General features: G+C 46.8%; 3 protein-coding genes across 4 annotated transcripts in view; all 3 read left to right on the top strand.

The window, feature by feature from the left end:
• Positions 1 to 5214: 5214 nt before the first annotated feature.
• SEC23B (SEC23 homolog B, COPII coat complex component) lies at positions 5215 to 41708 on the top strand (the record flags this gene model as incomplete). Of its 2 annotated transcripts, none has more annotated exons than XM_080716389.1 (19): positions 5215 to 5435; positions 8107 to 8164; positions 12020 to 12106; positions 15380 to 15616; positions 16198 to 16283; positions 17058 to 17202; positions 18503 to 18661; positions 18965 to 19080; positions 20634 to 20757; positions 27329 to 27409; positions 27966 to 28055; positions 29147 to 29253; positions 31465 to 31618; positions 32402 to 32479; positions 34586 to 34747; positions 35582 to 35668; positions 38380 to 38535; positions 39586 to 39651; positions 41619 to 41708. In XM_080716389.1, the coding sequence occupies 19 exons, from the start codon at positions 5215 to 5217 to the stop codon at positions 41706 to 41708; spliced, it is 2304 nt and encodes a 767-aa protein (XP_080572515.1). The 2 variants fall into 2 exon arrangements, with proteins under 2 accessions (XP_080572515.1, XP_080572516.1); XM_080716390.1 differs by having other exon boundaries at positions 15434 to 15616.
• A 4048-nt stretch (positions 41709 to 45756) lies between these two features.
• SMIM26 (small integral membrane protein 26) lies at positions 45757 to 46812 on the top strand (the record flags this gene model as incomplete). Its single annotated transcript, XM_080716441.1, has 2 exons — positions 45757 to 45871; positions 46703 to 46812. The coding sequence occupies 2 exons, from the start codon at positions 45757 to 45759 to the stop codon at positions 46810 to 46812; spliced, it is 225 nt and encodes a 74-aa protein (XP_080572567.1).
• Positions 46813 to 49540: 2728 nt separating this feature from the next.
• DTD1 (D-aminoacyl-tRNA deacylase 1) overlaps positions 49541 to 70665 on the top strand; it is a gene marked incomplete at both ends in the record, with an annotated part of 107918 nt that continues 86793 nt past the window's right edge. The window contains 4 exons of the mRNA XM_080716572.1: positions 49541 to 49583; positions 52672 to 52762; positions 53822 to 54057; positions 70203 to 70309. Of these exons, the coding sequence (XP_080572698.1) occupies positions 49541 to 49583; positions 52672 to 52762; positions 53822 to 54057; positions 70203 to 70309 (477 nt within the window). The remainder of the gene's footprint in view (positions 49584 to 52671; positions 52763 to 53821; positions 54058 to 70202; positions 70310 to 70665) is intronic.

The following is a 70665-nucleotide window of genomic DNA, read 5'->3' on the forward strand; positions in this document are numbered from 1 at the left end:
CAGGAGAGCCGCGGGTTCAAGGACAGCCTCAGCAGGTAGTGAGACTATCATCAACGTAGTGAAACTCTATTTCAAAAAATAAAATAGGTCCATTAAGATGTATGACTACAATGCACCAATTAAAAAATTTAAAAAATAGTGTTGGGGTGTAGCTCGGAAGTAGAATACCCCTGGGTTCAATATCCAGTACCACATTACAACAATAAATAAATAAATAAGGAGGAGGACAGTGGTATAGCTTGGAGGTAGAATGCCCCTGGGTTCAATTCCCAGTACAACAAAAAATAAAAATGAAAAATAAATAAAAACATCTGGGGTTGTGGCTCAGAAGTATGATGACACTGGATTCAACCCCAGTACGAAAACAATCTGTAGAAAACACAAAAGTCATGAGGAAACATTTTTGGGGTGATATATGTCATTATCTCACTGTGGTGATGAGTGTCAAAACCCAACCACTAGCCGGGCGTGGTGGCGCACACTTGTAATCCCAGTGCTTGGGAGGCTGAGACAGGAGGATCATGCAGGTTTGAAGCCAGCCTCAGCTACTTAGTGAGGTTCTCAGCAACTTAGTGAGACCCTGTTTCCAATAAAGTATAGAATAGGTCTGGGAGTATAGCCCGGAGGTAGAAAGCCCCTGGGTTCCACCCCCAGTGCCACACACACACACACACACACAAAAAAAAAAAAAAAAAAAAACAAAAAACAGCCGACCACTGTCCATGAAGGAGCTCCAGATCTTCCTTTGCCTGAATTTTTCTTTTCAGGTGCAGGATCTCTTCTGTAGGAAGTTTATATCCAACTCTTCAAACATCGTCCAAATGTGTTCTTCTCTCTTCTGTGGTTTCTATTTCTGCCACTGTTTTTGTTTGCTTGTTTGTTTGGGGGTTCTATGTTTTTCTATTTTTTTTTGTTCTTATCATTTGGAGAAGAAATGGGGTGGTCAAAAGAAGGCTTCTTCAGAGTCTTGAAGGAGACAGTCAGGAAAGAAGAAGAGGTTCTTGGTGGGGGGGGGGCATGCAAAAGGACACAGAGCCCAGAAATGCCACACGTAGGCAAGGAAGGACAACAGATATGTATATATTCTTCATCCCCTCTGGGAACTGAACCCACAGGCATTCTACCTTCTTATGAACCCCGGAATATTCTTTATTTCTTGTGGTACTAGGGATTGAACCCATGGGCATTCTATCTCTAAACTATACCACCAACAATATTTTTTATTTTTATTTTGAAACGGGCTCGTTAAGTTGATGAAAGTCTCACTACTTGCTGAGTCTGTTCTTAAACCTGTGATCTCTTTTCTCAGCCTCCTAAATACTGAAATTACAGGTGTGTTTCACCATGCCCAGAAAACTGTAGGGTTTTAAGAAGGAGAATGGGTTCCAGGTGTAGCTCAGAAGTAGGATGGCCCTGGGTTCCAGTACCCGCCCACCAAATAAATACATACATGTATATATACATATATATGTGTTTCATGTAAATATGAGTTTTAATAGTCTCGTAAGATGCTTGAATATGTCAGTTCATGATTATTCATCTCATTGAAGGATGACAGAAAGCATCAGAAAGGAACTTTTCTCACCCCGCGAAAAACCAAAACAATTTGTACTTAAACTTTAAGTGGCCAGCTCCTAAGAACGCCTGCCAGGCATGCAAGTGCGCATGCGCTCCCACGGCGGCCGCTCCCGCCCCTCGCCCCGCCCCCCGCGCACACCGACGCCCTCTTCGGGCAGCTTTCGCTTCCTGCGCGCGCCGCTCTTTCTTCCGCAACCTGACGTCATCTTCCTGGCTTCCCGGTAACGAGGACAATGAGGAGGACTTCCCCCTGAAGCAAGTTATGTCCTATGTCGGGGCGAGGCCCCGAAGAGTGCTGGCTGCGAATTGGGAACGTCCCGACGGGCGCCCGGGCCTCGGGGTGTGTGTGTGCGTGAAATGAGGAGTCCACGTGGACGGTGCTGTTGAAGTGCGAGGCCGTACCGTCCTGCCCTCTTCCAAGATGGCGGCGCAGCCTCTGTCTCGCTTCTGCTAGGCAGCGGGGTAGGCGCTCTCTTATTGGCTAGCTCCTGGCGCTGTGATATGACGTCACGGAGCGCTGGCCAATCGCTGAAGAGCTGAGCTGGACTTGGCGGTGGGAGCGGAGACCAACTTTTCCAGCTGTTGGGACTCGGCTGGCCACAGGTGAGCGGTCGCGGGCGGGCGTGCGGGTGTGAGCGTGAGGGCGAGGTGGGTGCTTCTAGGGTGAGGGAGGGCATCGAGGAGCCCGGAGGCTGCTGAAATGGACACGTCCGCTCCATGCCGGGCTGGCGGAGGAACGGCTTTTGACTCCCCTTCCGCAGCCGAAAGGACCCAAGCCATTTTATAATGGAGAAGCCCGGGGGTTCTGCTCTGTGGCAGAGGTGGTACTAGAACTTAGGTCTTCAGACTACCTTGAGTGATTAATCTTGTCACTTTGTCCTGAAAAATCATTCCTCGGAGAGATAAGGGTTGCTCGGGTGTTTTGGTTGGGTCTTTTAGAGTATCTTTGCAGTTCGTCCATCCATTCATTCAGGTATTTACCTGTCCACATATCCTTATCCTTTGAGCCTTTGGTAGAGGATGTGTACCTAATCTTCCCCAGAAGAATGCATAGTCTCCCGTGCTCAGTTTTGCATACAGTTTGAGAAGATTCGTGGATTCTCTCTGTCCTCTGTGAATTGTGTGATTTGTTTGCCCAGGGTTAAGAATCCGGGATGTAGAGGGGTTGCGGGGAGGAGGCAGTGGAAGACAGAGGGAGGTTTTAACATGTAGATACCGGGGAACCAGGATCTTATTTAAAGAACCGTTTCGAGAGCGGAGTGGTTATTTAATAAAGATTACTGAGGCTCTTGCTGAGAATTGTGATATTAGAACTTGCTTTCACTCCCGTGGGATCTAGTTCCCTATCCTCCCTCCTCCAGGAAGCTGCTCAAGTGCCTTCCGGGTAAACAGTGCTTCAGCTTTGATTTTTTGCCAGAAATAACAAGTAGCTGTCTTCGTGTTTCAGTTTGAACACACGTTTGAGATTTTTACTGGCTGGGTACAGCGAGTTACTTCGTTTGCTTTTCTAGCCTTAGTCCAAATTATCTGTGGTATGGCACTGTGTGTGTGTGTGTGTGTGTGTGTGTGTGTGTGTGTGTGTGTGTGTGTGTGTGTGTGTTACTAGGGATTGAACCCGGTGGTGTTCTACCTCTAAACTACATCCCCAGCTTAGTTTTTCCTTTGGAAACAGGGTCTCACTAAGTTGCCGAGAGCCTCACTAAATTGCCAAGGTTGGCTTTGAACCTGTGATCCTCCAGTCTCAGCCTCCCAAGTACTGGAATTACAGGCATGTGCCACCACGCATGGCTCCTTTAATAAATGTTTCCTTTTCTTTTTTTCCTATGGTATGGGGTGTTGAACCCAGGGGTATTCTACCTCCAAGCTAAGCTCCCAGACCTATTTTATTTTTTAATTTTGAAACAGGATCTCACTGATGAGAGTCTTACTGCTGCTGAGGCTGTCCTCGAACCTGTGATTCTCCTGTCTCAGACTCACAAGTACTGGAATTACAACCACCAGGCCTGGTTTCTTTAACAGATTTTAAAAATTTGCCTTTTTTAATGCTTTTCTTGGGAGGCTCATTCCCTTAAACTTTAACAGCTTAGAAATGTGTTACCCTAGATTTTAGGACAAGAACAGGATGCATAAAACACACAATGAAATTGGGGTTATCTGGGGCAGTATGAAGGACAGTTATTTTAATTAGTCCTGCAAGTTGTGAGCATTCCTCCCCCGAAAAAGAAAGGAGGCGTGTAAATAAGCAGCCAGGGTGAGGAAGGTACTCCTCAGCTCAGCCTAGTAGCAAACTTCCCATTTTAACTTTGGTAATACCAAGTAGAAATACTTTGGCCCAGAACTGGTTTTCGTTATGAATTGGACTCCAGTGTTCAGTTCTTCCCTCCACAGGAGGCAAAGTACAGAAGGGAAAAGACACAAACAAGATTACTTGGAATATCAAATTTAATACAGTATGCACCTTAACTGAGCACATAAGAGAATCAGAGAGGAACATAGTTGAAGCTGAAATAGGATTCAAGACTTGACTCACCCTTTTTCAAGGTGCTGAGGTTGGCTTGCTTGAGATGTGTTTGAGAAAGTTTATTATTTAGAGCCCGGCGTGGTGGCACACACCTGTAATCCCAGTTCTTGGGAGGCTGAGACAGGGGTTCTCAAGGTTCAAGGCCAGCCTTGGCAACTTAAAGAGGATCTTTACACCTTTTTGAGGCGCTAATAAAAAATTAAACGGGGCTGGTCGGGGTATAGTTTAGAGGTAAAATGTCCTTGGGTCAATCCACAGTAACACACACACACACACACACACACACACACACATGCCGTATTTGGGTCTGGGAGTGTAGCTTAGTGGAAAATACTTGCCTAGCACATGTGAAGCTCTAGATTCTAGGTTCCATCCTTAGCACCTCAAAAAAAACAACCTGAAATTAAAACAGAGTAGTAGTGTTTACCTACACACAGAGATGTTCACACGATTAAATCTCTCATCCCTTTGATTATTTTTAAATGCTAGAGAAGAATGTTAAAAAAAGGAACAGTAGTTAAAGATAACTGAGTTAGCCAGGCATGGTGGTGCACGCTTGTAATCCCCGCGCTTGGGAGGCTGAGACAGGAGGATTGCGCAGGTTCGAAGCCAGCTTCAGCAACCTCGTGAGGCTCTCAGCAACTTAGTGAGACCCTGTTTCCAAATAAAGTATAATATAGATCTGGGAGTATAGCCCAGAGATAGAAAGCCTCTGGGTTCCACCCCTAGTACCACCAAAAAAAAAAAAAAAAAAAAAAAAAAAAAAGACAACTGAGTTAAGTTGGGTGTGGTGACAGACATTTATAATCCCAGTACTTGGGAGGCTGAGACTGGGGGAAATCACAGGTCTGCGGCTAGCCTCCAACTTAGTGAGGCCCTCTGCAATTTATTGAGACCTTGCTTCAAAATGAAAGAATAAAATAGGGCAGGGGGGTGTAGCTTAGAAGTGGAATGCACCTCAGTTCCATCCCTAGTACCAAAGAAAAGATTAATGAGTTGATGAACTTTGAAGTCAGAGGAAGGTAGGTAGACAGAACATGACTATCTCGTGTTTTGAGGTTTAGTTGAGAATTTCACATACACCTAAAGCTTTACTTTTAGTTCCCTTTTAGGCGATGGCGACGTACCTGGAGTTCATTCAGCAGAATGAGGAGCGAGATGGCGTGCGCTTCAGCTGGAACGTGTGGCCTTCCAGCCGCCTGGAGGCCACGCGGATGGTCGTCCCCCTGGCCTGCCTCCTGACTCCTCTGAAAGAGCGCCCAGACCTGCCTCCCGTGCAGTACGAGCCTGTGCTTTGCAGCAGGCCAACCTGCAAAGCTGTTCTCAATCCACTTTGGTATGAATTATTTTAAAAAATGGTGGCAGCAATAAATTTCTGTTTCTATGAGATTTTCATAAAAGTCGTTCAGTTTGGGCAGGTTGGCAATTTCGAGATGAGTCACGGTGATGAGATTCTTTGGTGCCGATTGCTCATAGCAAACTCCCTGGCCTGGTACTCCAGATGAAACTGGAGTAATACGGGAATGGGGTGGGGAGGCAGAAGGAAAGGATTTGGAATTCCTTCTTTTTTTTTTTTTTCCTTTCTAGTTGTACCAGGGATTGAACCCAGGGGGATTCTACTTCCTTGCTACACCCTGAGCCATATTTTATTTTTAGTTTGAAATGGGGTCTCACAAAGTTGCTGAAGCTGTCCTTGAGCCTGCAATCCCCTCTGAGCCTCCCATGCACTGGGATTATAGACATGTGCTACCATGCCCAGCTGGAGTTCATATTTTCTTTCTTTCTTTCTTCTTCTTTTTTTTTTTTTTTTTTTTTTTTTTTAATTTTGTGGTACTAGGGATAGAACCCAGGGGCGTTCTACTGCCAAGCTACACCCTCAGTCCTATTTTTTATTCTTTATTTTGAAACAGGGTCTCACTAAGTTGTAGAGGGCCTCACTAAGTAGCTGAGGCTGGCCGCGAACCGCGATCCTCCTGTCTCAGCCTCCCGAATGCTGGGATTACCAGCGTGGGCCAGCACTCTTGGCTTGGAGTTCACATTTTCTGTCCAGTATCAGTTTACTTTTTGCCTATGTACTTGTATGGGTTACCTTTTAAAGAATTTTGCAAAAAAATTTTAAAAACTTTAGACCATTTTCTCTTTCTGTGTGTGTATGGTACTGGGGATTGAACCCAGAGACATTCTATCTCCAAGTTACTCCTGCAGCCCTATTTTATTTTAATTTTGAAACAGAGTCTCCCTAGGTTGAGGAGAGCCTCGCTCCTTGCCGAGGCTGTGGTCACATCAGCAAGCCTCCTGTCTCAGCCTCCCAGTGCTGAGATACTTGGATGTCTGTCCATGTACCCCCACACCCATCTTAGACCATTTCCCCTTGCTTACCTGGTGTGGTGGTGCTGTCTGGCTAGAAGAAGTAGTACCCAGAGGAAATTTTAGCTCTTAATGATTTTACTGTTACATGTAGTTTTTTTGTACCTGAGAGAGTGACCTATAATTTTTTTCATATATCTGGGCACTATTTGAGTGAATTTCTGTTGTACTTGTTTATATGGGGGTCTATTTTGCTCAGCCTGGACTCGAACTCTTAGGCTCAGGTGATCCTCCTCTTTCTTTCTCCAGGGTAGATGGGACTACAGGAGTGTGCCACCATGCCTAGCTGAAAGGATTTTGAAACAGGTGGCAATTGTCAAAAACTTTTTATATGAAGAAACTATTTTAGTTCATGTGACCATGTTAAGAATGCTGCTGCTTTCTTTCAAAGTGATTCTCACGCCGGGCGTGGTTGCGCACGCTTTGTAATCCCAGCATTCGGGAGGCTGAGAACAGAGGATTGCGGTTCAAGGCCAGCCTCAGCCACTTAGTGAGGCCCTCTGCAAATCAGTGAGACCCGGTTTCAAAATAAAGAATAAAAACTAGGGCAGGGGGTGTAGCTTGGAGGTCAAATGCCCCTGGGTTCCACCCCCAGACCCGCAAAAAAAAAAAAAAAAAAAAACAATAACAAAAAAAACCAAAGTGATACTCACTATTTATTAATTCTATAAATGTAGAAAGAGGAGGGAGAAATAGCAGAAGCATTATCTTGAACGAATTCTCAGAAGCATATCAACCTAGAATCATACCTTTGAGTGCCAACTTTTCTTTAAGTAGCTAAGTGAGGTTAAAATCTAAGAAGCTTGTCCTGTCTGTGAAATATGCTTTTATTATTGAAATTTTATTATTTTCATGTAGATGAACAGTAAAGATGTTAGAAAAAAATGCTGAAGACTGGGTTAAGGTAACAGGCATGCTGGGTGTGGTGGCACACTCTTGTAATCCCAGCATTTGGGAGGCTGAGAGAGGAGAACTGTGATTCACGGCCAGCCTCAGCTACTTAGGCCCTTTGCAACTCAGTGAGACCCTGTTTCAAAACACAGAACAAAAAAAATAGGGCTGGGGGTGTAGTTCAAAGGTAGAAAGCCCCTGGATTTTATTCCCAGTATCACACACACAAAAAAAAACTAGGCAAAAAGAAATAATATGTAATTTATATGTGAATAAATTTAAAAATGATGTAGGAAACTGAAAAAGAGGACACAAATTTTACTAATTCTTCATTGCAGCTCCTTAAAGAAACTTTTGTTGTGTTTACTAGCCAGAATTCTACTGCAGTGAAATTTTGCAGAATTTTATTTATTCACACACTCAGAAATACGAGTCTGCTGGATGTGATGCTACACACTTGTAATCCCAGTACTTGGGAGATCGAGACAGAAGGATCACAGGTGCACAGCCAGTCTCAGCTACTTAATGAGGCCCTCCACAACTTAGTGAGACCCTTTTTCAAAATACAGAATGAAAACTAGGACTGGGGGAGTACTTGTGGGTAAAATGCCCCCGGGTTTAATCCCCAGTACAGGGGAAAAAAAAAAAAGGGAAAAAAGGCACAGTTTGTGTGATTTATTGAACTTAAAATGTACATCTGGATACTTTTTCTTAAAAGCACCTCATTGTGATATTTGTCTTTCCTACAGTCAGGTTGATTATCGAGCAAAACTTTGGGCTTGTAATTTCTGTTTCCAGAGAAATCAGGTATGTGAATTATTATTATTTTTTTTCCCAGCAGCATAGAAAATGGTTTATGTAACATAGACAAATGGGATTATTCCAGGAATGCAAGGTTGGTTCATTATACAAAATCCATCCATATAATACAACATATCAATAGAATAAAGGACAAAAACTACGTGACAACCTTAATACAGAAGCATTTGACAAAATCCAATACTTTTTTTTTTTTTGATAAAAACACTTGACAAACTAGGAATAGATGAGAATATCCTCAACTTGAAGCATCTATGAAAAACCCACAGCTAACATCATACTTAATGGTGAAAGACTGAAAGCTTTCCCCCTAAAATCAGGAACAAGAAAAAGATGTCCACTCTTGCCATGTGAATTATTTTTAAAAATATTTTTATATGCTTTATTTCAGTTGTACTACTTTGAAAAAAATTTACATGAGTTTGGCTTTCCATGTACACTGGCAGTCAGCATTTACTGCTGAACTCAAGGCAGTTTCTTAAAGCACAGTGTTCTTTTGTGATTTTTCTGTTGAATGGTTTTATTGTTTGAGTATTCATCATTTGTTCTGGGGAAAACACAGAATTCTTTTTTTTCTCCTAGGTTTTCTGTAGGAAGCACATATGTTTCTCTAATGAAATATAACCATAGCCGGGCCTAGTGACACACACTTGTGATCTCAGTGCTTGGGAGGCTGAGACAGGATCGCAGATTCACATTCAGCCTCAGTTACTTAGTGAGGCCCTGTTTCAAAATAAAGACTAAAGAATGGGGATAGGGGTGTAGCTTGGAGGGAAAGTGTCCCTGGATTCAGTCCCCAGAACCGCAAATAAGACAAAACGAGTTATATTTGTGGGTTTTTTTTCCTTAGGAGTGAAGGTGTTCGCTGGGGATTGAACGCAGGTCCTCAGGCATGCTAGGCAAGCACTCTCACTGAACTGCATCCCCAGCCCTTTTTATTACATTTTGAAGTAGGGTCTCACCAAGTTGCCCGAGCTGGCCTCTTGTTGCCTTCCTACCTCAGCTTCCCGAGGAGCTGGACTATTTATGTTTCACCTGAATATTTATGTTTCACCTGACTTCACTATATCCAGTCCGATGGTAAACGATACTGAATTTTCTTTGTTTGATCTTTCTGACTTTAGGATCCAAGTATCATACATAATGAAGTTCTTTTAATTAAAAAATCAAAGCTACCAAATACAAAGAAGCTCAAGATAACAAGAGCCAGACCCCTCCCCTTCTTTCTTTCTCCTGTGCCTAGGGTCAGACCCAGGGCCTTGCGCATGCTCAGCATGTGTCTGCCAGTAGGTGACCCCCGAGCCACGACTGCTGTTTAGCGGTGCATGGTGAAAATGTTCTCAGCTTGATGTGCTCATTGCATAGTCCATTTACTACAAGTCATGGAACTGCAGACTTAAAATGGGTGAATTGTATGCTAGGTAAAGTACAGTTTGTCTGCTTGTTCGCTTGTCTGTTTTGTACTGAGGATTAAACCCAGGGGCATTCTACCTCTTCGTTACACCTCCGGTCATATTTTATTTTTTATTTTGATACAGGGTCTCATTAAGGAGCTGAGAGTCTCACTAAGTTGCTGAGGCTGTCCTGGAACCTAAAACCTTTCTGTCACAGCCTCCTAACTACTGAGATTATATGTGTGTGCCACCATGCCTGGTGTGAACTACACTTCAGTAAAGCTGTTACGAGAAAATTGATTGTATCTAACACAATACATATTATTTTAATAGCTCTTTTAAGCTATTAATCACATCTGTATTCATATATTTGACCATAATTATAATTAATTACATTCTCAGATACAGCACATATTAAGTCCAGTGATGGAAAGAAAAACAGTATATAGTTGATGACTGACTATAGGTTCAGAGCACAGATTCTTTTGGGGATATATCTCCATGAGAGACTGGGGGTATAGTGTAGATTCCTAGTACTGCCAAAAAAAATAATAATAATCTCCATGAGAGATTGAGAAGTGTATGTGAATCTTAAAACATTCAGGATTGATGTCTGTGGTTAATACTCATCGGAACGTCCTAAGGTGGGGTTGCACGCCAGTCAGGAGACGCCTCTTGCGTCCAGTCGGCCTGGGTTTGGCTCTCGGCTCCCGTTGCCACTTGGGCTTCTGAGCCTCAGTTCCCTAGTCTCTAAAGGTAGGATAATAGTACTACACGTACTTCAAGGGAAATGTCGTGAGAGTGGAACCAGGTTAATGAACGTAAAGGATTTAGAACGGATCTTGACGCACAAGTGCTCCTGCACATTTGGCAGTATGACGTTGTTTTGAGATCTCTACCTGCCAGTTTACAGGAGTGGCCTAGAAATCTGCATGTTGTAGGTATTAGTCCTCTTTTATGACTCTCCCAGCTTGAGTGGAGGAAATGAACCCCTCAGTGCGTGTGGAGCTAATAGATGAGAGCTTGGCCCTGGAGCGTCAGGGTGATCTTGTCCCCTTTTTCTGCCTTCTGTGTGTGAACAGGGCATCTCCAGATTGCTAGGAGACGGCCAGTGTGTCTGGGTTTGTGTGTGTGTGTGTGTGTGTGTGTGTGTGTGTGTGTACACATGAGTGTGGGTGTATTTTTTTTTTTTTTTGGTGCTGTGGATTGAACCCAGGGGCATTCTACCTCCAAGCTACATCCTCAGCCCTATTTATTTATTTATTTATTTATTTATTTATTTATTTATTTATTTTTGGTGGTACTGGGGATGGAACCCTTCTACCTCCAGGCTGCACTCCCAGACCTATTTTTTAGGTTTTTATTGGGAAGCAGGGTCTCTTAAGCTAGCGTGCCTGGCTTCGAACCTGCGCGATCCTCCTGTCTCTGCCTCCCAAGCGCGGGGATTACAAGCATGCGCCACCACGCCCAGCTTATTTTTATTTTGAAACAGGGTCTCACTAAGTTGCAGAGGTCCTCACTGAGTTGCCGAGACAGGCCTTGAACCTGTGGTCCTCCTGTCCCAGCCTTCCAAGTACTGGAATTGCAGGTGTTTGTCACTACACCCCTACCTGTGTTCTTTCACCTGTTGTAGACACATAAAGTTCTACTTTGTCGGGGGCTGCAGCCAGTGGGCAGTCATGGCCGGTGGGACTGGAGGTTTTTTGATGGCCAGTAGTTCCGCTTCCTCTTGGCCCTTTAGAGCTGCCTGTTCTCTCTGCAGGACTTGAATCAGCTTCCTCTGAGGTTGCGGGCCTATGTGATCATCTGTTAAACTTGGGGAAATGGACCTAAACATCTTAATATAAAGCTAAAACTTGTTCAGATGAAAAATCAGCCTAAATACTGACTAAAATGTTTGCGGAGAGTTTTAAACCAAACTTAAGTACCTGTGTTATTATATTAAGTGCAGAGAACAAGTGCCATTAGGAAATGGGGGAGAAACCCCAGTGGAGTGATGGAGAAAAGGTGGGGGCACAAGGGAGTGTGTGGGGTGAGCAGAAAAAAGTGAAATTGAACAATTAAAAAAAAAAAAGGAAGTGCTAGGGCCTCACTAAGTAGCTGAGGCTGGCCGTGAACCTGCAATCGCCCTATCTCTGCCTCCCAAGTACTGGTTTTTACAAGTGTGCACCACCATGCCTGGCTAATGCTTTGTTTTTAATCAGTTAGAAGTTTTAATATAACCTGAAGCAACTCTAAAAAATAAGGTAGATTTTTAAAACTTGTAGAATGCTATAAATGTAAAGCAGAATTAGAAATTTTAATTGTGACTTTATGTTTTACTAACATGTTTTATATTTTGTATTTTCAGGATTAATATATGCTTATTAACCCTTTTTATAAGTGGAAAACAAAAAGTTATCAAGAATATCTTTCAGACCTCATCAAACATTGTTTTTCTTCTTTTTAGTTTCCTCCAGCTTACACAGGCATCTCTGAGGTGAATCAGCCTGCTGAATTGATGCCCCAGTTTTCTACGATTGAGTACATGGTTCAGGTAACTTCTTTATTGTGCATTTAGTAAAACATGTTAAGCACTGAGTTTCTCTTGAAATCTTTTGTCTTCAGTGTTGCCTACCTGTTCGAGAAACTTAGCTGTGAGGGTGTTTTTTGGGGTGGGGAGAGTGTTGAACCCAGGGCCATTTTACCTCTGAGCTATCCTTCCAGCCCAATTTTTAATTTTTTTATTTTGAAAGAAGTCTCAGTAGGTTGGTGAGAGTTTCATGACTTGCTGAGGATGGCCTTGAACCTGCCATCTTCTTGTCTCAGCCTCCCAAGGACTGGGAGTACAGGCATGCACAAGCACACTCAGCTGGGCATCAGGATCTTAAACATTCAGTTAGAATGTGTGTGCAGTTACAGGCATTGTTTTTAGGTTTTGATAGAAGGCTGCGAAAAAAGCTGGAGCTGACTAAATTCACAGCTTGACCTCCATGGTCTCTCCGTCAGTTTAAAAACCTTAGTCTCATCCTTGATCTCTCAACACACATCCCGTATCACATCTGTTTAGGACATCCCACTTGCTCGGTATTTAAAACTTACCCAGAAGTCTCCCATGTCTGTCTTCATTCCTGGGCCAGAGGCTGTCTCTCACCCTGAATTATCTTGGCAGTCTTCTGTCTGTCCTCCCTGGTTATACCATCTCCTGTTTTGCCTGTTTATACTTTATTTTTAACCCAGTAGAGTAATTCTTTAAAAACATTTATCATGAGCTGGGCATGTTGGCGCATCCTTGTAATCCTAGTATTTGGGAGGCTGAGACTGGAGGATCACAGGTTCAAGGACAGCCTCTGCAGTTCATTGAGGCTTTCACCAACCTTGAGACTGTTTCAAAATAAGAAGTAAAATTGGTCTGAGGATGTAGCTAGAATGCACAATGGCTCAGTTCCCAGTAATACACACACACACACACACACGCACACACGCACGCACGCACACACACACGCACATGCACACACACTTATCATGTTACTTATTTGTTTATAAATCTCCAGTGGTGAGCGGGGTGTGGGGCACATGCCTGTAATCCCAGTACTTGAGAGGCGAAGACAGGACCAGAGGTTCAAGGACAGCTTGAATAACTTAGCAAAGACGCTCAGCAGCTCAGCAAGACTCTACTTCAAAACAAACAATTTTAAAAAGAGCTGGAAGGCTGAGTGTGGTGGTGCACACTTGTGATCCCCGTGCACCACCACACTCTGACACAGAGATCCACAGATCCACTGAGCCAGGAGGAGCGTGGTTCACAAACAGCCTCAGCTACTTAGTGAGGCCCTCCACAACTTACTGAGACCCTGTTTTTTTCTTTCTTTCTTTTTTTCTTTACGGGTCTGGGAATGGAGCCCAGGGGCATTTGACCTCTGACCTATACCCCCAGCCCTATTTTTTATTCTTTATTTTGAAACAGGGCCTAAGTTGCAGAGGGCCTCACTAAGTAGCTGAGGCTGTCCACAAAAAGAGATCCTCCTGGCTCGGCCTTTTGAAAGCTGGGATTATAAGCGTGCACCACCACGCCCCGGTGAGACCCTGTTTAAAAAAAAAAAAGAAAAAATAGGGGGAGGGATTTATCTCAGAGGTAGAATGCCCCTGGGTTCAATTCCCAGGAATGCAAAAAAATGTATAGCTTGGAAGTAGAATGCCTCTGGGTTAATCCCTATTACCCCCCCCCCCAAAAAAAAAAGTCTCCTCTGGTGAAAATGGCTCCCCTCTGACGTAGAGCAAAAGATGGTTTCAGAGCCCTTGGTGTTACCACTCGACCTGAATTTCTACTGCCTCTGTGCGATCCAGCGGGCCTGCCTGACTGCACAGCTGGAAGCTTGCCCGCCCAAGGACCTTTGCTCTGGCTGTTTGCTTAGGTGGAGGCTGTCTTTCCTCTGTGTCTGAATTGTCCCACTTCTCCACCCCCCCATGCACACCTTTCAGGCATCTGCGCAAGTGTCACTTTCTTACCAAGCCGCCTGCCTCTTTCTCTGCTGCTGGAACTGGCCCTACCCCCACGCCCCCACTCAGGGTGTTCACGGTCCTACAGCCCTCCCTGTCCCAGAAAGCACACTCCGGAGGCAGGCAGGGCTCTTGGTCATGGCTGTTACTGATGGATCCCAGGGCCTGGAACAATGTCTGGCACCCTGTAGTGTTCAGAAATGCTGAATACTTGTTGGAGATGGGCGGCTTTTATATTTCTTGTGTTTTAATAGAATCAGAATCATTTACCCAGATAAGTAGAGGTTTGTGCTCTTATTCCCTGAGAGTAAATGTGGATGAAGACTTGCTATTTTCATACCTGATTTGCTTTTATGTGGCGCTGGGGATTAAACCCAGAGGCATTCTACCTCTGTGTATAACCCCAGCCCTATTTTTTATTTTTATTTTTATTTTATATTATTTATTATTATTATTTATTATTTATTATTATTATTATTATTATTATTATTATTATTATTATTATTATTTTGTGGCACTAAGTGTGGAACCCAGAGGCTTTCTACCGCCAGGCTATACTCCCAGACCTATTTTACATTTTATTTGGAAACAGGGTCTCACTAAGTTGCTGAGAGCCTCACTAAGTAGCTGAGGCGGGCTTCGAACCTGTGCAGTCCTCTTGTCTCAGACTCCCAGGCGCAGGAATTATAAGCGTGCGCCACCATGCCTGATTTATTTTTATTTTGAAACAGGGTCTCACTAGGTTGATGAGAGTCTCACTACTTGCTGAGGCTGGCCTAGAATCTGCGATCTTCCTGTCTCAGCCTCCCAACTACTGGGATTACAAGCATGCTCCACCAAGCTGGCTCTGATTTGCTTTTAAAAGAGCTGATTACATCTGTTTTTTTGCAGTACTGGGGATGGAACCCAGAGGCAATCTACCCCCGAGCTAAACCCCCAGTCCTATTTTTTTACTCTTTATTTTGAAACGATCTCACTGACTTGCAGAGAGGGCAGTAATGCGTAGCTGAGGCTGTTTGCAAACCGCATTCCTCCTGTCTCAGCCTCCCAAATGCTGGGATGACAAGCTTGTGCCACCGTGCCTGGATACATTCTTGTTTTTTCTTTTGGTGGTACTGGGGTTCCTGGAAACCCTTCTACCTCCGGGCTGCACACCCAGACCTACTTTATATTTTTATTTGGAAATAGGGTCTCTTAAGCCAGCGAGGCTGGTTTTGAACCAGCGCGATCCTCCTGTCTCTGCCTCCCAAGAGCGGGGATTGCAAGCGTGCCCACCACGCCCGCCCAGCTACGATTTTACGCCGCTCATTATGCTTTCTTTTTTCTGCAGCGAGGCGCTCAGTCCCCTCTGATCTTCCTCTATGTGGTCGACACATGCCTGGAGGAAGACGACCTTCAGGCCCTCAAGGAGTCCCTGCAGATGTCCCTGAGTCTCCTCCCTCCGGATGCTCTGCTGGGCCTCATCACCTTTGGGAGGATGGTGCAGGTTCATGAACTAAGCTGTGAAGGAATCTCTAAAAGCTATGTCTTCCGAGGGACCAAGGATTTAACTGCAAAGCAAATTCAGGTTTGTGTCTTGCTTATACAGAAACCAGAGCAAGGACTATTTTTTTCTTACGTTACTGAGTATTAAATCCAGGAGTGTTCTACTTCTACCCCCAGCCCTTTTTAAATTTTTTTAGTTTTTTATTTTGTAAGAGGGTCTCCCTAGGTTGCTGAGGCTGTCCTCAAACTAGTGATTCTCCTGTCTCAGCCTCCCGTGTACTGGGATCACAGGCATAAGCCAGTATGCCCAGCTCAAGATATTTTTATTTTTGGTACTGGGGATCAAACCCAGGGGCATTCTGCCTCTGAGCTACACCCCCAGTCCACTTTTTTCAGAGACAAAGACAGGTTTATTTAGGAAAGTGGGGCGGGGTGGAAGGGATACATGTTTAAGGGAGGCCATCTCAAGAGTGAGAGAGGCCGCCTTTTAATTTTTTATTCTGAATTAGTCTTGATAAGTTGTTGAGGCTGGCCTTGAACCTGCAGTGCTTGTCTCAGTCTACCAAGTCCTGGGATGACAGGCATGTGCCAGAATAGGACGTTTCTTAAAAATTAACTATTCACCTCAGCTTGTTGGAAAATGAGTCTCTGTGTTTTTTTTAGGATATGCTGGGTCTGACCAAGCCGGCCATGCCCATGCAGCAGCCCAGACCTGCCCAGCCTCAGGAGCAGCCGTCCATTTCAAGCAGGTGAGACTCCGACTGCAGCATTACGTGCGTCCCTGCGGGCACCCAGGACTGACGTGCAATGTTACAACTTTGGTTTTCTTATCAGAGAACAAAATAAATGATTAAACCCAATCAGTATTTAATGTTTTATCACAAAGGTTTTAAAACCATTGCACACAATCATTTGTTTCCTATTGGATGTATGGCTGTTATCCTTTTTGATCCGTAAGTAAAACGGGTAAAACTGAAAAAAACAAAAACAAAACAAAAACCTCTCTTGAATGTCCTCAGAAAAGCCTGCAGCAGGCACTCGCTTCAATCAGCTATTGCTGCACTAGGGCTGGAGCTGGCCGCGTTCACATCTAGTAAACTCGACAGAGTGCGTTGTTGCCGTACCAGGGACAGCCTCTCCCTGTGACGAGAAACAAGTGCTCATGGGATACATACTGAACTGTTAGAATGAATTTGGCCGCGTAAGTGGACTGGACTGAATTTACACGGCACGGGTCTTTAGGAATTTCTGGCTGCTTAAAATTTGATTAAGCTGATTTCTTCCTTTGATTTTTTTCACTATGCTGCATATATAAATTATTAAATATTAAGCTTTAAGTTATATTTCCCAACAGAATTTCTGTGCATTGCTTAGCACTTACAATTAGAGATAACTTTGAAGAAAAACTATCAAGATTTTTCTACTCTGAATAATGATTTTGAGTAATAATTATATATCACTAGGGGTGAAAGACCAGCGTTCTTAATTAAGTCACCGTTGATGTGTTCATTCACCTCGTACAGATTTCTGCAGCCCGTTCACAAGATCGACATGACCCTCACCGATCTGCTTGGGGAGCTGCAGCGGGACCCGTGGCCGGTCCCCCAGGGGAAGCGGCCGCTGCGATCAACTGGCGTGGCTCTGTCTATCGCTGTGGGTTTGTTAGAGGTAATTCAGAATGTGCGGAGGCCTCTCGAATCACAGAAACTTACTCTTAGGAATTGTATTTGGTGGCTTTGTTTGAAAATACATTGTCACCTAAGTCTCCTGTCATTATTCCGCATTGAAGGAGCTTTTCAATGCTTTGAAAGTACAAAATGGTTTTAAGAAAAAAATAAAGGAATTAGAACAGTGGTGGGGAAGTGTTCACAGTAAACTAATAAAAGTATACAACATATTAAGGGTGAGAAAAATGTTAAACTTCTGCATTTAATTGCTTTCTTTCAGTATCAGCAGTCAGATGAACAGCTGGAGAGGGGCTGTGGAGCGCAGCTCTGCACGTAGAGCATGTGCTTAGCCTCCTGAGGCTCAATCCCCAGTGCCCCCGAGATACACCAAAACCCTCAAAACAACCAGCCGAAGAGAGCGCATCTTAAGGAAACTGAATCCGCCCTTGGAGATGAGGCTATATACTTTTAAGTTTTTTTTTTTTTTTTTTTTTGCGTGTCTGGGGATGGAACCCAGACGCATTTGACCTCTGAGCTACACACCCTGCCCTATTTTTTATTCTTAATTTTGAAACAGGGTCTCACTGAGTTGCAGAGAGCCTCACTTTTAAGTAGCAGAGACTGTCCGCGAACTGCGATCCTCCGGTCTCAGCCTCCCGAATGCTGGGATTACAAGCGTGCGCCACCATGCCTGGCTGTTTGTTTTTGGTACTGGGGATAGAACCCAGGGGCTTTCTACCCCCAGGGTACACTCCCAGACCTATTTTATATTTTATTTGGATGTTTCTTTTTTGTGGTACTGGGGGTGTAACCCAGGGGCTTTTCTACCTCCGGCCGTATTCCCAGACCTATTTTATACTTTATTTGGAAACAGGGTCTCACTATGATGATTTATTTTATTTGGAAACAGGGTGTCACTAAGTTACTGAAAACCTCACTAAGTAGCTGAGGCTGGCTTTGAACCTGTGCAACCCTCTTGCCTCAGCCTCCCAAGTGCTGGGATTACAAGTACGCACTACCATATCTGACCTTTTTCAGATTTTTTATTCTGGGGTTTAAACCCAGGGTCATTCTCTCTCTGAGCTATCTATCTCTGAGCTATACTCTGGCCCTATTTTATTTTATTTTTTATTTTGAAACTGAGTCTCACTGATTGCTTCACTAAGTTACTAAATTACTGAGGCTGGCCTCGAACTTGCACTCATCCTATTGCAGCCTCCAAAATACTGGGATTACAGATGTGTGCCATCGTGCCTGGCTGAGGCTATGCACTACTAATACTCTGCTGTTTACTACTTTAGGGCACTCTCCCCAACACGGGAGCCAGGATCATGCTGTTCACTGGGGGTCCCCCCACCCAGGGGCCTGGCATGGTGGTTGGGGATGAGTTAAAGACTCCTATTCGTTCCTGGCATGATATTGAGAAAGATAATGCACGGTTCATGAAGAAGGCAACCAAGGTGGGTACTGCTGGAGGTGGGCTGTGCTGGTGCCTGTGCTGGTGAGGACGGCACTGGAGCGACGGCCTCATTGCCGGGCTGTGGGCCACGGTTTGGCAGGATTGCTTTCTCACAGACTTCCAGATTGTGCTGATGTCAAATGATTGTCCCTGCCCCCCGACCTTAGACTGGGTGGCCATGAGTGTTTAGAGTGTGTTGAAACTGAAAACTTGTTTTCTTTTTTCTTTCTTTTTAATTTAATTTAATTAATTTATTTTATTTTGAAAACTTGTTTTCTTAAAGATATTGTTTTCTTCTTTACAGCACTATGAGATGCTTGCTAGTCGAGCTGCCACAAATGGTCACTGCGTTGATATCTATGCGTGTGCCCTTGATCAAACTGGACTTTTGGAGATGAAATGTTGTACAAATCTTACTGGGTATGTTGACAGAAAACACCTGGGAAAAAGTCTTTCTGTTGTTGTTGCTGCCGCTGCTGTTGCTTTGTGGTGCTAGGAATCCAGGCTCGGGCCTGCACATCTTGGCAGGTGCACTACCAGAGCCGGACCCCAGCCCGTGGTAGTTTTATTTATTTATTTATTTATTTATTTATTTACTTACTTACTTACTTACTTACTTATTTTTAGTGGTACTGGGGTTCCTGGAAACCTTTCTACCTCCGGGTTACACTCCCAGACCTATTTTATATTTTTATTTGGAAACAGGGTCTCTTAAGCCAGTGGGGCTGGCTTCAAACCTGCACGATCCTCCTGTCTCCATCTCCCAAGCGCGGAGATTACAAGCGTGCACCACCACGCCTGGCTATTTTTATTTTTCTTGTAGTACTGGGGACTGAATCCAGGGGCATTCTACCCTCAAGATACACCCCCAACCTTTTTTTTTTTTTTTTTTTTTTTTGGTACTAGGGACTGAACTCAGGGGCATTCTAATCCTGAGCTACACCTGCAGCCCTATTTTTTAATCTTTATGTTTTTTGTTTTTTAAAACAGTGCTGGGGATGGAACCCAGGGGCATTCTAAATCTGAGCTGCACCCCCAGCCCTATTTTTTATCCTTTATTTTGAAACAGGGTCTCACTGAGTTGCAGAGGGCCTCACTAAGTAGCTGCGGCTGTCTGCGAACCGCGATCCTCCTGTCTCAGGCTCCCAAATGCTACGATTACAAGCGTGCACCACCATGCCCAGCCCTATTTTTTATTCTTTATTTTGGAACAGGGTCTTAGTTCCGGAGGGCCTCTCTAAGTGGCTCAGGCTGGTTGTGAACCTGTGATCCTTCATCTCAGTCTAGCAAGTACTGATATTACAAGCCTGCGCCGCCGTGTCTGGCCTTATTTTTTATTCTTTAGTTTTTTTTTTTTGTTGTTGTTGTTGTCATTTTGTTTTGCTTTTGAGGCAATGGGAATTGAACCCAGGGACGTTCTTCCTGTGAACTACACCCTCAGTTCTATGTTTTATTCTTTTGTTTTGAAAGAGGGTCTCACTAAGTTTCGGAGGGCCTCATTAAGTAGCTGAGGCTGGCTGTGAACCTGCGATCCTCCTGTCTCAGCCTCCCAAGTAGTGGGATTACAAGTGTGCGCCCCCACGTCCAGCTCTGTCCTGTAGTTTTGAAATAGGGTCTCACTGAGTTGGAGAGGACCTCACTAAATAGCTGGAGCTGGCCATGAACCTGCCAGCCTCCTGCCTCAGCCGCTCAAGTAGTGGGATTACAAGCATGCACCTCCTTGCCCTGAATGATAATATTATTTTAAGGAGAGAGATATGAATAATAACATAGTAATCAAAATGTAGAACTGTTCTTAAAGATGTTTTGTAATGTTTAGAAATCGCTTGTTTCCCAAGTACAAGTTGAGCTTGCTGTTTGGTTCATGGGTTGGTGCGCTCTGGGCACGGTGTCCTCTCTTCCCACTGTGTGAACCCCGGGAGCATTTGGACGCGCTCGCTCACCCAGTGCTGCTGTCTTTTCTTCCCACCCAGAGGCCACATGGTGATGGGGGACTCCTTCAACACTTCTCTCTTCAAGCAGACATTCCAGAGGATTTTTAGTAAAGATTATAATGGACATTTCCGAATGGCATTTGGTGCTACTTTGGAAGTAAAGGTATGGTACACTTTTAAAAATGTTAGCAGAATTAGAATGTTGTTCCTTTTGTTCCCTTTTCATAGAACTGGGATGGAACCCAGGGGTGCTCTACCATACTATACCCCAGCACCTTTCACCCCTTTTTTTGGTACTGGGGATTGAACCCAGGCACATTCTAGTTCCAAGATACATACTCAGACCTATTTTATTCTTTTATTTTGAAACAGAGTCTCACTAAGTTCCAGAAGGCCTCACTCTGAAACTAAGTTGCCAAGACTGGCTGAAAACCTGCAGTTCTTCCTGTCTCCGCCTCCCAAGTACTGGGATTACAAGCCTGTGCCACCATGCCCAGCTACCTTTTTTGTGTGGGTGGTACTGGGGATGGAACCCAGGGGCTTTTCTACCTCTGGGCTATACTCCCAGACCTATTTTATACTTAATTTTTTTTTCATATTTAATTATTTATTTATTTTTCTTTCTTTTTATTGGTGCACTGTATTCATACATCATAGTGGGATACAAACTTTTGTAGACATACATGCACACATCGCCCAGTCATCCCCCACCCGATCCCCACCCCTTCCTCTCCCCATCCCTCCCTCCCATGCTTGGCCTAGTGGTTGACATCTAGTATTATAGCAATTTATCAAAAATTAAAAATGATAATCTCACATAACAGTTTCATTTGTCTGATACCAAGCTTTTGATGACTTAAAGATAACATTTCAATATTTCCTTTTAGTTTCTTTCTTACCAGAGAATATTTTTTTTTCTATTTTTTTTAGGTGAAACTATCATACATTTATATATTTATTTTTCAGAAAAAAAATCTATCCTAATATGGAATATGGACTCTAGATACCCAAAACAATCTTGAAAAAGAACAGAGCTAGAAGATACATATTTTCTGATTTCAAACCATATAAAGCTACAATAATTGAAACAGTGTAGTACTATTCTAAAGGCAGATATATAAACCATTGGAGTTAAATAAAAGCCTAGAGCTAAATTCTTCCCTATATTGTCAAGTTATTTTTGACAAGGTTTCCACGAACATTTGGTGGTGGAAATAATAATCTTTTAACTAAATATTGTTGAAACATAATAATTACATGGAAAAGAATAAAATTGGACCCTTACCTAATCCCATATACAAGTATTAACTCAAAATAGATAAAAGACCTAAATATAAATCTTAAGACTATAAACTTTTAGGAGAAAATCTGGGTCATAAAACCTCACAACATTGAAACTGGCAGTGATTTCTTGGATATGATTTCAATGGCACAGGCATCAGAAGAGTATACAAACTCCCTAAAAAATAAAAAATTGTATATCCAAAGACAATGTAAACAGAGTTAACAGTTACTAATAGAATGGGATAAAATATTTCCAAATGCTATATCTGAAGGTATATTAATATTCCAACTAGAAATCCTAAAAATAACAACAATAAAGGCAAACAATACCATTTAGAGATAGGTAAAAGACTAACATAAGTAATGAATCTCCGCAGATAACCAATCTTAGTTGTCTGTTGGATGGAAAATGTTGTTTCTCTGGTTCTGGTGTGTGTTACCTCTTTCTTCTTTGTAGTTAATCTCTTTGAGTATTTTCTCTAGTGCTGGTTTTGAAGACATAAATTCCTTCAGTTTCTGTTTGTCATGGAAGCTTCTTATTTCTCCATCTAATTTGATAGAAAGTTTTGCTGGGTAGGAAATTTTTGGCTGGAAGTTGTTTTCTTTCAGAGTTTGGAATATGTTACTCCAAGCCCTTCTGGCTCTCATGACTTGGTTTGGGAAGTCTGGAGTGATTCTAATTGGTTTGCCTCTGAATGTCACTTGGCCCTTTGTTTTTGTTGCCTTTAAGATTCTCTGCTTGGCTTCCATATTGGTCATTTTGACAATTATGTGGCATGGGGATCCTCTTCTCCGATCCTGTCTAAAGGGAGTTCTATAAGTTTCCTGGACCTGTGTATCGACCTCTTGCTCTATGTTTGGAACATTTTCTGCTATTACTTCCTTGAAGAGATTGTTGATCCCTTTGGTTTCACTTTCTTTTCCTTCCTCTATTCCAATTATTCTTAGGTTAGCTCTCTTAAAATGGGCCCATATTTCTTCAATGTCAGATTCCTGCTGTTGGATATTTTTTTCTAGATTAGACTATGCGTTCATTTTTGGAATGATCATCTTCTAAGAGCGAGATTCTGTTCTCCATGTGGTCTAATCGGTTGTTTGTGCTTTGAATTGAGGCCTTTACTTCATTAATTGCATCCTTTATTTTTGGCTCTCTCTGAGTTCTTTTCGAAGCACCTCTATTATTTCTACAGTTATTTTCCTGATTTGATCTTCTATAAATCTCTGATTGTCTGTTTTATCGGGTTCTGATGTTGTGGGGTTGTGGGCATTCATTGCTCCAGTATTATTCCTCTTTCCCATGATTTCGGAAGTTTGTGCCTTCTCTGGGTTCTTCCCTTGGGTCACTATGACTTCACTTAAGGTGTTCTGGATCTCGAGTCTGTAGTATCTCAGACCCCACTACTCCTTTACTGGGTTGTATCACAGAGTCTCCGACTCAGAGAGTCGATAGAGGCTGCTTTAGACTGTGGGGGGTGCCAGGTTGCACGTTCTCCTATGGTGTGATATCTCTGCCACCGCCCCTCCCCCACTGGGTCAAGTCCCAGGGAGTACAGTACTGGGATTTCTCCTCTGTGGCCCGCAATTTGACTCACTGTTCTTGAGTACGCAGATGTAGCTGTACTGGATTCTGTGAATTCTCTGCTGCTGCCGCCGGTGGCAATATGGCGCTGCTGTTACGCCCTTGGCCGTGAGGCTGGCGTATTTCTTCTTGGTTTTGATTTCCACTCTGAATCCCTGCAGCGTGTGCTGAGCTCAGCCACTGGGAGCTTTAGATTTTACCTGCGGTGAGAAATCCCGCCTGGCTGTTCCGCAGCGGCTCACCACGGCTTGCTGTAGCCGTCCGGTGAATTTGCCGCTGCCGCCGGCAGTATGGCGCTGCTGCCGCGTCCTCAGGCGTGAGGCCGGTGTATCTCCTCTGTGGCTCTGAGCTCTGTTCTCAGTCAGCTTTCTCTCTGGAGCCTGGTGATTTTTTTGTTTCTCTGGTGATGGTGTTTTCTGGCTGTGAAAGGCGCTGATTTTGTGGTAATGGAGATTGGTTGTTAGCGGGGCTCTTAAGTCCCGCTTTTCTCGGTCGCCATCTTCCCGGAAGTCCCTATTTTATACTTAATTTGGAAACAGGGTCTCACTAAGTTGCTGAGAGCCTCACTAAGTAGCTGAGGCTGGCTTGGAACCTATGTGATCTTCCTGTCTTAACCTCCCAAGTGCTGGGATTACAAGTGTGTGCCACCACACCTGGTTCAGCCTTTTTTTTTTTTTTTTTTTTTTTTTTTGCGGTACTGGGGAATCTGGTTCATTCTACCTCTAGCCTTATTTTTTATTCTCTCTCTCTTTTTTTTTTTTTTTTTTGCGGTATTGGGGATGGAACCTCAGGGGCATTCTACCTCCGAGCTATACCCCCAGCCCTATTTTTTATTCTTTATTTTTGAAACAGTTTCTCACTGAATTGCAAAGGGCCTCACTAAGTAACTGAGACTGGGAACCGACCCATGATCCTCCCATCTCAGCCTCCCACATGCTGGGATTATAAGTGTGCACCACCACGCCTGGCCTTTTATTCTCTATTTTGAAACAGGGTCTCTCTGAGTTGTAGAGGGCCTCACTAAGTAGCTTAGGCTGGCTACAAACCTGTGATCATCCTGTCTCAATATCCCAAGTACTGGGATTACAAGTGTGCACTACCACGCCCAGCTTCCCCCATCTTGTTTTTATTTTATTTTATTTTATTTTATTTTATTTTATTTTATTTTGCGGGTCTGGGGATGAAATCCAGGGGAATTCACCCTCTGAGCTATACTGCCACCCTATTTTTTATTCTTTATTTTGAAACAGGGTCTCACTATGTTGTGGAGGGCCTCACTAAGTAGCTGAAGCTATCTGAGAACCGCAGTCCTCTGGTCTCAGCCTTCTGAACGCTGGGGTTTCTAGCGTGCGCCTTCGTGCTGGCCTTATTTTTTATTTTGAGATGCCTTCTCCCTTAGTTGCCAGCGCTGGCCTTGGATTTACCGTCCTCCAGGTTCAGCCTCCCAAGTAGCTGATTATAGATGTGGCCACCATACCCAGCTAGAGTGCTGTTACTTGTTCAGTACTCAGATTTCTGGCAACCTCAGCCTGTTAGTCACAGGCACATAAGGACCAATTAAAAGAATCTTAATAAAAGAGTTGTCATCAAGCATATGATTCACTTTATTTTAAGGTGTCTTGTCAATTTATTAATGGTCTAAACAAAGAGTTGCGGGTTCCCTGCAGACCCTGCCCCAGCCTGCATTAGGACGGTGGAGTTCGGAGGGGTGAAGGACTGGCAGGCAGGCACGCGGGCACCGGCCTGAGGACAGCAGCCACACGCCGGTCAGCAGCTGCTCAGCCCTTGGCCTCAGTCTCACTGCGCTGCCTTAGAGCCAGCCGGTTGCTCCAGTCCAGGACTTCAGTCTGCTTTTCCATGTAGGGAATCATAGGTCTGAATAGTTGATTCTTTTTTGCGGGTCTGGAATGGGACACAGAGGCATTTGACCTCTGAGCTACATCCCCTGCCCTATTTTTTATTCTTTATTTGAAACAGGGTCTCACTAAAGTTCAGAGAGCCTCACTAAGTAGCTGAGCCTGTCCGTGAACTGTGATCCTCTGGTCTCAGCCTCCGAATGCGGGGATTACAAGCCTGCGCCATCACGCCTGGCTTCAGTCAACTCTTAAGTCATTGAGAAAACATTCAGAGGTCGTCAGAAACTGATTGGAGAATCAGAGGGAATCACTCAATCCTCAGACAAAGGCTAACTTTAAATAACGTTCTCAAATGTTAGTTTTTTTAAAATGAAGAGAAATGGATTTTGTTGAAGTGGATTTAGATTTATAAATTAAGTATGATGATCTTGTCATTATGTTGGGAATCATGAAATTTTACTTTATTTTATTTTATTTTATGTGGAACTGGGGATTGAATCCAGAGGCATTCTACCTTCAAGCTAAACCCCACCCCGATTTTATTTCTTATTTGGAAACGGTTTCGCTAGCTTGATGAGAGTCTTACTTTGCTTAGGCTGTCCTCAAACCTGCGACTCCCTGTCTCAGCCTCCCAAGTACTGGGGTTACAAGTGTGCGCTAGGACGACTACTCCTGACTTGGGAATCATGGATTTTTTTTTAATTGAGGATTGAACCCAGGAGCATCCTACCTCTGTCTGATCTACACACTTGGCTAGAATTGTTAACTTCTTTTTTGTTTTTGGTGGTACTGGGGACGGAACCCAGGGGCTTTTCTACGTCCAGACTATACTCTGAGACCTATTTTATACTTTATTTGGAGACAGGGTCTCACTAAGTTGTTGAGAGCCTCACTCAGTAGCTGAGGCTGGCTTTGAACCTGTGCGATCCTCCTGTCTCAGCTTCCCAGGCGCTGCGATTACAAGCCTGCGCCAGCATGCCCAGCTTGAATTGTTAACTTCTATGTGTACTGTAATTTCAGAGTTTGGAAAATACATTGAGAGAGTTGATTTGATTTTTCTTTTTCTTTTTCTTTTTTTTTTTTTCTTTTTTTGGTATAACATGCCATGCAGTGTTTTAAGTGATAAAATGGAAAAATTATAGTTTATAAATATATACACATATATTTCTATTTGTTAAAAATCACTTTATAACACATTTAAGATCTATGCATTTCTCTGTATGAAAATTTTACCTGTATATAAATGTTTAAAGATGCACATTTTTGTCCGGGTGTGGTGGTGCACACTTGTAATCCCAGTACTTGGGAGGCTGAGACAGGAGGATCACAGGTTTGAAGTCAGCCTCGGCTTCTTGGTGAGGCCCTCTGCCACTTATTGAGACCCTATTTCAAATAAAGAATAGAAAATAGGGCTAGGAACATAGCTTCGAGGTAGAATGCCCCTGGGTTGAATCCTCAGTATCTCAAAAAAAAAAAACCAAACAAACCCAAAATACACATGTTTAGGTAGATAAAAAGATGTTATAATTAGACCAGCTCATAAAACTAGGATGGAAATGAAAATAATGGCACCGAAGGCTCCCAAAGTAAAACAGAATTCTTGAAGGTTTGGGCCTTAGGAGCCTGTGTGAGTGGTCGTACCCCCCCCCCCCCCTTTTCCCTTGTACTCAAGCCAGTTCCTCTTTTCTTAACAGGGATCAATTCAAACATAACTTTGTAAATTGGACATTCAGCATGCCCTCAAAGCTTCCATAGGTCAAGTGGGGGGCTTTCCCTCGCTAAGAGTTGATTTCAAGCTTTATCATTTTGATGCAGCTTCTAATGTCAGATTTTATTAAAGTTTTAATCAGTTCACAGTGGCCCCAGGAAGGGTTGTAGGGAAACAGTTGGCTGCTGTAATCCATGTGGGATTATTATTATTTTTTTTTGGAGGAATAACTGCCATATTTGGCTATCGTGAGCATTAGGTTGAATCTCAATATTTTTAACTTTATTCTCTTGTAAATTTATTTTAGACCTCTCGGGAACTGAAGATTGCAGGTGCCATTGGTCCATGTGTATCTCTGAATGTGAAAGGACCTTGTGTGTCAGAAAACGTAAGAAAACTCCTGCGGCGCCAGCACCCGCCTTGGAATTCACCCGTTAGAGGAGTCACAGTGCTCTGACCCTGCATTGTGTCACCAGTGGGGTCTGACAGGCTGACCCTCACTGACCATCACAAGTCAAGAGATGGTGTCCTTCTGCCCATCCATCTCTCTGAAGGGTCAGCATGAGGCTGAGGGGCAGAGAGGTTGCTGTCTTCCTCAGGGTCCAGGCTACGTGGAGCCCCTGACTCCACAAGCGTGTGGCTAGCCAGGCCAGGGAGCCACCGGTCTGACTTTGTGGCTTCAGTGTCACATACCACATAGATGACAGAATGAACATCGCTCACAGTAGCAATGTCGAAGCTTAACTTTAAAGTCCTGCAAATAGAAATGTTAAGCCTGCTGGTCTGTAAGTGTTTCTCAGTAGTTTTCACTGACATTTGAGTGACCCCTCGAGAAGATGTAGTGCCCTGCCCTGCTCACTGCCCTCCTCTCTCCATCCTTGGTGATTTCAGTAGCTAGCCACAGCCTGGGCTTCTGTTTTCTCAGTTCCTCTTCTCACCCCTAGGAGCTGGGTGTTGGTGGCACGAGCCAGTGGAAAGTCTGTGGCCTGGATCTGACATCTACTCTAGGCATCTACTTTGAAGTCGTAAACCAGGTGGGTTGGATTTCTTAATGTGTCTATGTCCCAGTGTCCTGTCGACTGATGTATTACAATCCAGTGTTTCCTGGTTACTCTCTTCACAGATTGGTACTACTTTGCTGGTGTATTTGGCCTAAAGCTAGTCTGACATGATCTGTTTTTAGTCTTTCTGGGGTTTATTCAAAGCCACGCAGCAAATTATTTTTGGTGCTTTATTGTTAAACTGCAAGGTCATTAAAATGGTTTTTACCAGGCTGGGATGTAACTCAGTGGTACAGTGCTTGCCTTGTAAGCCCAATGCCCAGGGTTTGATCCCCAGTACCACAAACAAACAAACAAACAAAACAAAACAAAACACCTTTTTCCAGCTGTTGTAATGTGGGTGAATTTTTGAGTGTGCAATCTTCTGCAATGTTTTATTATGAAAAATTGCAAGCCTACAGAAAAATTGAAAGCATTTTACAGTGAACACCCACTTACCCACCAGCTAGACTTTGTAAGATTTTCCTATAGTTGTCTGGGCGTGGCAGCCATGCCTGTAATCTTGGCGTTACCAGAGGGTCTTGGGCTTAAGGGCAGCCTCAGCAACTTAGACTCTCAGCAACATAGCAAGACCCTGTTTCGAAACAAAAAATAAAAGGACTGGTGGTGTAGCTCGAGGGTAGAATGCCCCTGAGTTCAATCCCAAGTACCACCAAAAAAAAAGGGGGGGGGATACTCATGCAGTTGTTTTGTTCTATTTCTGTCCATCTCATTTTATGATTTCAGAGCAGCTGCAATCGCAGGCGTGTGATGCCGTTCCCAAACATTTCAGAATGCATATTATTACCTGGAGTCAGGGTTTTCCTTTCTGTTTCTCCCCCCACTACTGGGGATTGAGCCCAAAGCTCTACTCATGCTAAACATGCTATATTGCTGAGCTATACCCTAGCCCAAGGGGTAGTGAATGTAGTTTTTCTTTTTTCAGGTAAATGTTATGTACAGTTATACCATTCACAGTGTATCGAGAACTCACCTCCATTGTTTGAGAAGAGCAAGTGAGCTCTGTGAGTGTGTTTAAGTTGTGCCCGTGACAGTAACCTGGTGTGTGGCCTCTCAACCCGCAGCACAACGCACCGATCCCCCAGGGCGGCCGAGGTGCCATCCAGTTTGTCACGCAGTATCAGCACTCCAGCACCCAGAAGCGCATCCGTGTGACCACCATCGCCCGCAAGTGAGCCTCCCTTTCCTTTCCACTGAGCCACTGGCTGGTGGCTTTTCTGTGAAGAGACACTGTGACATCTGAGTTTGTCCTCTGCCTCAGTGGATCAGAGGAAGGGGAAGAGGCATCCACAGCTAAATCAGTTGGCCTAAGTTAATTGCCTAAAGGAATCTGCTTTCAGTGGGAGTGTAGTTCATTTTCATTATTTTATTTATTAGATAAGTAACCTAAATAAGTATTTCCAGCTGGGTGTGGTGGCGCACGCTTGTAATCCCCGCGCTTGGGAGGAGGAGACAGGAGGATCACACAGGTTCGAAGCCAGCCTTGCTGGCTTAAGAGACCCTGTTTCCAAATAAAAATATAAAAAATAGGTGTCTGGAAGTAGAAGGGTTTTCAGGAACCCCAGTACCACCAAAAAAAAAAAACCCAGCAAGTAAATAAATACATAAATAAATACTTCCTCAGGACATTACTGTAGTTGGCCCTCTATGTCTGGGTTCCATATCCAGATATTCAGTTAGCTTCAGATAGGGAGTATTATTTTTTAAATTAAAACTGTAATGAACATGTACAGACTTTTGACTTTATTTTTTATACAATATAATAACTATTTACATAGTATCTATATTAGGTATTACAAGTAATCTAGAAATGATTTAAATATATGGGAGGATGTATATAGATTATTGCAAATACTGTGCTGTTTTACATAAGGAACTTGAGCATCCATGAATTTTGATATCTGAGGGGTTCATGAAACCAATACCCAGTGGATACCAGAGAAAACTGTATATTTATGGATTGCCTTCCCCAGAGTTAAGTGCCACTATTGGCTGAACTTCACAATTCCATTTCTGTGAAGCTTTATGTCAATATATATGTCCCTCATACACATTTAAGAGTTTCACATATATATTAACACATATATCACTGTATGTATTTTGCCATCTATAGCTCATGTATTTTGATGGTTAATAAGACCGGATGGTTGGGAAGGGATGTATCTATCACTCTTTGGTAAAGGGCATTTCGAGTCCTGCCTACTAACAGTGGTGCATTCACTAATTTTTAAATATTTCCACATATAGGTAACTTCTTTTTATTTCATATAAATGAAATTTTGGAGACTATAAAACTATTCTTCTCAGAAGCTAATTTGTACTCTTAACAGTGTTAGAGAGCACCTTACTAACAGTGGACATCAGCAGTCCTGAACATGCAGACGTAGGCCAGTACCTCCCAGTGTAGGCCAGTACATCCCAACGTAGGCCAGTACCTCCCAACGTAGGCCAGTACCTCCCACTGTAGGCCAGCACCTCCCAACGTAGGCCAGTACCTCCTAGTGTAGGCCAGTACCTCCCAACATAGGCCAGTACCTCCCAGCGTAGGCCAGTACCTCCCTTTTACTTCTATTTTCCTCACTTATCAGTGAGTGAACACTTCTTGTTTATCGGTCATGTGTATTTCATTTATGATAACCTGATAGCCTTTGCCCTTTTTTTTTTTTTTTTTTGGCAGTACTACGGATGGAACCCAGGGGCATTCTACCTCTGAGCTATACCCTCAGCCTTATTCTTTATTTTGAAACAGGGTCTCACTGAGTTGCAGAGGGCCTTACTAAGTAGCTGAGGCTGTCTGTGAACCACAATCCTCCTGTCTTAGCCTCTCAAGTGCTGGGATTACAAGCGTGCCCACCACACCCGGCCTAAAGGCTCATTTTTATTGAACCTATTTCCTTTTCTTTTGATTTGCAGAGTCTTTATGATTCTGTCCATGGTAACTAGTTTGTTTGCTGCTCACACATGATCCTGGTCCATGTGCCGCCTTAGCTTTACTCATCTGGAAAGGTTTTGTGTTTGTGCTAGCCTTTTTTTTTTTTTTTTTTTTTGCGGTGAGGCTTGCAAGTCATTTTGTGAATTTGCCCACATTTAGATTTCTGTAAGATCTGCTTAGAGGAAGGAACGCTGGATCCAGGCCTCACCCCTTTTGGGCATCTGCTTTCATACTGTCTTGTGGGATGTGGGGAAGTTCTGCTCTTTAGTTTTCCTTCTGAGCCTATGGGCCCCAGAGATCACAGGAGGGTGACTAAAATGGCCGTTCAGCTCCAGTGATCCTTAGTGAAGATGCAGGTCGACCCGCGCGGTCTTAGCCCAGGACTTGTCCTAAGTGGCCGTCTGGCCTGGCTCTCCCCTGCCGTGCGCGCACTGACTCTTGGGTTGTCAGTTGGGCAGATGCGCAGAGTCAGCTGAAGCACATAGAAGCTGCCTTTGACCAGGAGGCTGCAGCAGTCCTGATGGCACGGCTCGGAGTGTTCCGGGCGGAATCCGAGGAGGGCCCCGACGTGCTCCGCTGGCTGGACCGACAGCTCATCCGACTGGTACGTTGGGACTGGCGGCATTAAGTTCAGTCTTGCAGTTAGTGAACAAGAATTTTTTGGTGGCTTACCTTATGCCAACCACTGGTCATTCTAGAATGATATGAGGGAAGTGTTAAACGCACCTTCTCCCCTCAAGGACTGACCTTGCAGTTGGTAAGAAACGGCACGTGCAGCCAAACGTGTGGCACAAGCTTGAAATCCCGGTACTTGGGAGACTGAGACAGGAGAATCACAGGTTCGAGGCCAGCCTCACTAACTCAGCGAGGCCCTCACAACTCAGTGGGACCCTGTTTCAAAATAAAGAATAAAAAATAGGGCTTGGGTGTAGCTTGGAGGTAGAAAGCCCCTGGGTTCACTCTTCAGTTCTGCAAAAGCAACAGCACGCGTGGGCCGTCCGGGAGTGCGCAGACCTGTGCCTGCCGACGTGGCTGGGATGAGCTGACTAGGTTCTGGGACTGCCAGGGCCCAGTATATTCCCGCCACATCTGGGAGTGATTTGGGAATAGGAATCCAGACACAGTGAATTTAGGGAGAGGCCTCATGTATCCATCTGGGCTGTCAGGACTCACACAATTCAAAGGGAAAGACTTATACGAAGGATTACCAAAACAGGGGAATAGAATAAAGGGGTAAAGGGATGGCTGCTAAGAATTTAGAGAGCTGGCAGACAGAAGGGGCAGCCGCTACCTCCAGGGCTGAGTTAGCACATCCAAGGAAGAGCCCTGTCTAAAATATAACACAGGGGTTTCTTTTTTCTCTCTTCATGGAATTTTCTCTCAACAGTGTCAGAAGTTCGGACAGTATAACAAAGAAGATCCCACTTCTTTTAGGCTATCAGATGCCTTTTCTCTCTATCCTCAGGTAAGAGCTGTGCATTTTAGGGTGGGAGTAGCTCGGGGCTAGAGCCCTTGTCTGGCATGCACAAGACCCTGTGAGAGAAAAAGGCGACAAAACAAAAAGTCCAGAAGTCTATGTCGAAAAACTAAAAATAGAACAATAAATTGCTAGAGAAGTAAATCTAATCTCAGATAAAATGAAGGCTTTTTTATGTTTTGAGACCCAGCAGCTGTAGGTGACAAAGGTTATTCTACCCTTTTCCTGAACCTTTGTCTTCCTCTAAAAAACGAGGAAATGCTCAGCGCTGACCGTGGGGTCCCCGAGCGGAGGCCACCCGCCTGCCCACCCAGTCCCACCGGGGCCTCGGCCGACGCCTCCAGGGTTCGCCAAGACTCCGAGGAGCACGGAGACCACCAGAGGAGATGGTTTCTAAGATTTCTCCTGGCAAGGCTCCCAGGGGAGAGGCCACGAGCCCAGTGCCCTGAGCCTGGCAGCCTGAAGTAGAGTCCAGCTGTGCCACTCAGACGCCCGGTGGCCCGGCTGCCCCTCTGCCTCAGATTCCTCCACTGTAAGTTAGGGGTGGTGAGCGAACCTACCATGGGCTGGTTGGAAGGATTCCATCGTTCCTGCGAGCCTTTGTGTCTTGTATGTAGGGTGTAGCGATGTCAGCCGTGATTGTTTGTGAACCTGGGAGCTGTAGTCTCAGGACCCCCATGCTTGTCAAAGTGGCCCATCCTTTCACTCTAGGAACTTTTTTTTTAAATCTTATTTTATTTTATTTTACTGTGGTGTTAGGGGTGGAACCCTGGGGCTTTTCTACTTCCGGGCTATACTCCCAGCCCTATTTTATACTTTATTTGGAAACAGGGTCTCACTAATTTGCTGAGAACCTCACTAAATAGCTGAGGCTGGCTTTGAACTTGTGCGATCCTCCTGTCTCAGCCTCCCAAGTGCGGGGATTACAAGTGTGCGTCACCATGCCTGGCTTCTAGAAACTCTTCAGAGAGCTAAAGTTCTGTTCACCATCTCATCAGGCTGTAGGACGCACCTTCTTCCCTGTACTTCTCACTCCAGCTGCCAGCGTCCTGGGTCTGGAGCCCCACTCTGTCTTCCCTATATCTCTTAGGACACAGCCTCAGCTGCAGCTTTGGGAGGACGCCTGCTGTCTCCCCAGTCCACTCTTTTACCCCGTGGCTCATAGATCAAAGCCGCATGTGTGTCATTTCCCCACTGGACTCAATTTCTTTGAGAACAGATGTTCTCTCTAGTCCAACCCAGGGACTCTGAAAATAAATGATTCCTTTTTCTTCTTCCTTCATATGGAAGCTTTGACTTTTATGGAAACATTTTCTAAAAAATTACTGTATTGAAATGTGTTAATTGTTGTAAAAAACCAGGTATGGTGGCACACGCTTGTAATTCCAGTACTTGAGATGCTAAAACAGGAGGATCACAGGTTTAAGGCCAGCCGTGGTAATTCAGCAAAACCCTGGGAAATTAGTGAGACCTTGGTTGAAAATAAAAAGGGCTGGGAGCCGGGTGTGGTGTCACACGCTTGTAATCCCAGCATTGGGGAGGCTGAGACAGGATCGCGGTTTGCAGACAGCCTCAGCTACTTAGGCCCTTCGCAACTCAGTGAGACCGTTTCAAAATAAAGAATAAAAAATTGGGCAGGGGGTGTAGCTCGGAGGTAGAATGCCCCTGGGTTCCATCCCCAGACCTGCAAAAAAAAAAAGAGAGGGGGGGGCTGGGGATGTAACCCTACCCCTGGGTTCAACTTGTAGTACCAAAATAGTAATAGTAGTAATAATAATGGTGGTGATAGTGGCAAAAAGCACCTAACGTGAAGTTTACCATCTTAATCCTTTTTGGGCATACAGTTGTGTAGTGTTAGGTAGTCACCTTGCTGTGTCACAGATCTACAGCGTTTTTTCATCTTGTGACACTGAAACTCTATGCCCGTTGGGCATTGCCTCCTTTCCCTCCCCCTAGCTCTCAGCACCACCTTCTCCTTTCTGTGAACCCAGGCCTTTTTCAGAGTCTGGGTTCTCCTGTCAGAGATCTAAGACGGTCTACTCTGTGTACCCAAGATTACAGCACGTGCCTTTGTCTCTTTTCTTGTAAACGCAGTTCATGTTCCATCTTAGAAGATCTCCGTTTCTGCAAGTGTTCAACAACAGCCCCGATGAGTCGTCCTATTACCGACACCACTTTGCCCGGCAGGACCTGACCCAGTCCCTCATCATGATCCAGCCCATCCTCTACTCCTACTCCTTCCACGGGCCACCAGAGGTGAGCCGGGCACGCGCGCCAAGGCTCGGGGGCACCTGATAAGCTAGCAGATTTGCCTCTAACGGCAAAATTGTTACAGAAAGAAAAGCCTTTTACATACCAATGGAAAATTATTTCTCATTATTTAAAAAAATCCATTGGAAAAGATCAAAGGATATGTAAAACTGTTCCCTGTGGCAGAAAGCAGTAAATATAAAAAATTTAAAAATGTAAGGGTTCTTTATTTGAGATGACGTCATACACTTTGACAAATAATTGTATCTGAAGGAAATCCTCTAGATAGAGGAAAAGTTTCAAGAATGAGACCATAAGTCAAATAGTAGGAAAATAATAAGCTGTAGAAACCTGCAAAAATATTGAAGTATGTGGAAATAAACCAAAATAACAATATTTGCTGTTCTTGGGTACAGATATTCTTAAATGAGTAAAAATTATTTTTATCATTAAAATAAAAATACATAAAATAGTTTGTAAGCCTGTATGTTATTTTTCATGTGGGCAGTTCTGTTTCCTTTCAGCTACAGCTAAAGTAGACTTGGGAGAAAGATTGCATGAAGGAAGACGTTTCTGGCACAAAACTGAGAACATTCAGAATTATTTCTGATTCCTTGATCACAATATGCCATTAGTTTCTCTTCCCAAATGATGAAAGATCATGTGAAACCTGTTCCTTCTACTAAGTTGAGACTTGGAACTCAGCTCTGGGGACCAGAAAGTGGGAATGTGGGCAGAGGAGGCCTGTGCCAGCCGCTGTTGAAAACAGCCCGGGGTGTGGGCTCGAGCAGGCGGCGGGGGAAGAGGACGCCAATGCCACCTCTCTCCTTCCTTCCTCAGCCGGTACTCCTGGACAGCAGCAGCATTCTAGCCGACAGAATATTGCTGATGGACACCTTCTTCCAAATCGTCATCTATCTTGGTGAGGTAAGGTGATATTGTTACTTTCTTTCTTGACTCTTGTTTTTTTATTTTATCTATTGTTCTGTTATTTGGCACTGGGGATTGAACTCAGGGGCACTCCACCTCTGTGTTATACTCTACATTTTTTTATTTTAAACGGGCTTGCTGAGTACTGGGATTAAAAGTGTGCACCACTAAACCCAGTTTAGAATTTGGATTTAAGCTGGGCGTGGTGGCGCACGCTTGCAATCCCAGCATTTGGGAGGCTGAGACTGGAGGATCATGGTTCGCGGACAGCCTTAGCTACTTAGTGAGGCCCTCCTCAACTTTGTGAGACCCTGTTTCAAAATAAAGAAAACAGGGCAAGGGGTGTGGCTCAGAGGTTGATGGCCCTGGGTTCCATCCCCAGACCCGCAAAAAAAAAAAAAAAAAAGAATTTGGACTTAGAGCTGGTCCTGGTGGCACATTCCTACTATAATTCCAGTACTTGGGAGGCTGAGATAGAAGGATTGCAGGTTTTACGTCAGCCTCAACAATTTAGTGATGGTCTCAGTAATTTAGCAAGACTCTGTTTCTAAATAAAAAATGGGGTTGGGGGTGTAGGATATTGGTAGAAGGCCCTGAGTTCCATCCCTAGCATAACACACACACACACACACACACACACACACACACACAAGAATTGGGGCTTAGAAAATCAATTTAATATAATGAGTATTATAGCTTTTGTTCTATTGAATAAAGTAAGGTCTCTGAAGTAGTTGTATTATTTTCTAAGCTAAATAACATTTCCTGTAAGCAAATTTCAGATGGTATTTTAAAGTCACTATAATTTCTTTCTGAAATAAATTATTAGGTAGGACCATGTTATTCTTCCTCAGTAAACTTTTTATATACACTACTGTCCTTTCAGAGATACATTAGACTTAATTTTGTAGCTACAGTTTTTCTTTGATTAAATAACCTGGCTTAGAGAACATTACACTGAGTCCGCTGGCTGCGTGTGGCTTCTTGGGGAGATCTAGTTCTTTCTCAAGGGGTTTGTGGCTTAAGATAATGGCCCTTTTGAATTATTTGCATCTTTGGGGGGTCTTAGAATTGGTACTTTTTCTGTTGTATTTTCTTTACCTTTAGTGGATTGCTTTGGCAATTGATCTGGCTTCCTAGAGTCTAAACACGAAATGTGCTTTCAGCCGGGCATGGTGGTACACACTTGTCAGCCAGTACTTGGGAGGCTCAGACGAGGATCACAGGTTCGTGGCCCACTTCAGCAACTTACTGAGGCCTCCGCAGCATAGCCAGACCTTGTGTCAAAGATGAAAAAATAGGGCAGGGGGAGGTGTGGCTCAGGGTAGAATGCCCTTGGGTTCAATCCCTGGAACAAACAGACAAACAAAAAATAAATGTATGTGATTTCAAATGTCCTGGAGAGAAGCCAGGGGTGGTGGCGCACACCTGTAATACTGATACTTGAGAGGCTGAGGCAGGAGGGTTGCAGGTTCAAGGCTAGCCTTAGCACTTAGCAAGACTCAGCAACATAGCGAGACCGTGTTTCAAAACAAAAAGGCCTCGTGGTGGAGCTTGCAGGTAGCATGCCTCTGGGTAGTACCAAAAAGGCACTGAAAAGACAGCTAGCGCTTCAGGATTTCCTTCATAAGCCAGGAAGCATTCGTTTGCTAGTACTAGTAGGGATATTGTAACTTGAAACTTTCTCTGCACATTAACACTCTCTTCTAGCCATTTGCCCGCAGATACTGGGCTGTTGGTAGTGGTTTTAGCCAAGGCCATTTGGCGGCCAGCTGGCTCTTCTTGCAGGTCTGGCAGCGTTTTCCCAGCTCCTTGCTGTAGACTGCTGCAGCCCCAGCCCTGTTCATTCGCACATGTGTTGAGCACCTTCTCTGTGTGCGTGAGAGGTTCCCAAGACAAAGGCCCTGGGTCTTCTAGTTGTGGACGTTCTTGTGAACTCTTGGACCCCAGCAAATATATGGGCATTTCTTCCACGCCACTGGTCAGTAAAATAATCAAGAAAAAAAGTTCCTTAGAAAATGATGGCTGGCGGTTCTGATGGGGAGCAGGCAGCAGCAGCCATCCCCAGAGTTCAGCGCGGCTGTGTCGGCGTCTATCTCCTCTCTCCACTGTTTCCTAGGATTGCCTAAATAGTTGAGAAAGCACTTCTGTGTACTGGAGGCCCGTGAGCCAGTGAGTGAGTGCTGGTGACCGCCCGTGTGTTTGAGACACTAGGCCACTTGCTGTAGAGTCTAGAAGAAGCCTGGACATACTGCGTGCTCAGGCCGGCTGGAGAGACAGGCTTTATTTCCAGGTCTGGCAGGACCGTGGAGGTGGTGCCTTGTCTCCGTCCTCTTCCCTGTTCCTGTTTCTTCTCTTCCTGTTCAGCTCTGCTCACTTACTCTCAGAAACTTCTTCCCTTTATTTTATTTACTTTTTGTTGTTGTACTGGAATTGAACCCAGGTTCCCTCTACCATTGAACTATATTCCTGTCCTTTTAATCTTGTTTTTGGGATAGGGTCTTGCTAAGTTGCCCAGACTGGCCTTGAACTTGTGCTCCTCCTGCCTTAGCCTCCAAGTGGCTGGGACCACCGGCGAGCGCCCTGCAGAAACTTCTCGTTCTTGACATGACTCTTTCAGTGGAAACGGCGGCGGCGGCGGCGGTGGCAGAGCGTTGGTGTAGGTGAGAGCTGCTGTACGGTGTTTCCACACTTTTGTTTTGCTGTAGACCATAGCCCAGTGGCGGAAAGCTGGATACCAGGACATGCCCGAGTATGAAAACTTCAAGCACCTTCTGCAGGCACCACTCGACGACGCTCAGGAAATTCTGCAAGCACGCTTCCCAATGCCGCGCTACATCAACACGGAGCACGGCGGCAGCCAGGTGAGTGGCCCTCTTCCGGCTCCAGTGCTGTGTTGGTTTTAAGATCTCTTTTTATGGCTATAAATCAGAACAGTGGTTACTATTGATGTGGTGACATAAACTGACCTCAAGGTAATCTCCCAACTATGACTTCTTTTTAGGTGGGTACTCTGATATTAAAAACAGGGGTATAGCTAGGAGTAGTGGTGCGTGCCTGTATCCCAGGGCTTGGGAGGCTGCGACAGGAGGATTGAAGGTTGAGGACAGCCTCAGCAACATAGCAAGACTCTCAGGAACCTTGTGAGACCCTGTATCAAAAACAAAAGTTAAGCTGGGCATGGTGGTGCATGCTTGTAATCCCGGCATACGGGAGGCTGAGACCAGAGGACCACAGGAGGCCTTCTTTCAAAATAAAGAATTAAAAATAGGGCAGGGGATGTAGCTCAGAGGTCAAATGCCCCTGGGTTCCATCCCCAGACCCACAAAAACAAAACAAACAAACCAAATTTAAAACAGTTCAATCTCTACTAATGCACTCACACAGACACACTGTGGACAGATAGTTACCGTCAGACAGGGTGGCACGTGGCCGTTATCACAGTACTTGTGAGGCCGAGACAGCGAATCATAGGTTTGATGCCAGCCTGGACAACTTAGCGAGACCCTGTTTGAAAATTTAAAATAGCTAGGTGTGGTGTTATTTCTAACCCCAGTACTTGGGAGGCCGGGGCAGGAGGAGCAGGTTCACAGCCAGCCTCAGCAACCTCATGAGACCCTCTGCAACTTAGCCAGACCCTGTTTGAAAATAAAAAATTAAATTGGGATGGGGGTATACCAGGGAGGTAGAATGTCCCTGAATTCAGGATTCAGTACCACACAAAAAATAGAGTTTAACTAGTGCTTCAGAGTCTTTATAAGTAAAAAGCCAGCGGGCTTAAGCTAAAGAAGTTTCTCTTCTCTGTAGTAAAAAGTCCTAATGTAACCAGAAAAGTAATGGAAAAACTTATCTTCTTTCTGACACTGATATTAATACTACTTTTAATCTTTGGTGTTTATTTGTTTGTCTTAAAGGCTCGATTTCTTCTGTCCAAAGTGAACCCTTCTCAGACACACAATAACCTGTATGCTTGGGGACAGGTAAGAAATTATCAGGTATTTGTAGAGATGGCAGGCTACCGTTTTATAGTCCTAAACATTGGGACTCCTTTGGTTTCGGGACAGAATAATTTGGATATTCTGCTAGGGGAAAACTCCGTCAAGTGACGCTGTTGCCGTGGCATGGGCCTCCTCCTGCAGCACACACACAGGGCAGTGTCCAGGGCAGCCCTGCTCAGGCCTCCGCCATTCCCTCTGCTGGCGTGCCACGGTCTCCCCCTCTGCTCTCCCGCCCTCTCTCTCCCTCTCCCGCCGCCGCCTCATTCTTCAGCTTTGTCCTCCTGTGTCTACTTAGTCCCAGCAATCGTCTCTCATACACTCTTTTTAAATTGAGTTTTCTTGAAACTTTTTTTTTTTTTTTTGGTGGTACTGGGGTTCCTGGAAACCCTTCTGCCTCGGGTTCCACTTCCAGACCTATTTTTTTATACTTTTTTATTTGGAAACAGGGTCTCGTAAACCAGCGCGGCTGGCTTCGAACCTGCGCGATCCTCCTGTCTCCGCCTCCCGAGCGCGGGGATGACAAGCGTGCGCCACCACCACACCCGGCTCTTGCAACTTTTTACAAAAATTAAATTTACTGGGCGTGGTGGTGCACGCTTGTAATCCCAGTACTTGGGAGGCTGAGACAGGAGGATCACAGGTTCACGGTCAGCCTCAGCAACATGAGGCCCTGCCCAACTTAGCGAGACCCTATTTCAGAACAGTAAAATAGAGCTGGGAGTGTAGCTCGGAGGTAGAATGCCCTTGGGTTCAGTCTCCAGTACTACACAATTGCATACATATATACATACATACAAATTTGCTGTTTGAGATAATTTCCATGCAGTGGTAAGAATTTACAGACTTTTTTCATTGAGTTCAAAATCTTGTTCTTGATATGACAAGTGGGCTTTTAAATTTTAATTTGGAGGTTTTTATATTTGTGTGAGACTTTGGTTCTTATCTGAACCTGCTGTTTTAGCTGAGACCCTCAGCAACTTAGCAAGACCCTGTTTTAAAATATAAAATAAAAAGGGCTGGGGAATAGCACAGAAATAGAATTCTCCTGTCTTCCAGCTCTAGTGCCAAAAAGTAAGAAAAGGAAATCAAATGTCCAGAGTTTTAAGTTACACTTAGTATAACCTGGAAATCCTTTTACAACACTTTGATCATGCTTACATTTTTAAAATTGTTATAGTATTTTCATACTAGAAAATTTAAATATATAAGAAAAAGAATAAACCAGATGTGGTGGTACATGTTTGTAATCTCAGTAGTTGGGAGGCTGAGATAGGAGGATTGCAGGTTCTTGGCCAGTCTCAGCCACTTAGTGAGGTCGTCTGCAACTTAGTGAGACCTTGTTTCAAAAGTAAAAGATAAAAAATAGGTTTGGGGTGTAGATTGGAGGTAGAGTGCTCCTAGGCTCAATCCCCAGTACTGCAAAAATAAAGAAAAGAAGGAAAATTACCTATAGTGGCTCTTTCTGGTTTCTTTCTTTCTGGGTGATAGGCTGTCTATGTAGTCAGTATTTCTTTCTTTCAGATTGAGGGTTCTGCACCATTCTCTTGATCTGACATCAGTTCCATCATAGGCAGGTGCACCTCCTCTGCCGTGAGAGATGCCGATCCGGGCTGAGTGCGCCCTTCCCAGGCTCCTGTGTGAGCGGAGCGCGCAGAGCTGGGCGGTGCTGGGAGAGTAGTGGGCCACGTGGGAGGAGTGTGTGCAGGGCTCAGCGAACTGCCTGGTGGGCAGCTCTGCTCCAGCGTCCTCAGCACTGCCAGAGGTAAAGCAGGGAGGTGTAAGCTCAAGCCCTGGCTGCGGCGGCGGTGGCCTGTCGCCGTGCACCAGGGAAGGGTTTTCTCAGGAAATTGCACGCTAGATGAAAGAAGTGGTCAGCAGCGATGGAGGAGTGGGGGAGCCCGGGGTGGGAGCAGAGGTCCTGCCAGTAACCCGCCGTCATTGCCCTTCAGGAGACTGGCGCGCCCATCCTGACCGACGACGTCAGCCTGCAGGTGTTCATGGATCATCTGAAGAAGCTGGCTGTCTCCAGCGCCTGCTAACCCAGGTGTGGCCGGGAAACGGAGTCACCGTCAGATCGCCCGGTGTCTATTAGGGCTTCATAACATTCCTCTCACTCTCCTGGCAGCTTTTAATAAATAATCACAACAAGTTTTGTATGTAAGTCTTCAGATGCTAACTTATTTGTATCCTTGTCTCTGTCCCTCTTCTTGAACCATGAGGATGTAAGGTCATATATGTTTTGATACTCGTAGCTATTTATGTTTCTTTTATTCTAACTTGTTAGGGTCTGTATAAAAATCAGAAGTGATGTATTTTTGGCAGCTTGTTTAGATGAAAATCCTAATGATCGTAAAGGAAATAAATCTGTTGGATGAAGAAACACTGGCTAAACTGTGATGACAAACTTGATTTCCTGCGGTCTCTGTGTCGGCGTGCATGTGCTGACTCCGTCAAGAGCTGTTTCCTGAACTTCATCCTCATTTACTATCAACACATTTAAGTCCAAAGAAAAATAGGAAATACGTGAAACTGTGGCCGGGGGGGGGGGGGGGGCACCGCCCACTCGTGTAACTTTGATGTGGACAGTCCAGCCCAGGTAGCATCAAGAGTGGCTAATGGAGCTGGGCATGGTGGTGCACGCTTGTAATCCTAGTACTTGGGAGGCTGAGACAGGAGGAATGCAGGTTGGAGGCCAGCCTCAGTTAATTAGTGAGGCCCTCCACAACTTAGTGAAACTGTGTTTCGAAATAAAGAATAAAATTGGCCTTGGAGTATAGATCAGAGGTAGAATGCCCCTGGCTTCAATCTCCAGTATTACAAAAAAAAAAAAAAAAAAAGGCTAACGGGAAGCTTGGTGCGGTGGTGCACACCTGTAGTCCTCGCTACCTGAGAGACTGAGGCTGGAGGATCACAAGTGTAAGGCCATCCTGGGCCAATTTATTGGGACCCCTTCTTAAAGACAAAAATAATAAGAGATGCCAGGATGTGGTTGGGGAAATAGGTGAGCTCTTGAGTAGCATGCACAAAGCCTTAATTCCATCCCCAGTACCAGAAAGAGAGAGGTGGGAGGGGCAAGTGTTTCAACAGTAACACCACATTTATTTATCTTTGGTAGCAAATAAAATAACTTGAGCAGATTCTGTTCTTTTCAATCAGAGTAATATATGTTTATGATCAAAACAAGCATGGTTAGCCAGGCGTGGTGGGCACGCTTGTGATCCCAGCATTCGCGAGGCGGAGACCGGACAATCGGGGTTTGCAGACAGCCTCAGCTACTTAGTGAGGCCCTCTGCAACTCAGTGAGACCCTGTTTCAAAATGAAGAATAAAAAATAGGGCAGGGGGTGTAGCTTGGAGGTAGAACACCCTTGGGTTCTATCCCCAGAACTGCCCCCCCAAAAAAAACAACCCCCCCAAAAGACAAACATGGTATCCTAGAAAGTTTGTAACAAATAACAGTTCCTTCCACTTTCTAAACCTACACTAGTCTTCAGAGGTAACTTTAGTTTTTCCTGACATGTTTGTTGTTGATTGGTTCAATTTTAGAAGGTACCTTTCATTTTCTTGTGTGTTCGTGTTGTGGGGGAGCACTGGGGATAGAACCCAGGGGCGTTCTCTAATTTACACCCTCAGCCCTATTTTATTTTTTATTTGGAAACAGGGTCTTGCTGAGTTGCTGAGAGCCTCACTAAGTTGCTGAGGCTGGCCGTGAACCTGCAATCCTCGGACCTGAGATCCTCTTGTCTCAGCTTCCCAAGTTCTGGGGTTGTAGGCATATGCCACCATGCCTGGCTCATCACAAGAGTGGGCAATGTCCAAACAGCACAGGATAGCAGAGAATATGTGTGTGTGTGTGTGTGTGTGTGTGTGTGTGTGTGTGTGTGTGTTACTGGGGATTGAATTCAGGGACACTTTACCTCCAAGATACACCCCAAGTCCTATTTTTTATTTTTATTTTGAAACAAGGTCTTGCTAGTTTAATGAATTACGACTTGCTGAGGCTGTCCTTGAACCTGCAATCCTCCTGTCTCAGCCTCCCAAGTACTAGGGTTACAAGCATGAGCCACCACGCCCGGCTGTTTTTCTCTAAGTATACTTTTTTGGGTGCATTGTAATTGTTCATAAAGAGATAGAATGCATAGGAATGTGCGTGTACAGAGCCCTTGGTGAGCTTCCCTCCGGCCCCGGACCTAGCCTCTCCTTCCCAGCACGGGCCATGACAGCAGTGATATTTCATATAGGTAGGTGGCACTTTTTAAGCTGTTATTTTTGCTCCTTCTTTCCCTCCTCCTTCCCTACACTGCCCCGGTGGACTCACTGCTCCTTTGTCCTCTGTTGTCCGCTCTTCTCTAGCTTAATATGAGCAAAAACGTGCAGCTGTTCACTTTCTGAGACCAGCTAATCTCAGCATTATCTCGTTCCTACAGGTGACACAATGGAATTTTACTCATCTATACATATTCTTTAAAACATTGAAAGGAGAAGGGTGGGCAATGATTTAATTATTTATTTACTTATTTATAGTACTGGGATGTGGAACCCAGAGGCTTTCTACCTCCCGGCTATACTCCCAGACCTATTTTATACTTTATTTGGAAACAGGGTCTCACTAAGTTGCTGAGAGCCTCACTAAGTAGCTGAAGCTGGCTTCGAACCTGCGCGATCCTCCTGTCTCAGCCTCCCAAGCGCGGGGATCACAAGCGTGCGCCACCACGCCCGGCTTGGTAATGCTTTTAAATGCTGTTTCAGAAATCAACTTTGAGTAAGGCTGAAAAATAGTGCCGGCATTTTTTTGCGCCTACTTTGGCCCAGCCCCGTCAGCCTTAAAAGCTGAAGGTGCACAGAATCAATTCTTTTCCCCTCATCTTTGGGAGGTGGGCACAGTTGGGATAAAAAAGGATAAAAATCAGCGGAAATGGGCCTGGGGTTGGGAGGGAAAGAGTGCACTTGATGAGAAAGCCTCCCAGCCCTGGAAGCTGGAGGAGACCCAGGGAAGGGCAGAGGGTCTTACCTTGACTTAGACATGCCCAAAGTTCACTCAGAAAAATGTTCCTCAGCAAAATCCTGGGGAGCACCGAGGGGCATCCTCACAAGCCGCCTCAGAAGGAAGTGGATGCACCTTTTAAAAGGCTAAATGAGCTGGGCTTGGTGGTCCTGCACCGTGAGGTGGGTTCTTTTCCTCATCCAGATAAATGTCATTTACTGGGAAAATGAGTCGAGACTCAGTTGCAAAAACGGAAGCAGGACTGTATTAGAAGGAGAGAGAGGAGAGAGAGAAGGGGGAAAAATGTGTGTGTGTGTGTGTGTGTGTGTGTGTGTGTGTGTGTGTGTGTGTGTAGCATCACACTAGAGGAGGGACCTGATGGAACGCCCCAGCCCAGTGCTGCTGCCCCAGTGTTAAATAGGGTTTGTCCTCTCTGGTCTTCCTTTTCCGGGTCGCCAAGTTCTCAGGTCAACAGTCCCGAGCTTTGTCAGCATCTAAGCAAGAGGGCATTTTTTTCCTTTTCCCAGGCTGAGGTTTTTCAAGCTTTAAAGCTTGTAGCTTGTCATGTTGCCACGTCGACCCAGCAGGCTCAGGACAGAAGAAACCCAAACAGCAGGCCGGGAAAGTAGGAAGCGGCCCGTTCTGACCTTTTAAACGCCTGCTCTGCTTCTGGACAGGGCATGGTATGAAATCACCCATAACCGGTTCGGTGGCGCGCCTGTAACCCCAGGACTTGGGAAGCTGAGACGTTAAGGATCTCAGACTAGAGACCAACCAGCCTCGGCAATTTAACACGATCCTGTTTACAGGACAAAAAAGTAAACACACACACACACACCCATTAGCCCACGGAAGGCAGGCCTGGCAAGTTTGCAAGTGAGAAGATTATGCCCTGAGAAGCTGTCATCTACTCCCCACCGCCAGACCCTCACCTTGGCAGGGGAGCCAGGCACCAGCGTACGAGCGGACTACATGCCCCAAGATGCATCGCGGCCGGAGCCGGAAGTGGCCGCGGCGCCGGCTCCTCATTGGTGGCGGCGCCCGGTTGAGGGCATTGACTGACAGGAAGGCCCGCCCCGTCCGGACGCGGGGTCGCACTGGGCCATGAATCCCGAGAGTGCCTCCATCTGGTACCGGCGTATGTCCGTGGTCTACGCCGTGGGCGGCTGGACCGTGCTGGGCTCCCTGGTGTACATGGGCCGGAGAGAGAGCTCTCCAGGTAGGGCTGTCGGCGCGCGGCGGTGGGTGGAGAGCGCCCGGGGTCGAGGAGGGGACTTCGCCATGCCCGAAGCCCCAGGTTTATTCTGCAAAACCAATTGCTTAGGGGCATTTTTGGTTTTTTTTAATAATGAAATCTGCAAACAACTAGACGTCAGGAACTGTCTTTTAAATATTGTTACCTAGCCGGGCGTGATGGCGCACGCTTGTAATCTCAGTACTAGGGAGGCTGAGACAGGAGGATCGCAGGTTCTAGGACGGCCTCAAGCAAGCAGGGAGACTCGCATCAACCTAGCGAAACCCTGTTTCAAAGTAAAGATTAAGCCGGGCATGGTGGCGCATGTTTGTAATCACGATACTTGGGAGGCTGAGACAGGAGGATGTCAGGTTTGAAGCCAGCCTCAGCAACTTAGGCTCTCAGCACCTTAGCAAGACCCTGTTAACAATTAACAATAAAATAGGGCTGGAGATGTAGCTCAGAGGTAGAAGGCCCCTGGGTTCCATCCCCACTAACACACTCACACACACACAGTGAAAGAAAAAGTTGTTGAAATGGTAACAGGCATCTGATGGCATAATTGTGCGTGTGTGTGTGTGTGTGTGTGTGTGTGTGTGTGTGTGTGATATTGGGTATTGAACTCAGAGGCATTCTCGGATCACAGGTGTGCGCCACCACACCCACTTTGGTGGCATAATTTTTACCTTATCATTTATTTCTAAGAGTTTAATAACTGCTAAGTTAATGATTTGGCTATTTCTTTCTTTCTTTTTTAAGGCATTGAAGTAAAGCAGAAGGATATGTCAACAGCTGAAACACCCGAGCCCTCTAAAGGGTACTATATGGAATCCGTCTACACACATAAAGAAAATTTTGTTCCACTCTCTCAAAAGATCCTCAACTCTTTGAAATCGTGGACTGGTGTTTCCGGTCCAGGGTCATGAGCAGCTGTGGAATCCTGAAAACAAGGACTTTGGTTCAACACTTAAGTATGGGAGATGCCTGGATTTCCATTTTGTGTTTGGAAAAGTATCTCTATAGTTTTTTGAAAAAATTATATAATCATTAATAATATGCAATAAATATCTCCTTTATGGAAACCAAATGTAATTGAAGGAGTATTTTCACACTGACTAGTGGGAGTTTGATGTAAAATTTCACATTGAGCTTCCTCAGTCTTTGTTTTCTGAAACTACTAATGTAACTTTTACGTTTTTGGTCTTTTTTGTGTGTGTGTTACTGGGGATTGAACCCAGAGGCCCACTACCTTTGAGCTATACCCCCAGTCCAGTTTTATTTCTTATTGGGAACAGGGTCTTGCTAGGTTGATGAGAGTCTCACTAGTAGCTGAGGCTGTCCTTGAACCTGTGATCCTCCTGTCTCAGCATCCCAAGTACTGGGATTACAGGCGTGGGCCACCATGCCCAGCTGAGGCTGTCGACGAACCACAGTCCTTCAATTTCAGCCTCCCGAATGCTGGGATTACAAGCGTGCGCCGCCACGCCCGGCTCCCAGCCCTAGATTTTATTCTTTATTTTGAAACAAGGTCTCACTGAGTTGCAGAGGGCCTCACTACGTAGCTGAGGCTGTCCTTAAACCATGATCCTCCTGTCTCAGCCTCCCGAATGCTGAGACATAGCTGTTTTTCATGTTTCTATTAAACCTTCATGGTCCCTTTAAGGATGGAGTCAGCAAAATCTCCACATTCATTTTGGGCTTCACATCAGCCTTGTGGGTATGACTGAGCACTGGGTATGCACATTATAAATTTTATGACTCCTGGATTAAATAGCCTTGATGTGCTCTTTGGGGCCCAGTGCGAGTCCCCCCCATTCCTTTGGCGGGTGTGGCTTACAGACCTGCTGTACGTAGTTCTGTAGATGTCGGGCTGTCGGGTCTTGGTGACGTGGTCAGGCTCCTCATTGGTCACTGGTTGCAAGCAACAGACCCACACTAGTGAGCTTAAATCAAAAGGGGTGTTTACGGAAAGTGCAGTGGGAGCTTAAAATCGAAGCAGAACATGCTGAGGTCTTTTGAGGACCTCGCACCAGGAACTGGAGCGCGGGCAGCCACTCGCTGAGCCCGCCTGGGATCCCTGCCTGATTTCTTTTCCTGCTCTCCCCCACCCCCATTTCTGAAGTAATAGAACTAGGCCTAAAACAGATACTACTTCCAAGCTACAGTATAGAATTATTTTTTTTGGGGGGGGGAGTGGTACTGGGGATTGAACCCAGGGGCATTCTACCCCTAGTCCTATTTTTTTATTATTATGAAATAGGATCCTCTCTAAGTTGTTGAGAGTCTCACTACTTGCTGAGGCTGTCCTTGAAGCTGCCATCCTCCCGTCTCAGCCTCCCAAGTACTGGGATTACAAGCGTGTGACACCATGCCTGGCTCTTTGTATTATTATTAAAATACTTGAAAATTACTCTCTAAAGCGGCCCTCAAGAACAGTGAGAATTACTGGGGTTGATTATAGCATTGAATCTCTGATTATTCCCTGTTTTTTTTTTTATGCAAGAGAGCCTCCTTGGTTTTAGTAACTATGCACGGGCACATCTAGAAGGAAAGGGCGCCGCATCGGCCATTGCTCGTGAACACCTGCGCTTGTTTTTATACCTAGTGAACTCAAAGGTCCACACTTGGAGGCAAATTATCTAGCAGCAGCGCCTCCTGTGACCTCCCCTCTGCGGGCCCTTGCTTTTAGCTTCTAAATTGCCTTTCTGTCCAGGATTTCCTCCTTCCTCCCTGCTCATCACCTCCTGTCTCCTCATCATTATCCTTTTTCTTTTCCTCTTCCTCTTACCCACTAAATTCTACCTCCAAACTACCCCCTACCCCCCCACCCCCCGGTCCTTTTTTTTTTTTTTTTTTCTTTTCTGCACTGGGGATGGAATCCAGGGGCATTCTACCTCCGAGTGACACCCCAGCCCTATTTTTTATTCTTTATTTTTTGAAGAGAGCCTCCCTAAGTAGCTGAGGCTGGCTTTGAACCTGCGCAATCCTCCCGTCTCAGCCTCCCGAATGCCGGGATTACAAGCGTGTGCCAACATGCCCGGCCGTCGTCGATGTTTTGAAGTAGGGTTTTCTCAAAACTGCTGAGGCTGTCCCCGAACCTTCCATTCTTTTGTCTCAGCTTCCCAAGTACTGGAATTACAGCCGTGTGCCACCATGCCCCGCTACTTACGTAGTTAAATGGCTGTTAGCAGCAGATCCCTGTTTATTTGGTGTCTGACTAGCTGCGGAGACAGAAAGGCCAGGGAAGGTTTGGGGAGGGTCTGGGGTCAGAGGCGTAGGGAGAGGAAGCAGACACACGTTTAGGAACGGGACTGAGGACAGAGTTGCGAGTTGGTGGCGACTGTCGCTCTGGCCTGGATGGGGAGTCCACTCCAGCGGGCCCTGACCGCGCGGCCCAGGGCAGGTGTGATCCCAGGTGTGGGCGGGGCCTTCAGGGGCGGGGCCGGGCCGGGCCTCCGGGGTTGATTGACGCGGGCGGGACCTATGGGCGGCGGGGCGGGGCCGGGGGCGGGGCCGGGCCGGGCCTCCCGGGTTGATTGACGCGGGCGGGACCTATGGGCGGCGGGGCGGGGCCGGGGGCGGCCGCCGCGCTCCCCGGTGTCGCCCGCAGAGGGCGCGGGCCGAGCCGCCGGAGCCGCAGGCAGAGCCGCCGCCATGAAGGCCGTGGTGCAGCGCGTCACGCGGGCCAGCGTCACAGGTCAGTGGCGCCGATCGCCCGCGGCCCCTCCCGCCCGGCCCCCCCCGGGGCCCCCCGACCCCTGGGGAGGTTCCCGGAGCCGGGCCGCCCCTCCCCGCCGCCCTGCAGTAAACGAAGCGTTCGGGGCCCCTGCTGCACACCCCGATTCCCACGCAGCGTGACGCCCCATAAATAAACGCGCAGGTGTGAAGAGGTGCCCGAGGCCGGGGCCGACAGGTGTGACCACGACCACGCGCGGCGGCGTCCCCGCGCTCCCGGGACCTAGGGATGGGCCGGGACCTTTGGCGTCCGAGAGGGAAGGAATACTACCCTTTTCCACTGATTTCTGTGGGCCGGGCTACCCAACATTACTCATCATCTGGTTGGACTTTCAGGGGTCCTGAGGATGAATGTCGATCATGTCATTATCTACATTCGAAACCATGGTTTGAAAGGTGTTATTTATTTATTTATTTATTTGCCGTACTGGGGATGGAATCCAGGGGCATTCTACCTCCTATCTACACCACCCAGCCCTTTAAAAAAAATTATGTATTTATTTTTTTTGGCGGGTCTGGGGGTGGAACCCAGGGGCATTCGACCTCCGAGCTACACCCCTTGCCCTATTTTTATCTTTTATTTTAAAACAGGGTCTCACTAAGTTAATAGAAGTCCTCACTAAGTAGCAGAGGCTGTCGGCGAACTGCTATCTTCCTGTCTCAGCCTCCCAAATGCTGGGATTACAAATGTGTGCCACCAAGCCTGCTTAATTCTTTCTTTCTTCCTTCCTTCCTTTCTTTCTTTCTTTCATTCTTATTTTGTAGTACTGGGGGTGGAACCCAGAGGCTTTCTACCTCCAGGCTATACTCCCAGAACCATTTTATATTTTATTTGGAAACAGGGTCTCACATAAGTTGCTGAGAGCTTCACTAAGTAGCTGAGGCTGGCTTCGAACCTGTGCCATTCTCCTGTCTCAGCCTCCCAAGTGCAGGGATTACAAGTGTGTGCCACCACGCCCGGCCTTAATTCTTTATTTTTTGAAACAGGGTCTCACTACGTTGCAAAGGGTCTCACTAAGTAGCTGAGGCTGTCCCAGAACCGCAATCCTCCTGTTTCAGCCTCCCAAATGCTGGAATTACAAGCGCGCACCACCACACCTGGCTTGTTTTATTACTGGAGGACTGAAGCTGTCCTCCAGTCTGTGATCCTCTTGTCTCAACCTCCCAAATACTGGATTACAGGTGTGCTCCACCATGCCTGTCTGAAAAGTATTTTAGAGAAACATTTAATGGCACGTTTTATATTGTCTTTAGTCTTAAGTTTTTGTTGACAGTATTGTCTTGTTCCAAGCTGGCTGTTCCAGCTACTCTGGAGGCTGAGCCCAGGAGTTCAAGGTCAGCTTGGGCAACATAGGGAGACCCTTTCTAAAAAAAGTTTTATTTCAGATGATTTAAAATATTCTTTCCTTCAAGACAGTCTACATCAAACATTTGTTCTTGAGTCCAGAAACTGTGTAGAAACAAAACCGTCTAAAGTAACAATCAAAAGCATTTATTTGAGTGGGCATGGTGGCTCATGCTTGTAATCCCAGCATTCAGGAGGCTGAGACAGGAGGATCCCTGTTCACAGCCAGCCTCAGCTACTTAGTGAGGCTCTTTGCAACTCAGTGAGACCCTGTTTCAAAATAAAGAATAAAAAATAGGGCTGGGGTGTAGCTCAGAGGTAGAATGTCCATGGGTTCCATCCCCCATACTGCAAAAAAGCTTTTATTTATTTAATTTATTTATTTTTGTAGATTTGGGGATGGCACCCAGGGACATTTGATCTCTGAGCTACATCCCCTGCCCTATTTTTATTCTTTATTTTTTATTTTTTTAATTTTTTGGTGGTACTGGGAATGGAACCCAGGGGTCTTCTACCTCCGGGCTACACTCCCAGACCTATTTTATATTTTATTTGGAAACAGGGTCTCTTAAACCAGCTGAGGCTGGCTTCGAACCTGCGCAATCCTCCTGTCTCTGCCTCCCAAGCGCTGGGATTACAAGCGTGTGCCACCACGCCTGGCCTTTATTCTTTATTTTGAAACAGGGTCTCATTAAGTTGCAGAGGGCCTCACTAAGTAGTTGAGGCTGTCCGCAAGCCGTGATCCTCTGGTTTCAGCCTTCCAAATGCTGAGATTAAAGTGTGTACCACCATGCCTGGCTGCTTTTATTTATTTTTAAATTTAATTAAGTAATTACTATTTTTTTTTTTTTTGGTATGGGGATTAACCCAGGGGCATGGCATTCTACCTCCAAGCTCAACCCCATTTTAATTTTTTCTTTTCTTTTTTTTTTTTTTGGTGGTACTGGAAATGGAACCCAGGGCCTTCTACCTCCAGCCTACACACCCAAACCTAGTTAGTGAGGCACTTTGCAACTCAGTGAGACCCTGTTTCAAAAATAGAATAAAAAGATAGGCTGGCAGTATAGCTCGGAGGTAGAATGCCCCTGGGTTCTATCCCAGGTATCACACACACACACACACACACACACACAAACACACACACACACACAAAATAGTACTGGGTTCAAACCCAGTGCCTTGTACATGTCAAGCAAGCACTCTATGGCTAAGCTATACCTCCAGTCCTTATAAATCACAGTTTTTCTGCATAATATATTTATCTTATCTGCAATAAGTAGGAAAAACACATTTTTTGTGGTGTGGACATTTTCTTTGTTTACTAGATTTGAGGAATCCCTTTTCTGAGAGTTAATCTAGCTGAGTGGGTTCCTCTGGGGGAAGAAAGGGCCGTTCTGCTTTTACAGACGGTCAGACTTGCCCATGGAAAGTCTCAGGTGTTTTACCTGAGGCAACAGAGATGCCGTGTGGTCCTACAGTCCTGCTTGATGTCTGTTGGCTACTTTAGAGCGTTCATTGATTCCAGATATAAAACCAGAATGGATGGGAACTGGAACCGTCCCGCTGGCTTTCATTTTCGGATAACTCCCGATGTCAGCCAAGGAAGTTCTAGGAAGTGTGTGTTGATAAAGAGGCTCCTGCAGAGACCGACAAGTACCTCGTGGTGCCCGTCTGCCCTCAGTCTTCTCTCTTGGTTTCTTTCTAGTTGGAGGAGAGCAGATAAGTGCCATTGGACGGGGCATCTGTGTCTTGCTGGGGATTTCACTGGAAGACACGCAGAAGGAGCTGGAGCACATGTGAGACTCGGGTTTCTAAGTCACTGCTGTGTAAACGGGCTGTGTGGTGCTTATCCTAGCAATTTCCACAATATTTAGTGCCTCTGAAGCGAGCCTGTCACCTTTACCCATCATCCTATCTGATGTAGTAGTAGTGTATGTGTATGTGTGTGTGTGTGTGCGTGTGTGTGTGTGCGCGCGCATGCACGCGCGTGCTTTTTGGAACTGATGATTGAACCCAGGGCCTTTCTACCGCTGAGCTACACCCCCAGCCCTGTTTTTTATTCTTTATTTATTGAAACAGGGTCTCATTTGCAGAAAGTCTCACTAAGCAGTTGAGGCTGGCTGCGAACCTGCAATTCCTCCTGTCTCAGCTTCCCAAGTGCTGGGATTACAAGCATGTACCACCACGCCTGGATTTTAAAAAATATATCTGATATTGGGGTTTGAACCCAGACTCACTCTACCTTTAGAAAATTTTTATTTGGAAACAGGGTTTTTGCTAAGTTGGTGAAGGTCTTGCCACGTTTCTGAGGCTGGCCTTGAACCTATGATTCTCCTGTTTTAATTTCCCAAGTATCGGGAATACAAGCAGTCCCAATTTCTGAATTGTTTATTTTGCTAGCTCCAAGAATGAATGTAAAAAGGGAGTATAATTTATTTCTGTGTGAAGTCTGAATTCTTCAGTAAAAAATCGGGCTTGGCCTGGTGGCACACACCTGTTATCACAGTACTTGGAAGGCTGAGACCCGAGGATTGCAGGTTCTAGGTCAGCCTCAGCATCTTAATGAGAGGACCCTTAGCAACTTAACAAGACCCTATTTCAAAATAAAAAGATAAAAAGGGCCAGGTGTGTAGCTTAGAGGTAGAATGCCCCTGGGCCCAATCCCCAGTCTGCGAAATCCCAGGACCGGTCTGCGTTCGTGTTACAGATGAAAACTCGGGGACATGCAGGCGTCAGGAGCTCGCCCGAGTCCTCATCGCATCCTTACTGGCAGGACGCTGGGAATGTTCTGGGGCTCCGGAGTGCGCGGGGCCCCGTGAGCCTTCAGGTAACTGTCATCACTCTCTTCCCCTCAGGGTCCGGAAGATTTTGAACCTGCGTGTGTTTGAGGACGAGAGTGGGAAGCACTGGTCCAAGAGCGTGATGGACAAACAGTACGAGGTGCTGTGTGTGAGCCAGTTCACCCTCCAGTGCGTCCTCAAGGGCAACAAGCCCGACTTCCACCTGGCCATGCCCACGGAGCAGGCAGAGGCCTTGTACAACAGCTTCCTGCAGCAGCTGCGCAAGGCCTACAGGCCGGAGCTCATCCAAGGTAGGCAGGACAGCGGGCGGCAGAGGCCTCCCCGCCACCACCAGCGCCGCCGGGTCTAGCCCGGCCCGCAGGGAAGGCAGGCGGGCGGAGGGAGGAGGGCCTGTGCCCGGGAGGGACCGCTGGCACCTCAGGCAGAGGCAGAGAACCTGCGATCGAAGGGTATCTTTATGGAAAACCATCCTCTATGCTTACCGTCCACTCCAGACAATGTAATAGCTGCTGCCACTGCCGTTGCCGCCACTGCTGCTCGAGTCCCCCGATAGCACTTGCCCTTCTCTGTTTCTCTTCATAGTTTGAATATTTTGAGGATGTTGAGGGGCCACCTAGAGCCGTGCCTAGTATCATGGTACGTGTTTGGTTGCCTAGGTTAGCCCTGTCCTGTAAAAATATAGTCTGAGCCCTAAATGTGGGCCAAATATCCCTCCCTCGCTCCTTCTCTTTCACTCTTCCTCACCTTCTTTCCTCCCTTCCCTCCTTCCCTCCTTCCCTCTTCTCCTCTCTCTCTCTCTCTCTGTCTCTCTCTCTCTCTCTCTCTCTCTCTCTCTCTCTCTCTCTGTCTTTCTGTCTTTCTTACTAGGGACTGAACCCAGGGACATTCTTCCTCTGAGCTACACCCCAAGCCCTATTTTTAACTCCTTATTTTGAAACAGGGCCTCACTAAGTTGCTGAAGGCCTCACTATGTAGCTGAGGCTGGTTGTGAACCTGCGATCTTCCTGTCTCAGCCTCCCAAGCACTGAAATCACAAGCGTGTGCCACCACGCCCGGCTCATTCCCTATTTTTTAAGAAATCTCCACACGGATCTTTATAGCAGATGCTTAGTACCACCAAGGAAAACAACAAACAATTTGTTTTGTTGGCAGTACTGGGGGTTAAACAAAGGGCCTTGCACATTCTAGCCAAGTGCTCCATTTTTTTTCTTTTTTCTTTTTTGTGGTGCTGGAGATGGCACCCAGGGGCATTCTACCTCCGAGCTGTACCCCCAGCCTTATTTTTTATTATTTATTTTGAAACAGGGTCTCAATGAATTGCAGAAGGCCTCAATAAGAAGTTGAGGCTGGCCATGAACTGCGATCCTCCTGTCTCAGCCTCCCAAATGCTGGGATTACAAGCGTGCGCCACCATGCCTGGCTCCCAGCCATTTTTTTTTTTTTTTTTTTTGGGGTGGTACTGGGGGTGGAACCCAGAGGCTTTCTACTTCTGGGCCATACTTCCAGACCTATTTTCTATTTTCTATTTTTTTTTTTTTTTGGAAACAGAGTCTCACTAAGTTGCTGAGAGCCTCACTAAGTAGCTGAGGCTGGCTTAGAACCTGCGCAATCCTCCTGTCTCAGCCTCCCAAGTGTGGGGATTACAAGCGTGCGCCACCACGCCCGGCATTAGTCTTGAATTTCTGATCTTCCTGCCTTAGCCTGCTGAGTAGCTGAGATTATTAGCATTTGCCACCATTTCTGGCTAAACATATATTTTATTTAATTCAATATACTCAGAATATTATACTTTTACCATGTAATTGATATAAACAGTTATGAGATAGTTTACTTTTTTTGAGCAGCATGAGGTCCACAGCACAATTCAGAGGAAGGTATGGAGATAGCCGAAATGCCCCCCCCCCCACCGCACAGCCTCCTTGTCAGGTACCTGCCACTGAGGCAGCAGTTTTGTTACTACTGCTGACCCTCCATCAACACAGCACTCCTACCCACAGGCCACGGTTTGCGCCAGGGCTCGCTCCCTCTTGGTGATGTGCAGTCTGAAGTTTTGCATACCTTTTTGGTTGATTAGAGTCTCACTACTTGCTGAGGCTGTCCTCAAACATGCGATCCTCCTGTCTCAGCCTCCCAGGTACCAGGGTTACAGGTACGGGCCACCATGCCTGGCTTTTGCTCACGTTTAGATGAGTGATATTCCTGTTGCTCCTTGGCGTTTTCTTTTAATTCATTCCTTAGTGGTGAAAAGTGTCCCTTTGCCACAGGGACACGTGGGTTCCATGGGAGCCAGACATGAAATCAAAGCCCGCTCTGCCTGGGTTCTGGTAGAGCAGAACACGCTTGCTGCTTCTGGGAATATTTAGGTCGCTGCACTCCCAAGTCTGGTCATGGGTGGTGTTCCTGGTGCTGCCCCTTGGGTTCCCTGACATGTCTCTCTACAGAATGAGTGATCAAGTCAAGTACATTGAGTAATTTTGTTTCTTTGCTGAGCCAAGGATTAGATGCCTTCAGCACTGTCTCCTGTGCTTCAGGTGTTTGTGTTTGTGTGTCGCCTTTCTGAGGAATCTCATCTGTCTTTCTGGAAGGCACTTTATTTGGGAGAACACAGATGATTATTAGGGAATTGAGCCAAGTGGCTTTCATCGAAGTCCTTAAAGAGGAGTGTTTTATATGCTAGTAGGTGCTTTCTGTTCCTGAAATTACCTTTTGCTTTTGGAAGTGATATATATTTTTATTTATTTATTTTTTGCAATACTAGGGAATGAACCCGGGCCATTCGACCTCCGAGCTACACGCCCCACCAGCCCCATACTTTTCTTCTTCATTTTGAAGCAGGGTCTCACTAAGTTGCAGAGGGCCTCACTAAGTAGCTGAGTCTGGCTGCAAACCTGCGATCCTCTTGTCTCAGCCTCCCGAGTACTGGGGTTACAAGCATGCCCACCACGCCTGCTTTATTTTATCCAGGTAGTTACATGAAGTGTCTGAAGTAATGAACTATAAACAGTAGGTACAGTTTTATAGTCAATCAGATTTTAAGCTCCTGGGATGTGATAGATCTGATCATTTTTATGAAAAATCAAAACGAATTATGCAGAGTTTTAATGAAAGTCTCTTTCCAGGTCTTGCAGACTTTCCGAAGGATTACAGTTTTACATATTTTCTGTCTTTTGGTTCATTTTGAGAACTTGGCTCCCAGCTCCACGATGGAAGCCCCCCGTGAGCTCGCAGGATGCAAATGAACTGCCAAATACATTTTCTCTATCTTAGAGATTTGGGGGCCCCTTCAGCAACTTTAAAACTCAAAGTAGTCTAATGAGACTTAGCATTTCTTTTTATTTCCTTCTCCTTTCACGACTGAAAACGTGTTTTAGGTTTTTATTTCACTCTCTTGTTTGTTGTTGAAGGTTAAGAAGGCAGAAGGTTATTGTCCTGTTAATTCTTCCATATATTCCTTCGTGTTCCCAGCAAGTGGCCATTCGATCATAGACGTCTCCTGTCCAGCCACAGCCCTCCCTGTCCCGGCCCCACGGGCTTCACGTGCCAGATGGCAAAGTGTATCTTGGTTCCCAAGTTTTCACAGACCGCTTGGTGATATTCTCAGTCTGTTTCCTGGACCATATGGAAGGGGAAGCTGGAAGACCCTTCTGCTATCACAGTGTGTAGAGACCGGAGCATGTTTCAAGGGTGTGTTATGCCCAGACCTTGTGCAAAGTAACCGCTCACCACCCTGGCCCACTGAGTCCTCAGAACGGCCTCTCAGCTGGCGGCTAGCGTTAATGCTCGTGCCGATGAGGAAACAGGTCCAGCAAGACAGCTGGTGGCAGGTCACTCAGCACAGAGCAGCGGGGCCTGGCATCGCAGCAACAGCCATCTCCAGAGCCTGCGCGTCGGCCGTGGCTCCGCTGCACAATGACACCCGCACTCTTGCCTCGCTGGCCTTCTCGGTTATCCTTCTGGAACTCTACCGGGGCTCTTCCGCCTTCTGCCACAGGCGAAGAATCAGTGGAGCATTGGGCTCTCCTGTGGGCCTAAGTAAGAGAGAGCAGGGCACCCGTGGCCAGGCGGCCTTTATCTAGGAGCAGTGATGTTCATCTGGAGTCTTAGGCCTTGGTGCTGCTGGGGGATAGCTTAGTGGTCTCACTCAAGTTGTATGTTAGTGATTTCTCTACTGACAGGACACTGTTTATCCACCCAGCCCTTGTGCTAGGTTCTGGGCATACACTGCTGAGCTGAGAGACGCTGTCCCTGGCCGCGGCAACTCTAACAAAGCACAGCTTCATGGGGAAGAGAGATCCTGGAAAAACATGGCTGTTTTTGCTACACCATGATACCTGCTCCCCCAAAGCTCACAGTCTACAAAACTGTTCAAACGTGCAGGGCTTATGGGGAAAATAGGGGAAATAGTAGACCACTAAAGACCACTAGCAGGCAGAAGACTCTTGTTTTTCATTTGCTGCCTCCTCCTCTTCTTCCTCCTCCTCCTCCTCCTCCCTCCTCTTCTCCTCCTCTTCTTCCTTTTTCTTCTCTTCCTCCTTCTCCTCCTCCTCCCTCCTCTCCTCCTCCTTCTCCTCCTCCTTCTCTTCCTCCTCCTCCTCCTCCTCCTCCTCCTCCTCCTCCTCCTCCTCCTCCCTCTGTGCTGGGGATTGGACCCAGGGGTCTTCTACCAACAGGGTACATCCCCAGTCCTATTTTTTTTTTTTATAATTTGGAAACAGGATCTCATTAAGTTGTGAGGGCCTCACTAAGTAGCTGAGGCTGTCTACAAACCTGTGATCCTCCTTTCTCAGCTTCCCAAGTACTGGGGTTACAAGCATGCGCTATCACGCCAGCCTTTGTTTTTTATTTTCATAAAACACGATTGAGGAGGCTTCTGCCAGGGCTGAGTTCTCTTCCCTCTCTTCCTGCTGCGCTGGCCCATCTTGCCCAAGACCCCCCTCAGCTCTCGTGCAGCCTTTTGTGGTTTACCCATCCTTCCTCATTGCCATGTGCATGAGGCCAAATCCTCGTCAGAAGCAGGGGTCCTCAGAACTTTCCCTAGCGGCTGCTGTGATATGCTCCAGGGGGCGGCGCAGCAGGGTCCAGGCCGGGCTGACATGGTGGAGGGCGGGCTCAGCTGTGTCTGCTCTGGGTTTGAGGTCATTCATTGGATTTTGACCCATCAGACTAATACCCATGCGGAAGATTGTCAGTCATTATGGTTGTCTGTGGCCGCTCTCACGCCTAGTTAGATATAAACAAGGGCTACTAGGGAGCGTGTACTTAAATCGGAAGCACCCCTAAATCTGTCTCTTCCTCACGCTCTCCGGGACTTGTCTACTTCTGTCGTGACGGCTCAGGGCTTTGGACAGGCCGGCCTTACAGCTGAGCTTGGATTTGCCCTGGACTCTCCAGGTTGAACACTAAAAATCACGCATCCCTGGAAGTCCTGTGCAAACTGGGATGGCTGATGACCCTAAGAAGCAGCCCTGGGCCAGAGGATAGCCTCATCGCAGGCCTCTGCAGCTTCAAGATGCATCAGTCAGGTGCCCCGGCATGAAGACCACATCCAGTTCAGTATGCACAGATGCACACTTTTTTTTTTTTATTGGTGCATTATAGTCGTACATCTTCATGGGGTACAAGATGGTGGAGACATACATGCATACATCACTCATTTGGCCCTTCCCCAATTCCCACCCTCCCCTCCCCTCCCCCTTCTCATGTTTGGCTTAGTAATGACTTGGATGTTTTATGAATGTACATCATGTACATTAGAGAATTTTCCTCTTCCCCTTCCTATCCCCCTCAGTTGGGTCACCTTATTTGCTCCTCTGTGGTTTCTCCTTCTTCATCTAGAGTTCCCCTGTGACCCTTTTTCTCCCTAGCTTCCACATATTAGGGAGAACATTCTATGTTTTACTTTTTGTGACTGGCTAATCTCACTTAACATAATGTTCTCCAGTTCCATCCATTTCCCGGCAAATGATGTAATTTTATTCTTCTTTATGGTCGAGTAACATTCCACTGTGTATGCCTCCCATAGTTTTGCAATCCATTCATCTATTGGTGGACATCTTGGCTGGTTCCACAGTTTGGCAATTGTGAATTGTGTGGCTATGAACACAGATGAGCATGCATTAGTTTGGTCGTTTGGTTTCCATGCTTCTGGGAAGATACCCAGGAGTGGTATCGCTGGATCAAATGGTAGATTTGTTCCCATTCTTCTGAGGATTCTCCATACTGTTTTCCAAGCGGTTGCACTAATTTCCAATCCCACCAACAATGTCTTAGAGTTCCCACTTCTCCACATCCTCGCCAGCATCTGCTGTCATTTGTGTTTTTCATGATCACCATTCTAGTTGGAGTTTGGTGAAATCTCGGGGTAGTTTTGATTTGCATCTCTCCGACTGCTAATGATGTTGAACATTTTTCATACATTTCTTGGCCATTTGAATTTCTTCTTCTGTGAGGTGGTATTTAGCTCACTTGCACACGTCTTTGTATAGGAGACAGGGTAGGGGTTTGGGGAACATCAGGGGCAGGAGTGGCTGTATACTTCGTGGCCAAGTCTATAGCAAAGATGTAGGGATTCTCAGCTCTAACACATGTGTGACTGGCCTGAGGGGCCGAAGAATTGCAGGGATGGACGTAGACGGAGAAGCAGAAGAGAGACTGCAAAACACCATTGGCGTCTGACAGCGTGGTGTGGGTGTGCTGGCTGGCTTCTTTATTTTTTTAACTTGGTACTGGGGATCGAACCAGGGACATGCTACCTCTCAGCTCTACCCCCAGCCCTTTTTGCCTTTTACTTTGAAATAGGGCCTCACTAAGTATCTTGAGGGTCCTGCTAAGTTGCTGAGGCTGGCCTCAAACCTGGGATTCTCCTGTTTCAGCCTCCCAAGTACTGGGATGACAGGCGCGGGCCACCACGACCAGCGCCAGCTTCTGTATCTTTAGCAGCAAAGATGACAGAAAGAGATACTTAAGCTGGGACCAGAGAGCAGGAGAAGATGCAGACGGGAGCATCAGGAAGTGTGTGTGTGTGTGTGTGTGTGTGTGTGTGTGTGTGTGTGTGTGTCTCCAAGCTCTAGGCACGCACACTTTCCCCTCCTCCCCCCTGGCTGCTTTCCCTCTGAGATGGCCCGAGAGCCCCCCGCCATGGAGAGAGCGGCCAAGAGTGTGTGGCTGCCGCCAGTCTTCTGGGGCCTGCGACCCTGCTGCTTTCAAAGGTAGAACCTGCTCATTCTTCTTCAAATAATTGCTTAGGGGAAAGACCGTAGTGCTCAGCGTTCTCAGTTTCCCCTCTGCTGCAGAGTAAGCCGAGGGTGCTGTACGGAGCCGTCACTCTCACCGAGCAGGTGCAGGAGCCTGGGTCAGCAGGGTCTTGCAGCTTCTAGGAAGCTCCGGCTTCAGGGTCGGTATCGGAAGCCCGTCTGGCTGGGGACATTAAACGCTCTCCTGAGTTGAGGGTTGAACGTGCATTGGTTTCGCAGTTAGGAAAACAAAACCAGATGTGGTACCAAAATGGAGTGTTTGCAAAGGACAACCTCTGCTCTCACCCTTGGGTTCTGGCTCCGCGCCATCTGTAATGGGCCCGGCTTCACCTGGCAGCTTTAGCCTACAAATCAGAAGCTGCCGCAGCATTCAAATGAGCTGCGCACGCTCTGTAGGGTCCGACCCGTCATGGGCGTCAGAGAGCTGGCGCGAGGTGGCCAGGCCCGGGACGGCGGCTGTGACGGCCTCTGCACACGTGCCATCCATTGTCCAGCCTCCTGCCACTGCAGGATGCGAAGGGACAGTGCCCTGCCGGGAGCCATGTCCAGGCTTTGCTTTGTGGCTGGCACTAAATTTCCATGGATTTGTTTAATTTTCTGCTCTTTTTACTAACTACTTAAAGCATTTTAGCAGCATGACATGGACTTTTAGCAGAAGCCGGTTTTATGGACTTTGGCAAGGCCTGTGATGCCAAAGTTGTCACTTTTAATATAAATTTGGGAAATGCAGTGTGGGATGGCGTTTTCAGCGTCTCCAGTGCGAGGCTGGCAGGCTTCGGTACAGGCAGACGCTCTCAGGTAGGAGTCTCCCCGCCCCTGAAGCCTGGTCCTTCCTCCCCTGTGCGAGGTAAGGCTCCATCGCTGCATCCTCGCCTCTGCGGAGAAGTTGAGTGCATGCGTGCGCTGGCTTTAGTCTGAATGGGCTAGTGTTTGCATCGTTCTCTCTTCTTATTGTTGTTTTTTGTGTGTGGTACTGAGGATTGAAACCAGGGGCATTCTACCTCAGAGCTGTGCCCCAGCCCTATTTTATTTTCATTTTGAAACAAGGTCTTGCAAGGATGATGACAGTCTCATTACTTGCTGGGAGGCTAGCCTTGAACCTGTGACCCCTCTGTCTCAGCCTCTCAAATACCAGAATTACGGGTCTGTGCCACCCTGCCTGGTTAAAAGTTTCTAATTTTGATTAAATCTGTATTTTTCCTCTACTGCTTGTTTTTTTTTTTTTTTTTTTTGGTGTTATGTAGCTTACAAATCGCTGCCAAATTCAGGTGTCTCAAAGACTAACCGTTTTTTCTTCTCAGAATTGTAATGTTTTTACTCTTACATTAAGACCTTTGAGGCAGGCGTGGTGGCGCACACTTGTAATCCCCGTGCTTGGGAGGTGGAGACAGGAGGATCTGCAGATCTGAAGCCAGCCTCGCTGGCTTAAGAGACCCTGTTTAAAAAAAAAAAAAGTATAAAATAGGTCTGGGAGTGTAGCCCGGAGGTAGAAGGGCTTCCAGCAACCCCAGTACCACCAAAAAAAAAAAAAAAAAGAAAAAAAAAAAAGACCTTTGACTTTTTTTTTGCAGTACTGGGGATGGAACCCAGGGGTATTGTACCACCAAGCTACACCCCCAGCCCTATTTTTTAGTCTTTTTTAATTTTTGAAATGGTCTCATTGAATTGCAAAGGGCCTTGCTAAGTAACTCAGGCTTTCCATGAACCACGATCCTCTGGTCTCCACCTTGATTCTCTTGTCTCCGCCTCCCAAATGCTGGGATTACAAACGTGTGCCACCACGTCTGGCCTCCTTTGACTCACTTTGAGTTAATTTTTATTTATTTTTATTTATTTTAATTTTTATTTATTTATTTATTTTTTCGGTGGTACTGGGGTGGAACCCAGAGGCTTTCTACCTCTGGGCTATACTCCCAGACCTATTTTCTATTTTTTTTTTTGGAAACAGGGTCTCACTAAGTTGCTGAGAGCCTCACTAAGTAGCTGAGGCTGGCTTCGAACCTGTGCGATGCTCCCGTCTCAGCCTCCCAAGCGCGGGGATTACAGGCGTGCGCCACCACGCCTGTTTTTTTTTTTAGTCTTTTTAAATTTTTGAAATGGTCTCACTGAGTTGCAAAGGGCCTCGCTAAGTAACTGAGGCTATCCACGAACCACGATCCTCTTGTCTCCGCCTCCCACATGCTGGGATTACAAGCGTGCGCCAACACACCTGGCCTCCTTTGACTCGCTTTGAGTTAGTTTTTATATATGGCGTGAGGTAGGGATCTAGCTTCATTTTCTGGAGTGTAGACATCCAGTTATCCCATCATCATTTGTTGAAAAGATTATTCTTTCACCATTCAACAATGATCTTTGAACCCTTGTTGCAAATCAAGTGAAAGAATATCTATGGGTTTCTTTCTGGACTTTCTGACCCTCTGCTGCACCCACGCGGGGCCAGCCTCTCCCTCCTCTCTCCTGTGGGTTGGCCTCTCCTGGGTTGTTTCCTCTCACCTGCAGGTGTGTCGTTCATTTTCCCTGCAAGGGAATCCTTTCCAAGTCCAGCCTTTTTTCCAGCCCTTCCCACCCCTACCACTGTGCTTCTGACTCCAGACTCACTCTGGTTCTCGTTCTACTTGCTGAGAAGTCCTTCCCAGCCGCTCTCTTCCAGGCTCCACACCCTCCACTCTGCTGAGCCAGCCTCCGCACCCCAGCGCCCTGCCCTCACTGGGACCCGACGCTGTGTCTTCTTCCCTCCTTCTGTTTAGGACTCTGCCTCTCTTGCACTACTCTGCTTCACTAATGAATGGCTTCTCTTTATCTCCATGGCTCAAATACTACTACGGTTACTTGTTCCTCCTCCTCGTCCTCTTCCTCCTCCTCCTCCTCCTCCTCCTCCTCCTCCTCCCTCTCCAGATTGAAGCCAGGGTGTCAGGCACATAGACAGATGCTCTATCAGTGACCTCTCCCCCAGGTTGTCAACACTGGAGGACCAAGCTCTTTGACCTCTCATCACACTCAGCCTGTGGTGACCTTGCCCCCCTTTCTTGGCTTTGAGGACCATCTGCACGTAGTGACTGCCATTTCTCTTATCCCCAGGCTCAGACCCTCTGTCCAGCTTCCTCCTTACATATTCTTACTTGGGCATCTAAGAGGCCTCTCGAGCACAATGTAGCCAACGCTGAGCTCATCCTCTACTTCCTGACTCAAACCATGTCAGTTGGTGGCAACGCCGGCCTCTGGTGCCTTAGGCAAGGAAACCTCTAAACCAGACCAACTAAAATGCGGGTGGAAATAATTTTTAAAAAGTTATTTTTTTTCTCTTTCTTTCTTTCTTTCCTCATCCCCCCCCCCCTCCTCCAGGTCGAATCAGGGGCATTCTACCTCTTAACTGTTTTATTTTGAAACGGTCTCTCTCTCAGTTGTTGAGACTGGCCTCAAACCTATGGTTCTCTTGTCTCAAACTCCCAAGTGCTCCACCACGTCTGGCCTAAATTATCCATTTTAAAATTTATTATTTTGAGATAACTTAGTTACACAATGGAATACTTCAACGTCCATTGGTACCATCTTACATAGTATAGTTATCAAACCATCACATCGCCGACTTAATGTTAACCAAACTACTGGCCTGATTGGAGTCTTGCCGGCCTCCCCGCTGGCCCCCTTTGATCCAGAACCCCTGTCAGAATTCTTCGGCCTCTCCCTTGTCTTTCCTGACCACGCCCCTGGAGTGTCACTTATTTCTCAGAGTCCAGAGCCCTCAGCGTGCGTTGGCCGACGTCTCTCGTGACGGGGTTGAGGTCATGCGCCGTGGGCAGGAAGGCTCCGAGAGTGACCTGGTGCCCCTCAGTGCTCAGGGTTAGGTGCCTGATGGCACGGGGCTCACTATTGACATGTTTCCTCTGCCAAGCTGCCGTGGTCCCCTGCTCTTGAGAAGTGCTCTGTGTGGAGATGCTCTGAGACTGTGCAGATACCCGTCGCCCTGCCTGCTGCTCACCTGCTCATCTTAGTCTCCAGTCTCTGTTTGTGGCGATTCTTCTGACATATTTGCTTAACCAGCCCATCTTTTTGTTTTTATTTTTATTTTTAAAAAAATTTTATTGGGGCATTATATTCATACATCATATTGGGGTAAAAAACTTGTGTGTACATACATGTACACATCACTGATTTAACCCCTACCCAATTCCCACCCCATTCCCTCCCTGTCCCTCCCTCCCTTGCTCGGCTTAGTGGCTGACTTCCATATGTTTAAGGACATCGTCCGGCCCATCTTTTTAAATGTATCTTTTGCTGCTTGGGGGGTGAGGAGGATTGTCCAGGGTGACTCAATCACCTGATACAGGAAAAAGAGGTCCCTATGTGGTCATTTTAAAATTAAAGGGGTGTCCTTCCCATTCTCCCCAAATAAGAGAGAGAGAGAGAGAGAGAGAGAGAGAGAGAGAGAGAGAGAGTGTGTGTGTGTGTGTGTGTGTGTGTGAACCCAGGGCCTCACATAGCTAGGCAAATGCTCTGCCACTGAGCTACATCCCCAGCCTTAGAGCTTCATTTTTAAGCAGGAAGAGAAGTTGATTTTTCCAGTGTCTTTTCCTCTGCTAACTTACTGAGCGACTTTCCTAATCATGCGTCATATTGATTCAACTTCACTGGCCACAGCATATGTCTCTGAGAGATTTCCCAAGTGTTCAGGTAGAATTTTTGCATTTGTATTCGAGGGAGAAATTGGTCTGTGCCTTTTTAAATATTCATGCCCAGTGTTAGTATTAGCGTAATACTAGCCCTGCAGAATAAACTGGAAAGCTTTTAATCTTTTTCTGTGGCCTGGGCCAATTTAAATGACCTAAGAATTATTTACGTAATGGAACTTGTTAGTGACACCCTGTGGGCTGGGCGTCCTTGGCCAGTCTCTGGTCAGTTTCCCGGCACCCCTCCGGTCCGTGTAGGCAGCTGACTTTGCCCGTTGTTTCAATCCCATCTGGGTTTTTGCGTTCCCTGGTTGATGACGTGCAGACCCTTAATGATTTAGGAAGAGCTCTGTGTCTGGAGTTGTCGTCCTTTCCTTACTGAGGTCAGGCATATTTCCCCCTTATTTCTTAGTTGGACTGTTTAGTATTTTCAGGAAATAAGCTCTTCATTTAATTCATCACATCTAGTTATTTTTTGCAGTTCTTATTTTATTGTTCTGCTTTGGTCTTGATTTCACTGCCAGTCTTTCTGCTGTGCGGTTGGTTTACTTGGTTTCTTTTTCTGGTTCTCTATTCCATTTAGCATTTCAGTCTTCCTTTCTAATAAGTGGACTTAGGGTCCCGAGCTTCGGAGTTTGGCATGATGGCTTCCCGCATCTGGTCCGTCCGCAAGTCCTCCCAGCCTTCCCTTTGACGAGCACACAGAATCCAGGGGCAGGGTACCACTTCTGCTGCGCCGCCCTGGCCAGGCTGCCCGCTCTCTCCTCTGAGAGGCTGTGACCACCTCTTCCTGGGCCTCCCTTCAGGCCGTGCCCAGCACAGCAGCAGGAGGACTGCTTCCTTAGACGTTCATGCGGTAGCAGTAACAGACCTTGAACTGGGAAACCTTTCAAGGATCACTGTGTGCTTAGCAACAATCACAAGAAAACTCTGTGTGTGTGTGTGTGTGTGTGTGTGTGTGTGTGTGTGTGTGTGTATGTTGTGGGAAGGGAAGGAGTGGTGCCTGAGGGTTGTGGTCCTTCCACTGGGGGGGCAGGAGCAGATGAAGGGTGGTTCCTGGGGGCTCCCCGCTCAGGGACGGGCCACCAGCTTGTCCTTCCAGTCTACCTGTGACCCTGTCCGAGGCCGCGCCCGTGGGATGTCCCTTGGCCCCAGAAACCCTGGCCTGGCTGGGCGCGCCCTGTGAAGCCCCTCCAAGGCCACTGTGCTCGGGAGCTGAGGCCTCGTTTCCTGTGCTGCCTCCAGCCCTGCCTGGCAGAGGCTCTGCCGGGACATAAGCGCCGGTCCTGATACAGCGCAGTGACACCTGTGAAGCTCGTCATCAGACGCGTCGTCACCCCAGCAGCGTGGACAGGCGCTGAATTTGAATGTAGACCCCTTCCACCGCCGTAGTCCCAGCGAGAAATTACAGGCCAAGATTCAGATCTGTCACCTTCAAGTCCCAGGACCATGGGCTTAGAAGCCCCGCCCTCGTTCCCTGGTTGGCGGAAGGGTGTCCACTGGGCACGTGTCATTGTGTCACATGGCTGTCGCTGTGCGTCCCTCGGGGCCTCAAACACTGCAGCACCCATGCACAGAGGCCTCTGCCCCTCCCTTAGAAGACAAGCCAAGTTATCCCAGGCAGAGCCGAGACGTCTGAGCGAAGCGCCGGGTCAGAGAAAGCCTGGCCTGGATCTCCATGTTACACAAGAAGGGCTTCCTCAGTCACCGTGAGCGGTCTCAGAACTTAAGCTCAGTTGGAACTTAGCCTCACAGATGGAGGTGAATTTTGATCTGTGGTGTTTACCATCCAGATGTGTGTTTCCCGCAGAGCCCCTTGCCCCTGTCCTTGGTTGGGGCTGGGGGGGCTCTTAGTGATGGGTGCCCTCACCTCCCTTGGTTGGGGCTGGGGGGGCCCTTAGTGAAGGTACCCTCACCTCCCTTGGTTGGGGCTGGGGGGGCCCTTAGTGAAGGTGCCCTCACCTCCCTTGGTTGGGGCTGGGGGGGCCCTTAGTGAAGGTGCCCTCACCTCCCTTGGTTGGGGCTGGGGTGGCCTTTAGTGATGGGCGCCCTCACCTCCCTTGATGAAGCAGTTTGGCCGTGGACCTTGGAGCCTCTTTCTTTTTTCTGTATTGGGGATGGAACCCAGGGGCATTGTCTCTCTGAGCTACACCCCTGGTCCTATTATTTAGTCTTTTTATTTTTTGAAACAGGGTCTCACTTAGCTCAGTAAGTAGCTGAGGCTGTCCGCTAACTGAGACCCTCCGGTCTCCGCCTCCCGAATGCTGGGGTTATAAGCGTGCGCCACCATGCTCGGCCTGCCTCTGAGCCTCTTGTCATGGACTCCCTGGCCTGAGATCCTGCTGCCCAGCGGTGGTGTCTCCCTCCAGTGGGTCGAACCTCTGCAGAGGCAAGCAGAGAAAGCCGAGGAGGGACGCCCGGAGCCTGGAGAGAACCCTCAAGACCCCAGGGCCCAGAGCGGGGAGGGCAGTGCACCTCGCTGCCCAACTAGTTCTGTTCCCTGCACTCCGGGAAGCTCTGGGGCCAGCAACTGCAGTGCTGTGATGTCTCCATTTGCTGACCGCAGATGACCTTCCCAGCCAAGCCCTCAGGAAATCTCTTTTCTAGAGCCCTTGCCCCTGCCTCTTAGGCCCCAGGAGCCCACGTCTGACGCTGTGAAGGAGTCTTTGCCCCAGCACGGTGCACTGGCGTGGGCAGGACCCCAAGGAGCACTCCTGTCCCCACAGAAGCAGCTCTGCACTCGAGGACAGGGCTGGGTGGCCCTGGCCTGGCCTGGCTCATTCTGTGCACCCCTCCAGCACCACAGCTTTGCTCAATTTTATGCCAGTATTGGAGTGCTAGTAGTAACCTGCTCCCTGCCCAGGCCCCGGGCAGACGGAGAGGAGAACAGAGAGGTGGTGGAAACAGTGCCGCCTGGCGGGGTGTGCTCAGATGGGCCGGCCGAGGCTCCGCGTCCCCTCACCGTCCCCAGGGAGGTCAGCAGAGCAGGGAATGTGGGCTTGCTCCCACGGGGCCGATGCCCACGCCTGAACACCACCATGTACAGTGGCAGGCGTGGCGATCAGAGTGACCAGGACTCACCACGAGCCTGGTAGCTGTCCCAGGAGGCCGTCCTGCCATCTGCAACAAGCCGGCCATAGAGGGGCGGTGAGGGCCTTGTTGGCCGGGGTGGAGCCCGTCGGGCATCATGGGAAGGGGCTTGGACACCAGCTGTTGTGCACGTCGGTGGTCTCCTGCGATGAGGTGTGTGGCTTCCAGCTGGGCCTGGGACAGCTGTCACCAGTGGCCAGGTGATGACCGCCCAGGCCCAGCTGGGCATTTTACCGCCGGGAACACATGGCACAAACACGTTCGACGTGTGATTACCCACAGTTCTGCGCAGAATCCTGAGACTTACATTTAAAAACAACTTGGTTATATTGAAGGAGCCCAGACGCGGTCTTGTAGAAGTTTCTGTCTTTTATTTTAAAAACTATTTATTTTCCCTGGCCAGTATAATTTTTCTTGGGGACTTCACCCTTTGATCTAGACTGGAAAAAATGTTACCGTTTTAAGACCTCTTAAAACAGGTCTTTGGATTTATTGTGTGTACAAATGGAAATTCAGATAATAGTTTGGTTCTTAGCTGAAGAAAAACAGGAAAAGAAAATAAATTTCTTGCTACTTGGAATGATAAACACCATGAGGCATTGCTGTATATCCTGGCAACAGAAATTCAAGGTCGGAAATAATTTCTTTCCTCCTGAGTCTGCCTTCGGCCTCCGAGAGGAGTGCAGAGGCTGAAATTTGCTACTAATTGTAGCCATAATTTTAGCATGCAATTAAACACACGATTTCCTTCCCAGCTGATGTCTCTTTAGCTGGTCCAAGGTGGGTAAAACAAAAGCTCTATTGATGTGAATGGCCACCTTAATCTGAGGGGAGGTCACGGGGAGTCACCACTCTTTGGGCACGTCTGGCTCCCCTGAGGGAACTAGGATGAAGTTGTCTGTAAAAATGGCAAGCTTGGGTGCTTCTTGGGTGCTTCACAGTGCGACTTGCTGTGGGCTGGAGGAAACCAACAGGTGCTCTGCCTGTTTTGCTAAGTCCCTCAGATTAAGAATCACCAGACGGAAGGGACTGGGTGGGGGAGGATCAGAGTGGGGTCGTGGGGTCGTGGTGGTGGGAACAGGGGCCGCTCAGGTTTGGGGCTGGTGTCGAGGGACGCCAGGCCTGAGAGGGGAGGGGTCACGGCTCGCCCCGTCCCCTCGCATCCTGTACCGTGCCCTTTCCCACCCTGCTGTCACCAGTACGTCCTCGCAGTCTCTTGGGTGCACAGTGGCATCTGCACCCCGCTCGCTCTTCGTGGGGCAGGCCGTCTTGCCCTGTGTCAACTCGTTGGCCCCTGCCCGGGCTTCTGACTTCAGTGAGTCTTACGTGCCTCATGGAGGGCCGCCGGGGTGAGTGTTGCGTGCCTCGTGGAGGGCCTCCCGGCTCTCCAGCGCTCCTGACTGTTTGCTTGCACTGTCCTTCCAGATGGCAAGTTTGGTGCCTACATGCAGGTCCACATTCAGAACGATGGGCCTGTGACCATAGAACTGGAATCCCCGGCCCCTGGCGCTGCCACCTCCGACCTGAAGCAGGTAAGCCTGAAGTCGGGCCTAAGCCGTGTCTTGGCTTCGATGGAGGGGGTCCTTCATCTCTATACCTCTCTTCCCAAGAATGCTTGCTTGCTGTGTACCTCCCGAGCATGGGCAGGCTGGGACAACAGGGAGAGAAGCGTCCCTCCGGGAGCCTGGGTCTTTGCTGGCCTTGTCCCTGGGCCAGGTGCCGTTTCTCCCACTGGCCACTGGGTGGCAGCAGAGGAGCATCCCTGGTGGGTTTGCCCATTCAACATGGTTCCCTGGAGTGGGTAGATGTGCCATCCAGGGTTCTTTGTAAACTTTCATTTTTCTAAAGCAGTATCTGACTTGGATTTCAGAAACCAAAATGTAATTGA

Source organism: Muscardinus avellanarius, assembly GCF_963383645.1.
Source record: "Muscardinus avellanarius genome assembly, chromosome: 19".
Classification (NCBI taxonomy): domain Eukaryota; kingdom Metazoa; phylum Chordata; class Mammalia; order Rodentia; family Gliridae; genus Muscardinus; species Muscardinus avellanarius.